This window comes from Fistularia commersonii, chromosome 22 (assembly GCF_037954325.1).
Source record: "Fistularia commersonii isolate RoL2024-O1a breed Wild chromosome 22, RoL_Fcom_v1.0, whole genome shotgun sequence".
Lineage (NCBI taxonomy): Eukaryota > Metazoa > Chordata > Actinopteri > Syngnathiformes > Fistulariidae > Fistularia > Fistularia commersonii.
Window position 1 is genome coordinate 12,281,132 of NC_141305.1, and position 72,089 is coordinate 12,353,220.

A 72,089-nucleotide genomic window follows, 5' to 3' on the forward strand; every position below is an offset into this window, starting at 1 on the left:
GTTGTTAAAATCTTATTCTTACCCTGCCCACTTTGCGACCAGCAAATATCCATATAATATATTGTTCGTCATCCTTTTTTTGCTATTAACTTCAGCCAGCACGTTCAGAAAATGCTTCCGAGGACATTCCTCCAAAACAAAATCCTGAAATCCTGAAATCATTCTCCAAACAGTTCAGGCTCTTGAAACCTGTGACCCACGAAAAGTTCACAACTTATTCACTGACCCTTTATAAAAAATACCTGCACCAGAGCCGGAAACACCACTTTACATTTTACAGATCATATACGGAGCAAGACAGAGAAATAAATGATGCTCCTCAAACAAAGATAATAAAAAAGGGGAATGTTTCACGCGTGCAGATAGAAATAGTAATGTTGAAAGTGTGCACTACACACATTTGATCCGGGGGTCCGTGGAAGGTGAGTTAGGTTGTGTTTGTGAACGCAGCCCCGCTCCACGTGTTGCGTTTCCATAGTCACGTCACAGCGGCTCCACCATGTTGTAGGAAATCCACCGCCGCTCTTCACTCAACCCGCTGTCAGATTACACTTTAATCCGAGGAGGAGGGAGACAAGACGCCGCAAGACTTCTCGGTCCGCTCATCGGGGAAGGACTCAGGGTGTTCTCTAAGTGGGCGCTGCTGTATTTTGTTTTCTTTCTTACATGACAGGGCCGCTTTCGGAAGATGAATCACCGGTCATCCGCTCCTCTCTTTTCCTGCTCGCCGAGTTGCCAACACATTAAGATGCTAGCCGGCTAACTAGCTGTAAAAGAGTAACTAAATCGGATTAGCTGCCTTCGGCAGGCTAACACTCGCTGTAATAATCAGGTATTTATTTGCCGCAGCTGGCAACATTGACGCCGCGAATATTACCCTCTGTTTATTTGCGTGATATTTATTGTATTGGGTCCACAATAGTGCCCGGCGTTGCAATTGTTCGCCAACATTTATGTCGCTGGGAGAAAGCTAGTCGCCACGACTAGAGCTGGAGCTCCTCCGCCGTTTTTTCGGAAAGAGCGAAAGACCGGTCGCCTCCAGTCCCAACGCGAGAATCAGGGAGGGAACCACCGGTGTGACCGATGTGTTAGCTCGCCCGAGGCTAGCAGGGAAGAGATTCGAACCGCGCAATTAGCCACCCGAAGAATCCCAAGATGTCCGGGAAGGATAAAGACAAGCAGGAGAAACAGTCCACGACTGAACGGCTGATAAAAGGTGAGCGTCATCACCGTGATGGTGGCATCGTCGCCCCCGCATCTGAGAGCTGTGGCTTGGATTTAACGACCTGTAGCTTTTTGGTATCACTTTTAAAGTTTTAATCATAGACTTGTGATGAAACAACTACATCTCTAACCTGCTGTCTTGTCTGGAGAGAAGTGTCCAAAGCTGGATGATGATGATGATGATGATGGGCATGTTGCATCCAGGGATCTGCAGGTGGTTTATATATTCCATCGTTATATAAATCTGGTAATATCACCAAGTTATGGTGTTATGTGATACCCCAGATTCTTACACTATATGAATCAGAAGTAGCAAATGTCTTTTACTTCTTTTTGCAAAAAACAAGTTAATTCTCTCTTACCAAATGCACTTGATGGCTTACAAATCATGTGGGGGGCTAATTATAACTATAATTGTTGGGGGAAGACTACTTAAAAAAAGAACAAAAACAAGTACAATTAGAATTAGAAGGAATAATTTGGCTGACAACTGACTTGAAATGACCTAAAATCATAAAGCATAGCTCTCTGCAAATAGTTGTTCTCTGTGTCTGACGTTGGAGATATCGCACATAAACAGAAACACACACTTTTTCTAAAAGTTGCTATCGGATATTGCGTTTTTGGATATTGCGTTTTTGGATATTGCGTTTTTTTTCGCTGTACTGCCAGTCGTTAATGGGGCCTCATTCACTATTCATCCTCTATATTCTCAGCTGACAGCTGAGGAGAGGGTAAATCAAAACCTTTTTGTGTTCGTGTGATATTTGAAAGTTGAATTTAACTTTTAATAAAGGCATCATCCGCATCAACTCATTTATTGTCCTTTGTGTATGAATCAGAGTTGGGTCCGCCATTTCTTCTTTCTTTGACATTTAGACCAGAAGAAATGCTTATTATGAGACTGCCCACTCATGGGAATACTTAAGATCTTCTCAGGTTACTAGCAGAGCTTGACAGGATGGATTCTTTCCATCCTGAGGCTGCTGTGCCGCAATCGGACATACGGGATACCATTTGTCCTGTCTCTGCCCAAGACAGAGCTGGCAGGGCCAAGTCTGAGGTAGCTCCCGCGAGAAGGAACCCAACCCCACCTCTGCCACCACCACTACTACTTAATGTCATCCAGGCCACATCCCCTGTCTGTCTACAAGGACACTGGGAGAGTGTCCTGCCAGGGGACTGGAATGCTGAAGTGTGAGCCAGTAGGGAGAGGGTGAGTTAATTGTGGAAAGAATCTCCCCAGTGATCTTCCCAACATGGCCAGCCACATGTTGGAGAGAGAGAGGGAGAGGGAGAGAGAGGGAGAGAGAAAGAGGGAGGAAGGAAGGAACGAACTAGGGAAGGAAGGAATGGAATGAGCGAGAGAATGGGTGGAAGAGAGCTAGAAGGAATGTAGATTGGGTTCGGGCTCCTCTGGTCAAACCCAAGATCCCAAACCAATATACATTATCACAACTCCAAAAACCTTTGGGAAACAGCTGTAAGGGTTCCCAGTGGATCTGATGGCTGTAAGAGGGCTTAACTGGTAGACTGTCCTGAGACTAATTCTGCTCTGCTTGTGTAAGTCAACAGTTAAGCTCATTCTCTGCCAAGTATTCCTTTTGACCCAGTAGCTCAATCACTTGGCCCCAGGAAGTGTTTGGAGAAACAGTGCGAGGAGCCATCAAAAACGATTGAGGCTATGCCTCTTCTACCTTCAGGGTATTGTAAAGCGCCTTGTGTTGATAGTGATTAGTGCTCTGACCATATTATAGCCATTTCTTCATCATATGGTCTTATTTTTTGGTTTTCTTGAAAGATGCAAAACATAATTTTACTCCCAAGCATTCAAACACAAGTCACTCTTGATTTTCCAATCACTAAAAATAATGAGCAAGATCAGAAACTTCAAGAATGAATATACATATTATCAGCAGGCTGAAAATCATCAAGAGGTTTCCTAAAATCTGCTTAATTCAGAAACTCCATAAAGTCATTGTCAAGTCATTCAAAAAGGACCTGAAATGGAAAGTAAATATCTACAAACTTATTAAGCAGTTACCTTTAAGTAAGCAAGTATTTACCAGAAAACATCTCAAATTATGAATGAAAATCGGGTTAGAGACCTGTATCAATTAACAGTCAAAAAAGTCATGGTTAAAGGAATATAACATTTTCCATTGTAACCAGGTATTGTCATTGTTACTCTGATTTTAATATTTTCTCAAGTCTTTTACCCCAGTGACCCAAACTCAGCATTATTGTTGCTTAGTGTCAAAGACAATATTTGTCAAAATCAACTAAAGCAAACTTTAAGTGAAAATACATGCTGCAACTACCACTCGCCGGACTTGCAGAGATAATAAATAAACCTGAGGCATGGCTATTTAGCATGAGGCTAATGCATTCACTGATAATTAGAGCAATCTGAAGTGGATTTCATGATTCACTCAGGAACAGTTTGTCCCATTCATCTCCACCCAGCCGCATCTTTGTAATTCAATCCTGTATTTAATTTATTTAGGAACAATGGCAGACATATTCCGCACACTGGACCCGTATCACTGTCCAAAACATTACCCCCTGGCGTGCATTATGCTCGATAGTAATGTCTTAGTTTCTTGACTCATTTGTTGTCAAGGCAGACAGTGTGGGTGTTGATGCAGAGCTGCAGTAGCCCCAGTGTGTGTCTGTCGTTGCGAGTTCATCAAACATTAATGCTAATTAGGTCAGGCTGTCTCTAATAAGAAACCAGTCTCAGGGCAGTGGCAGCTATTATATTTTTAATAAAACATTTTTCTCAGCCATCAGGTAGGGCGTGGGACACACACACACACACACACACACACACACAACCTGTGGATGTCACTGTTTTCCTTCCCTGCTTGATGTGCCACTGAATTTGTATCCGTGCTGGAACACATTGCTACAACAGTAGTCATACCGAATGACAGACCCATAATAATAATATATTTTTTTTCCTTTTGTGGGCCATCCTGAATGGGAAGGAGTGTTCAGCTCTTTGGGTTTAAGGTCGTGGGTAATCGTTGCCAGCCTTCTGGCAAGCGCTCATAAATCTGGCTGCCTCCTGAAATGTTTCACAACCTGGTTATCTCATGCCTATGTTAGATCCCATTTTGTACTATGTTGTCTTTTTTTTCCTTCCAGTGAAAGCCTGCTTTGTTTCAACCGGAGCCTCCTTTCAGTGTGACAAGGCTTTTAAGTAAACAGTCTCTGAATCTGGAAGCTCTTGCTAATAGAGGCTTTACCTAATCTGTTCTTAAGGCTCGTACCTCAGCTTACAGCTCTCTTCGCGGCCGTGCCTTGTAGGCCTGTGAGCACTTACTGTTTATTTATAACACAATGGTCAACCCATCTCTTAGAAAAGGAAACACAAAACATCAGCCGATGAAATTTCTTGAGTCTTTCCTTTTAAGTGGTCCTCAAGTCCTGACAACAAAAAATACACAAGGCTACCTCAAGCCTCAGCCACCACATCTCTAATTAGCAAATACACCCACACTAAGAACTCATTAATGCTTTTTTCATATTGCAGTTTGATTTGTGCTGTGTGGGTGTGATAACGCTCTCGGAAAGAACCCCCCCCCCCCCATTCTTGTTCTCTGCCTCTGGCGCTGCTGATGACACAAGTAGTGATCTGGGGAGGCTGATATAGCTGTTTATGTCACATTTGATAGCGTGGTGTCCTGTGCACTGACCTGGGGATAGATTAAAAGATAGAAGTGTCCAAGATGATATACCCACCAATTTTTTTTCGCTGCATTTTCTTTTTGGGGCACTTTAGGCTGGGATTATGTGGAAAAGAAAAAAAATATTATGATACACTGTGCAGTGTACAAGTTGACAGGAAAGATAAACATAACCAATACATGAAGGGTTTCCCCAGAAAAATGATTACTGTTATTTCACTTTTATTCAAATCATTTTGAATCATTACAAACAAACATTTTCAGGTTTCAGTGATTTTTGTATTGCTGTCTCGTGTCTCGATATAAATTTCATGTTGTCTTATATTTCAAGATTTCTTATTAGTATTAAAAAACAGTGGAATTGCTTGTGGATTGAAAATATTTTCTTGCCATTTTGTCATCACGTGGCATATATTTTCAGTAATTTCTTTCTGAATTGTTGGGCATTGGTTGGTTTAGAATGGGAAGGCAATTTATTGCTGAGTTTAAGGTTTGTAGTTCCTTTCCTACTGGTTATGAAAGTGTTTAATTGCCAATTCCCTCTTCAAAATGGTTTTGAAAGCAGTCCAGTCATAAAGGTGAAAAGTGCCATCAACAAATTTGTAGAAAATGCCAGCAGACACTGTTCAACATTTTGATGTAGATAGTTAAATGATATATCCTCATTTTGAATGTAATTTGTTTCATGTGTTTTTGCCTGGCCATTTTCTAGCAATTCTGGTTGTTGGTTGTTGATTCCCATTCATCTTTCTTCCCTTGGAAGGGAGAAGGTTTGGATTGTTGGTACTGTTGTTGCGAACAGGTGCAGCTCAGTTGCCTACTATCTGCCCCTTGTGTGAAATGAAGCATAGATTTACACTCCCATCAGTGGTACCCATAGAAAAAGGAAAGCGTCACTAGAAGGTGTCACTTTTAAGCAGAAAACAGCTCTCTCCATTTCACCCAATGCTGCTGAGACGCAGTCTTCTACAACTTGCGTGCTTTAGATTTTTCTGTTTTGATCCTTAAGCATTGAGGTCTCGGTATCAGATGCACAGACCTTTTTCTTATGGGGTTAAAAGGATTGTGTTGGTTTGCGTGGAGCAGTAAAAATATTACTCTGTGTGTGTGGCGGGGGGGGGGGGGGGGGGGGGGGGGGGGGGGGGGGCTGGTTCAGATAAGGTATGGGGCTTCTAGCTGTGCATCTCACTAGCATACACATGGATATTCCCCCAACAAATGTCCTCACTTCCGCAACACAAGTCATCACTCGCGATTGCAATTGAAGTTGATGCAGCATAAGAGGAAGTACATTTCTCTTTCAAGGGACACTTGAAATGTGCCGAACATATCTGTTTGAGTCCAGACAATTATTAATGTAGAAATACAGACACAACTTGTGGCTAAATTTTTTTTTTTTGCTCTCATTCTCTTTTTAAAAATTCTCGACTATTATTTTTTTTCCATTGTATTCCAATTTCATTCTTACCAAATTGCAAAAAAATGTAGCCACCATTTAGAAATCAGCAGTATACTGCTTAAATGCATGAAGAAAGTACCTGAAAAAATCAGTGGTTAAAACAACAAGAAATGAACTGATAAAAGAATTTACAGTACAATAAAATTGCAAATTATTTGTATAATTGCTGTAAAGGTCAGATCAGTGATTGCTCAAATTGATAGAATTTGAATGCTGATGGCACGTCCTGTATCGAGATTTTCTATTCAGAAGCAGATATGTTGAATGAAGCTGAGGAAAGCAATAGACTCTAGTAATTATTTGTAATTATATATTTCTATGAAATAGAAGTCTCCAGTAATCAGATGTATCCTTGCAGGCTAACAGCACATAAGAATATCAGATTGTCATAATGATTGTCTTCAAAATTCAAAGCGTTTAATGTCACATGTACAGTGTAAAAACATGTTTCCCTGTACAGTGAAATTCCTACTTTGCTGTCCGCAGCGCATTAGTTGCATTACTTGATCATCGTACTAAGAGACGCTATTTCCTTCTCTGCCAAACAGCTGTGCCATACCCTCCACAACACAAGTTGACGATGAAGGAGTTATTTGAGAATGGCAAGCCCAATGCTGAGCTGCTCCGCACCCACCTGGTCAAAGAGGGCAGAGTGGAAGAGGATGTTGCCCTTAAGATCATCAATGATGGGGCCAACATCCTCCGTCAAGAGAAGTGCATGCTGGAAGTTGAGGCACCTATTACAGGTAGGTTGGCAGACATCCGTGTGCGCGTGTGCATGTGTGTGCGCATACATGCATGTGAGACCATATTAGTGGGTTCAAGTACGGCAAGGTGGTGGCATGCTCTCAAGGGGAAGCTGTGTTGGCACAAAGGAGAAGTACCCAATCTCTGATGTTACCACGGATTGCTTAACATGTCAGCCTCTTGCGAATTGGCAATCCACTGGAATGTCTATGCATAATAATAATCATAATTCAGTAATTGCTGAACAAGTAAAAACAAAAGTCTAGCTGCCACCTTGGATCGTACAGAGCACAAAGTACCATACCAAAAAACACAATAAGCAATTTCATATTAAACCCAACCCAATATTAAACCCTTAAACCCAACAACTATAATCTGCCCAGAGATTACAATTTAGCAACTGACATGTTGAGTGTTATTACTGCGTTAGCTGTTTTCCCATTGAAGCTGTAATGTCACAGGCTACTTGTGCATGTTAATGATGTCACATAAAGGGTGTTAATCAGGTACCCAACAGTGTTATCAACAGATGTGTTGTGATTACAGTAACCTTTCATGTGCAAGTTGAAGGATGGCACTGACATCAATGTATATTGAAATGCCTTTTGAATATACACCGAATTACTGCAACACACACCTCATACCTTGGCCAAAAAACTGGATCAATCAATGAATAGACAGTTGAGTTGTTGGGGGGGAAAAAAACAACAAACAAACAGAAAACTGTACAAGCCACATTTATGCATAAGTTTTGTTTTTTTAACTTATTAAATGGGAGGCATGCTGGCTCAGCGGTTTGCGCTCCTGGCAGAGTGGTTTCCGTGACGCCTCAGTGCAAGAAGGACTGTTTCAATTACCACAGGGGGCCTTTCTGTGTGAAGTTTGCATGTTTGCCCCTTGTCTGTGTGGGTCTCTGCTGGGCTCTCCATTTTCCTCCCACAGTCCAAAAACAGGCAGAAGGTTAATTGGAAAATTGCCCAGATGTGTGAATGACGGAGTGAGTGGTTTTTTTTTGTCTCTATCTGTGTCCCTGCGATCAACAGGCAACTGGTTGAGGGTGCACCACACCCTCTGCCCAATGACAGCTTGGATAAGCTCCAGCATCCTCAAAACCCTCAGTGCAAGATATTTACAATGAATGAACTTCCACAGTTATGTTATATTTATTGGTAGATTTTAACAAAGCATATTGGAAATAGTCATTCTTTTTTTGTCCTTGATGTTGACTGGAAACTATCGGCACAAAAATGGCCATATAAACCAAACAGTTCCAAAACTTTTAAAACTAACATTTTGTAAACATTTTTCTCGATGTCCACACTGTAGCAAAATAAGAAAATCGTTGCATCAATCATTCTTCGCCTAATCTTGCCCAGGTGAAAAGTTAACCAAGTAAAAAAAAAAAAAAGGGGGGGGGGGATTATCTAAGTATTTCTCAGATAGAATGAATAATGCAAACAAAATGTAAACACAGTCGAGGTGTTATTCCACTGTAGATCTTCTGAACAGCTGGTTTATACTTATCTATGCCAGTCTTACAGTCTCTTGGGCTGTTAAGTTTCTCTCCTCATTTCATGGCCTCTGTCCAGCACCCTCTTATCCCACACATCCAGCTAGCTCTCTTGAAAATACACACTTTTATTTGTTCTCTTGTATGTCTTAAAAACTGGCCCGTTTTAATATTTATGATAGACCTTTGAATGCAATTAAAATAATTCCCTGTTCCATAGTGTATAACCCAACCATATACCTTCCCTGTGCTCTGCCCTTTAGACAAAGAGAGTTTCATTTTAGAAGAGATGATGCTTCTTGACAAAGTCTAAAGTCAAGGTAGAAGCATTGGACATATCATGTCTTTTTATGGTTATGTCCTATCAGTAGTCCAATTCTTTTCGGTGTCTGCTTTTGCTGTAGCTCAAAACCATTTTAATTGTGTAATATATTTGTTTGCATTATTGTTTGCTGTGCACGCTATAAGTGCTCTCTATAAGTGTTCAACAGAAAATGAGAGAAATTACAGCAGTTTCATGCATCTATTAGACATATTCACACTGAATATCTGCTGCTTCTGTTTTTTACAACTGTTTAATCAATTTATATTTCTCATTATTCTCTCGGGGACAGAGTGTCTGCTCGTTGGGTGAATGTGGTTCTGAACGTCTACTTATCCAATATTGGTGGTGATGTGCGTGGTCAAAACTGGAGAAGAAATCTGGTTTATGGCATGGATTGATTTACACAATTCTGATGCCTCCTGTTTGTTACAGTGAAAGACATTCATATGAAATTTATGTCCAAATGTACCGTAAGTGATTAGTGAATTAGTGAAGACCCTTCTACCATGATAAGGTGGTGGCTTGAGGAGGGGTTGTCAGAAAGTCATGAAATGAAAGTCTTATTTGTTGGTGTGATTACACCAATTCTATCAGGAGTTGGTTTGAGGCAATAAGTACAGAGATCATGTTTCTCCTTTCTCATTCTGTCGAAGACAGTGGTTCTTAACCTGGGTTCGATCGAACCCTAGGGGTTCGGTGAGTCGGTCTCAGGGGTTCGGTGGAGCCTCCGCCGCAGAGGTCCACCCCTCACTCGAGTCTGCAGTTAGTGGGCGCAGTCATTGAAAGCGTCCTGCTCTGAGATTTCCTACCGGTCCGCTTTGAGGTTGCTGGTTTATGCAGCAGAGTGAGACCTCCCTATCAGACCATTAATGCACAATTCATTTCGTGCACCAGTAAAAAAAATCATATTTTATTTTTTACTAAAGAAGGGTGCGGTGAATGAGCATATGAAACTGGTGGGGTTCGGTGCCTCCAACAAGGTTAAGAACCACTGGTCTAAGACTAAATGCTGTATTTACTCAATGATCAGACTTCTTTTTCTTCTTCTTTTGGCTTTTCCCTTCAGGGGTTGCCACAACGAATCAACTTTCTCCATCTCACCCTACTCTGTATCCTCCTCTCTCAAACCAACTACCTTCATATCCTCTCTCACTACGTCCATAAATCTTCTCTTTGGTCTTCCTCGAGACCTCTTGCCTGGCACTTCCAATTCCAGCATCCGTCTACCAATATATTTTATATCCTGCCTTTGTATATGACAGAACCATCTCAGTCTGGCTTCTCTGACCTTCTCGCCAAAACATCTAACATGCTGTTCCTCTGATAGACTCATTCCTGATCCATCCATCCTGGTCACTCCCAAAGAAAATCTCAACATCTTCATCTCTGCAACCTCTAGTTCTGCCTCCTGTCTTTTGGTCATTGTAACAGTTTCTAGGCCATACAGCATCGCTGGCCTCACCTCTGTCTTGTACACCTTTCTGGCCAATAGTCTTCTATCACATAGTACCCCTGACACTTTTCTCCACCCATTCCAACCTGCTTGGACCCGTCTCTTCACCTCTTTTCCACAATCTCCGTTGCACTGGACTGTTGACCCCAAGTACCTGAAATCCTCCAGCTTCTCAATCGCCACTCCCTGTAGCCTCACTGTTCCATCCGAGTTCCTCCAGAGCTCCTCTCTTGGTACCCTATCATATGCCTTTTCTAGGTCTACAAAAACACAATGCAGCTCCCTCTGGCCTTCTCTGTACTTCTCTATTAGCACTCTCAAAGCCAAGACTGCATCTGTAGTACTCTTTCTAGGCATGAAGCCATACTGCTGTTCACAAATGCTGACTTCTGCTCTCAGTCTAGTTTCCACTACTCTTTCCCATAACTTCATTGTATGGCTCATCAACTTTATCCCTCTATAGTTGCCGCAATTTTGCATATCCCCTTTATTCTTAAAAATAGGCACCATTACACTTCATCTCCATTCTTCAGGCATCTTCTCACTCTCTACAATCCTGTTGAATAATCGAGTCAGATAATCTACCGCTGCCTCTCCTAGACACTTCCACAACTCCACGGGTATATCATCAGGACCAACTGCTTTTCCACTCTTCATCCTCTTCAATGCTTTCCTCACTTCACCTTGACTAATTTGTGCTGCTTTGTGGTCTACAATAGTCATGTCTTCTACCCTTGCCTGTCTTTCATTTTCCCCATTCATCAGCTCTTCAAAGTACTCTTTCCATCTTCCCATCACTCTTCTAGCATCTGTCAATACATTTCCCTCTCTATCTTTAATATCCCAGACCTGTTGTACATTCTTTCCATCATTATCTCTGTTTCGTCAACCTGTATAGATCCTTCTCACCCTCCTTACCATCCAATCGGCCGCACAAGTCATCGTCCCCTTCCTCGTTCCACCACCAAGTCCCCTCATCTACTTTCCCTCCAGATGATACACCATGTACTCTCCTACCTATCTCCCTGATAACATTAGCTGTAGTTGTCCAATCACCTGGAAGCTCTCCCTGACTACTCAGAGCCTTTTGTGATTCCTCCCTGAAACCATACAGCACTCCTCCCTTTTCAGCTTCCACCACTTTGTCCTCTGCTCTGCCTTTGTCCTCTTGATCTTCCTTGTCACCAGTCATCCTCTAAACCAGCATCTTATGCTGTCTGGCTACACTCTCACCTCCAACTACTTTGCAATCACTGATCTCTTTCAGGTTACCTTGTCTATAGAAGATGTAGTTTACCTGCGTGCTCCTACCTCCGCTTTTATACACTCTCTTACCCAATGTTCCTGTCTTTTTTAGAAAAAAGTATTCACGACAGCCATTTCCATCCTTTTTGCAAAGTCTACCACCAACTGCCCCTCTGTGTTCCTATCCTGTATACCAAATCTGCCCATCATATCATCATCTCCTCTATTGCCTGCACCAGCATGCCCATGCACCAATTACCACTCTCTCCTCTCTGGAGATACTCTGCATCACTTCATCTAACTCATTCCAGAACTTCTCTCTCTCCTCAAACTCACATCCCACCTGTTGGGCATAGCCGGTAACAACATTTCTTTAGTCAGTGCCATGATAGTACAACTTAAAGCCTGCTCCTAAACTTATAGACATACTACCTTTCCACCTGGTCTTCTGGACACAAAGTATATAAACCTTCCTTCTCTGCATCATGTCGACCAACTCGCTACCTTTTCCTGTCATAGTCTCGATATTCAAAGTCCCTGCTCTCAGTCCAAGACTCTTGCCTCTCCTCTTTTCTCTCTGCTTCCAAACACGCCTTCCTCCTCTCCTTCTTTGACCTACAGTAGCCCAGTTTCCATTGGCACCAATTTGTATCAACAGCGATTGTTGTTAACCCGAGCCTCAACTGATCTGGTACGAGATTATTAGGTTTGATTCGTATGTTTGGTTTTGGTAAACATTTTACGCTGGATGACCTTCCTGTTGCAACCCTCTGCATTTATCTGGGCTTGGGACTGGCGTGTGTGTGTGTGTGTGTGTGTGTGTGTGTGTGTGTGTGTGTGTGTGTGTGTGTGTGTGTGTGTGTGTGTGTGTGTGTGTGTGTGTGTGTGTGTGTGTGTGTGTGTGTGTGTGTGTGTGTGTGTGTGTGTGTGTGTGTGTGTGTGTGTGTTCTTGGTGATTGACCATCAAATGGACAGTACTTTAACGTGCAATGTAAAAATTGTCATTATATATACATGGACAACTACAATTTGGCAAAATTACTGCAAAGTACTTTATCATGAGAACTCAGTGATATAGGACAGTCTAAAAATAGGATGGAATTACATGCAAGGGGAATAAATAAAAACTTTTACAGTCTTTCTGATGAAATCACTTGAGTCCAACTGTTTATGAGTTGACTAATGTTAAACCCTATTGATAGTTGAAATAATTGCTGTAATGAAGGACAATACTTAATGTTTTAGAGTTATTTTTTCCTCAACTGTTCTGTCTTTGTTACCAGTGTGTGGTGACGTCCATGGACAATTCTTTGACCTCATGAAGCTGTTTGAAGTGGGAGGCTCACCTAGCAACACGCGGTATCTCTTCCTTGGAGACTACGTAGATCGAGGTTACTTCAGTATTGAGGTAAGGTGCTCTTGCGTTACATTAATCATTTTGATTATCCAGGTTGCAGTATGTTGTCCCGGGGGTGGTTTCATAAACTGTAGTTCAGCTGCAGGTTTAAACTATGCCGTGGGCATCAGCAAACTGTAAACTGACCTCTTGCTGTGCTATTTGAGCTCCGTGTCTTAGTCTTGTGCGGCACATCTGAATCTGGGCTTCTGATTGCAATGCAGATTACAAGGAGTTAATGTAATAAAGAGCAAGGTAACCTTAACTGGGACAGCTGTGGGTCTGTAGATTGCTAAGATGGTTACAAGGCCTCACTGCGGTACAGCTTTGAAGACTATACATCTGTGCATCCTGGCCAAATGTTATTTGCTGTCTGAAATTCTATTTCAATGATGGCTCCAAAGGGCACAGTTCACCCATGTTGATTGGAATGGTTAAAAATAAGATGGGAGGTTTGACACAGAGAGCAACAGTCAGGATGTTGAAGGTGGGTTGCAGGGGCCTCACTGCGACTTGGCTGTGTTGCAGCCAGACCAAGTTAAATAAATGCAATTAAGGCTTGGTATAAAAGTACTGTATGTTAAATATTGATTTTATTAAAAACTTTTTTTAATAATATTGCATTTTGTAATGTTAAATATATGTGCAAAGATACTCTTCTCCAGAAGTGTACTTCATAATTAGCAGTACTGACAGCTTACTCAAGAAATAGAGCTATTGTTGTTCAGTAAATCACACTTTTGTCTTAATTTTTTTCTAAAACTGAAAGTTTGACTACCAAAATCAGAGTATGTGATGTCACTTTGTTTCATGTACAATGAAATTCATTCACCTCATTCATCTACATTAAGAAACAATCTGTGTCAAATATCTTTTATTAGCTGAATGAAGCGGCAGGATTGAAACCAGACAGTTCAAATTGAAACCCCTCTTATCTACTAGACTCTCGAAAACTTTATCCAATTTGATGCGATGATGCTAAATCTGATAAATGTCTGAGAAAAATGTGAGTGCATAGAAGACCCCTATTTTTACTCAATTGCAAAGTATTGTCATGTCAATGCCTCCTTTTTGTATATGGTTCAACATCATCATAAATCTGGATTAAACCTACTGACAAGGTTCTTGGGAAGTTCAGCAGTCAATTAATGCCATGAAGACCTTTTCCTGCAGGGTTGCAAAGCCTTCTGCCATATAAAAAAACAAAACAATAACTAGCGTATTGTGATGATGCTATCAGATTAGCTGTCAGCAAGTCTGTGTCTGGACACACAGCGTACCGCATGTACTATGGCTGATGAAAAGTCACAGATGAGAAGAGGGGACTGAAACAGCACAGGTAATGACTGCCCAAACATTCCTGTGAAATCCTTGTTGTACAACCTCACTGGCTCACAGCACTTATCAGGGTCGCTGAAGTGCTCCTCCACCCACAGCAGTAGGACCACATGTGGGAAGCACACTGAGTGCATTTTCTGCCATTCATGGCTAGTAGAATATCACAGCAAAAGAGAATCTAATTGTATGTATCCATCGGTACGGACTGATGCTAGGAATTTTTATATACATCTGTAAGTGTTTTGGATGTTTCCGTAACTGTTATTTATTTATTTAATTATGTTGTTTCTATTTACCTTGAATATTGAGATTTACAGTTTTAGTGTCTAAATCCCCTCTGGATTTAATGTCAGTCAGTTGTTATTAGAGAAATAATTCTTTAATGGATTGGATAAATAGTAGAAAATGGCTAAAGAGTCAAAACTGCTTGTAACGTCAAAAAATGTACCTATAAATAGTTTTTTAAGAAAAGAAATAAGAAGGGCAGCTTCTACAGACCAGTTTGAAGCCAATTATCAGAAATGTAGTCCTATTTTTATTTGAATTAATTCAAGTTATCTTAGATGAATAGGTCAGGTCAGTATCAATGTCGTATATCTTCTGTTTCAGTTTTTAAGGGAAAGAGTTTTTGTGCCTACCCAAACTATTTATGCTATTTATTAATAACGCAGAGTACCTTCATTCATGTTTTCATGCTACTGTTGGTGACCAATTATTCATTCATTTATTTAGCTATTTAATTCTAATTTTCATTTACTTTGTTGTTCATGTTTAAGTAATATATCATATTTTTATGTTTTTAGGTAATTGCAAGCCAAATTTCTATGTGGTTTCTTGTTGAGCTTTGAATATATTTATTGATTTAAGAAAAATAATTGCTTTAAATTTAAGAAGCAATAACAAGGTACAGTTATAAAATAAAATTCAAAAAGCAGATGTGTGACCAGACCATGTTACTTGTAAAATATTGCTTTGTAATTGCATTATGAAAGTTCTTGCTACTTTCTTGATAGGCATCAATGTTAATTCTGTGATTTTATCATTCATTATTCCTTTACAATGAGACTCCATGAATAGGCTTCCCTTTAAATCCTTATATTGGTTAGTGCCAGTCAGAAAATATTATAGATTTCTTTTCTCTACATATTCTGTGTTGGTGTTATGTCATCATTAAAAAGGATCCCCAAATCCTGTGATTCTTGTCATTTGCTCTCTCTGGTTTGTCTTAACATTTTCAACAGTTTTCAGAAGGCCATACAGATCCTTTCAGTAACAAAAAAACAGATACAGGGAAATGGATATCAAGATGTGGTTACCTAGGTAACATTAAGAATCCCTGTAGCCTTGTGAGGTGGTGCTTTTACCTTCCGAGGCTTTTGATTCTTATATTCTACAGTCACTTCAAGCGAGTAATCCATCTAAGCTCTTCTCTATCTACTTGGCAAATTTTCATGAGAGTTTACCTATGAACTCACCCCAGTTGAACCCTTGTTCTCACCGAGGACAGAATGAAGTGTTTGTGTCTCTCTCTCTCTCTCTCTCTCTCTCTCTCTCTCCCCCTTTCTCTCTCTCTCTGTGTATGTATAATATATATACACACAAACACACACACATATATATATATATATATATATATGTATATATATATAAATAATCTTATTATGCGTGCATGCATGCGTGCGCGCATGCACAGACACATGCAGTCTATGCCTGGGACTGGAGTGAGGGTAGCCAGTCCTCAGGTCTGTCACACAAAGCCTTGTGTCATGTCTCCTTGTCTGCCTCCTCCACTGTCTGGGCTTAAACACAGATCTGTTGGCGAGAAAGCACTGGCCTCTCATTGAAATCCATGTCAGCTACCAGCCACACAGCCTTGTCCCACTCTCACAGGGCCTATACACACACACACACACACACACACACACACACACACTGTTACGATTATCAACACTTCCACAATCCACTATTGCTTCCAACAGTGAAAGCGATTAAGATGAAGTAGTCCTGGCTTCCCCCGCCTTATTTTTTAATTTTATTTTTTTTCATCATTGGGATCATCACTGCGAAACTGTTGTCTCTGGTTACCTTGGCATCATTTTCCAGCTACTTGAAAGCAGGCCATGGTTGGAGGATGTTAGAGGGGCAGTCTGAGAGTTGAAAGTGGCAGCTGCCAAGTTGTGCTTTGAGTACTGAACAGAAAGGATTTTGCAGAACAATGGATTTTAGATGCAGTTTTTCTTTACAGCTTGTTCTCATATCTGTCTTTTTGTTTCTCTCTTAATCTGGGAATCTGTCATTGCATAAGGAAACTATTTTGCTGATTTTGTTGAAGGAGAAAAAGCACGTAGCAGGTACTTGTGTCCAAAGCCCTTGATGATACAGTCATATATTTCCATGTTATGGGACTAAATTCTGACTCCTTTCAGTGATCACATGTCCGCTGTTGTTGCCTCAATGTAAAGGACAACCAGCTGTGGATTGAGGTTGGAAACAGAAATATGTTTGTCCATTTTTCTTTTTTTAAGTAGCGATGCAATTAATTGTTACTTTTCTGTTTTGCAGCCACACTCTTTTTATAAAATGACAGTTACTGTCATTTTTTGAGAATCCAGATGTCTGTTTTGTGCTGCATTCTTATTTTTTATTTTTTGCATAAAAACCACAGAGGGAAAAGAGGAAGAAAGTTGAAATATGAAGATAATGTTAGGAGGTACAAAAATGAGCAACAGATTTAGTTAATAACTGAACTATGAAAATACACCTACGATCAACGACTGCAAGTAATCCAAGTCAAAAATGCAAATGTGACCCGTAATACGTGCGATTACATGATCATCATCTGAATGCACCCTTTTCTTCTAGTAGCCATGGTAATAGGAACTGATTCTCGTGTTTGTCAGCTCATCTAAAGTAATCAGGTTTGCTTTTCATGTCATGTGACTTTTCCTTGGTTGTGGGTAATATTGTAAAATTGTTGTATTTTAGCCCGACTAATGCTATTTTCCTCAGCTAGGATAAGTAATTGTATTGCCTAGCTCTTTGAATTCTTAGCCATTTCTGTTTTCTGAACACTGACATTTTCCCATTCCACTGCACACTGTGAAATGATAGCCAATTCTGAGCTCGCTAACCAGCAACAACAAAGTAGCAGCATTAATGTGGCAAAATTTGTCTAATCGTTAACTGGAGGCTAAGCAGGCTCGACCTCTTGTTTCAGTGAATTGGCATTAAAAACATTCATAAATGGTTATATCTTTTTTGTCAACATTCTTTTGGGAGGGCCCCTCTGCTGCACCCGGTTGTTAGCACTGCCAAAGATGAATATGACTAGTTTACACAGTCACAAAGAATCCAAACTACTATAGTGGAATGATGAAGCGTTGAGGTGGCTCCAAGCTCCCGGAGACAAATGTCAACCTCGCAGTATCTGGAACAGTAAAAAAAACATGTCAAAAATGTCAGCTTTAAGACCCAGTGAAACTAGAACCCCAGTCCCCCAGTTTGCATACAACACATAAACCCTCTCGTGCACTGTCAGTCCACAGCAGGAAGTTGTCATCTCTGCATCATAGATGATTCCTGTCCTGGCAAAAATCAAAAGTCCTCCTTGTTTGTTCTAGTGCCACATATGTAATATAGCATCTAAATGTGTGGAATATTAGTTGGAATACACTGAAAATTTTATTGTGTGATGTTTCAGTCATGGACTGAATAAAAATTTAGTGGAGCTGGTTCACAAGTGGCACATCTTTGGTCTTGGGCGACAAAATTGTCTCTGCAACAGGTGTCTGGTTTACATAACAGCTGAGGTGAAGTAGATACATCACTGTAATGGCCTTGGAAGACTCATTTCACTTGAAAGCAAATATAGAGTTGTTCCCTTTTCAAATTATAGACAAAAGACAGATGTCAGTGGGTGTTTTGTCCTGTTTGTAAAAGGGGTATAAATCTCATTTGCTCTGTCAGGGTTGCTGTGGAGTTGCCAACTTCACCACCAAACTCATGCAGGCTTTTCTCCATCTTGCTATGTGGTCATACATAAAGATCAATAGTATATTATAATAATAAGTTGTTCATGTTTCACATGAATATATAGAAACAGCCTCACACCAATAACTTTTCCTTCTCTTCTCCCCCCCCCAAATTTTCTCCTGTCATTTCTCCCAGTGTGTGCTCTACCTCTGGTCACTTAAGATCAACCACCCCACCACACTCTTCCTCCTGCGAGGGAACCACGAGTGCCGCCACCTAACAGAGTACTTCACCTTCAAACAGGAATGTAAGTGCAGATCTCTCAAGGATATGGATGCCAGTCTAATGTTCCCCCTTCACTTTCTGGACCCCTTCACTGGCCTGTATCAGTCAGCTGTGAGATTTCAAACAAAACTAAGCTATCCTTGAACAGGGAACGATATTCCTGCAGTATAAAAGTAGGATCAGCCGGGTTTTCTTTGTTGCAAGTCATTAGTGTCCACTGTCTGTCCGAGGATGGGTTCTTTATGTAGGATTCTTGTCCTTCAAGAGACTGGTGTGATTTTGCGGTTCTATGCGTGACAACTTCAACCACTATGACATCTGATATAGAGATGGTTTGTTGGAAACACAGGTCTGGGTCATTGACTGGCAGGAAGACAGTAGCAGTGTTTGGTGTAAATGAAATGAAAACAGAAAACACAAATAAGCAATAGCAGTAATTGTACTTTGGGAAAATTGATGCTGTTTGGAGCTTCTGCCCTATCTTTCTTGGATATAAAGTGTAGGAGCAAGCCTCGCAATGAGTACTTAGAATGTCACACTTTTTGAAAAATACAGCTCAGTTACTGTCTCTTGTAGATCCCTAAATCAAAAAGGTCTGTTTGATTTCAATTGTATGCGGTAATTGTTGAATTATCTTTGAACTGTAAAACAATTATGTGGTGCCTTGTTAGGTCATTGTTGCCTCCTAACAAGTTAGAAAGTATTTATGGCCTGAAGAGTCTTAAAAAATTAGTTGTTTACAAGTCACGAATATTCAAGGACTATGTAAACGTAACTAAAATTAGTGTGCTTATTGAACTCAATAATGATTTCGTATAGGACACATACATGTGCTATATCAACAACTACATTGGGGAGAAACATGCTGAAGGACATGCCTTTAATGTTTTGTCATATTACTTTCTGTGGCCAAAGTAAGTTTAGACTGCTGTTTTCATTTTTTCAATTTTTCTTAATGTCCTGTGAACTGGCCTGACTCTTGCAAAAGCCACAAAGCAGGCGTATGTGAGTGCTATAAACACTATTAGAAATCTTGTCATGTTGAAGCTTTTTAAAGTGTGGTATCAGTGAAGCCATTGACTCCTTTTCTGCCACAAGTAGAACGTCTGTCTCAGAAAGTGCCTGCAGGATAAAGAAGTCGTGACATGAGACTTTGCACATCATCAACACATAAGGCTCAGAGCAGACGATGATGTTGCAGACATTGAACAGCTTGAGCCTGGTGAGCTGCCTGGCACAATGATCCTTTCAGGCAGTTACAACATTCTGTATTTCAGCCGCAGACAGTTGACTGGGTGAATGTGCGTGTGCATCAGTTGTAGACACATTAGAATACAAATTCAGAAATGAAGACTATGGTTGCGCCTTTGCAGCAACAGACTTGCAAGCGACAGAAAGGTTCACTCACTAAATTTCTCACCAGCCAGAGGCGCATACCTCTTCACCCTAGCCTCGAAACATTTTACGAACCTTAACTGCTATTAAGGATGGGTGTTATGTTCCCATGCCATAAGTTTTTGTATAATGACCATTAAGGTTAAGTAAAAACTTAATCTGTTCTATGAAAGATTGATATGAAAAAATTCATAAGCAACACTAAATGCTCATTTAGACTAGCCTAGATTACATTTGTCTGTGTTGTCGTTGCACATTTTCAATACAACATTTCTGTTGTGAGCAGTCCTGGAAATGGGACCTTGTACATGATAAGTAGTCACGATAATAAATATGAATGATCTTTTTATAATTCTTTTTTAATGCATTATCAATCTGTTGCACCTGTTCCTTTTGGGAACAAACTGTATGTGGTCCTGGCAACGACATCGCTCTATTGAGTTGAATTGTAATTTTACTGGGTCCATCTGGCCACCTCCAATTTCCAAGGTGTTAGCAACCATTAGATTACTATTAATTAGCTATATTGGGAGGGTGGGTTTAATGGGGCTACTGAGGTAACTAATGCAATATCAGATGGATTTTTAACAGGATGGCTGCCACTGTATAACAGCAGTCTGGACGGCACACAACTATGACCGGCTGGAGGTGCATCTGTGCTGCTTCCACAACCTCACTACCTTACTCAACTCACTATCTCACCCATTCCCATGTCATGCCCTAACTCTGCTATCTTTCTTGCCCTTGTTGGTCTCAGCTGGCACGCATCCTGCCTTTTTTTTGCTTTATTTATTTTATTCTTGTCATTGCTTTCGTAACTCTATTCATATTTTCATTTAGTTCTGGTTGCATATTTCTCACTCTTACTGTTCCATTCTGTTGTCTATTATCCCTGATGTTGTTGCTGTTGCTGTTATCCCTGCTGTCAATTTATTTGTGGATGTTCTGTCTTCTCATGTCTCTCTATTTATATTTATATCTATTTTACTTTTTCTGATTTTTAACATTATTACTGTTAGGCTGCTGTGACAGAGGAGTTTCCCCTATGGGAATTAATAAAGTTTATCTGATCTGATCTTATGTTGATGTAGTTGGATCATTTTTAGTTTCCCTTAAAAGCTAATTGAAAAACATTTTTTTAATAGAAGATGGAACATATGTTGACAGAATTTAGTGGAAGCCTGTCCTCTTTAGTGGAATTTTTTCCGAGTTGCAGTATGACATCATACATTCTGTTTTTTTGATGGGTAAGACCGCTGTGTGTTCTGCCTGTGATATGTTTTTGCATTACCTGCTCCATTACTCTTACTGAATGTAAGTAGCCACTTGTATCCATTGTCATGTTCGGTCTATGTCTGTTGTAATGCACACAATAAAGTAATTGTTACACACACTCATGCTATTAATCCACTGGAAAAAAGATCTGCTGTGTGTCGATTCGCAACACCGCAGACTTTGCACCAGGGAACTCATTGTTTAAAGACTTATTATCCTAGTTATTCTGACATTTTATTATACACAAAAAGCCCATCTTGGTAAAGCCTTGTTAATTTAAGCCAGGGGTCTTCAACGCAAGGACCCCCCCAAACTGCAGAAAACCATAATAGCTGCCTTTTCAGTGTGTGAAGCACTTTGTGTCTCAGTCTTTATCACCCAGTCTCTACTGGTGTGCCGTCCTACCCTACAAGTTGACTTCCTTTGACCCTAATCTGATCTGCAGTGCGGCAAGTGCAAGTGACACAGCACAAACTGCCTGAAATTTGTATCATCACTGCTAAGTGGCCATGGCACAACAGCCCCAGAGGAATTTTTATGGGATTTTGCAGCTACCGTGTTTTTATAAAAGCAGCTTTTCATGTCAGTTCTCAAACAAAAGTAAAAACTAACGTGCACAAAGTGACTGTTGGATATGGAAGTGTGAGCAGCTACAGGAATGACAATGTCTCTCAATTAATCTGTGTTTTGCCTGTGTTACAGGTAAAATAAAATACTCTGAACGGGTGTATGACGCCTGCATGGAGGCCTTCGACTGTCTGCCCCTCGCTGCACTGCTTAACCAACAGTTCCTATGTGTGCACGGCGGGCTTTCACCAGAAATCAACTGCCTAGACGACATAAGGAAAGTATGTGAAAAGGTTTCTCATTAACGCTATATCTGCATGGCAGATATAATATAGATTTTTGTGCTTTTTTTCAAGCAAGACATGAGCTGCATATGACTTTCATGCTCAACAGTTGGACAGATTTAAAGAGCCTCCGGCATTTGGGCCAATGTGTGACCTGATTTGGGCGGACCCTGGCGAGGACTACGGCAGTGAAAAGACGACAGAACACTTCAACCATAATTCTGTCAGAGGGTGCTCCTACTTTTTCAGGTATTAGATGAAGGAGCTGTCTCCTTCGCTCCTTTTTGTCCTTCTGTTTAATCTATGCCAGTAAATATACAGGCTTGGCAGCATCACACAGCTTCGCTCCTCTCCTATTATGGGTCAGACAACGCATGCCTCTTGCAAAATGTCTTAACATACAAACACAGCTGGTTCAAACCAGATTACATTATTTACAATGACTTCAACCATAATAGGTAAACAAATACCAACAGCGTAATGAATCAGTTCAAGAAGACTGCCTTAAAGCACAATGTTACTGATGAATTTGATGGTTAATGTTGAAATTTGTTTATTTGAGAATAACTAACTTGTGTCAAACTGATTTGGTTTATGGACTCTTGTTTTCAAGATTATATTGCGTATTTTATTCTCTAAAAGAGGTGATATGTTTCACCAATTTTTAAGAAATCTTCACTATGAGTGAAAATGTGTTACTTTCAAATAACAAAACCAAATCAATATAAAAATCTTTCAAAAATTGTACATTATAACAAAATGATGTGGAAGATTCATAAGATTGTGAGGTGCCTTGAATTCAATGAAAATTGTTCATCATCCAGCTTGAAATTACCAATTAAACTTGAAGGTCGCCCAACTTGAGGTAGCAGGTCTCAGAAAAGGTGATTTTTGCTTGAACGTGTTCTGTTTTCAAACAATTTAATTTTTGGGCCAGTTTTGACAGCCCCGGTGTTGATAAACTGATAGCCCACTATTTTTATCCTGAACATCTAGAAGGAGGGCAGTTAAACCCCCATGTAGCCTCATCCAGCTCTGTTCCAATGCACCAGTTGTAGCCCATAAATACCCAAAGCCTGGCTCTGGATGCTCGGCCTCACTCAGCATGCAACATACTGTTAATAAATCTGAGTGTGTCTCTGTAGCGGAACAACAGGAAGCGATTTGTCTGGCACTTCCTTTTCACCTTTTCAAATCAGTTTGAGCTCCTCTCACCATCTTTGTCTCTCTCTGCAGCTACTCAGCAGTCTGTGACTTTTTGGTAAATAATAATCTGCTGTCTGTAATTAGAGCCCATGAAGCACAAGATGCTGGGTAAGTGGTTCTGGTGCGTTCTGATATCCTTATATAGAATGTGTAGTAACATAGAGGTAAAAAGAAAGTTGTCAAAGTTTAATGAGTTTTTTTTTTTTTTTTTTTGGTGGGACGGGGGGGGTTGTTGGTTAAAACAGGTATCGGATGTACAGAAAAAGCCAGACCACAGGCTTCCCTTCTTTAATCACCATTTTTTCAGCTCCAAACTACTTAGATGTCTACAACAACAAAGGTATTTTTTGTTATTGTGATTGCTGTTATATCTGTTACAAATGTAGACTCATTATTCCTTTTGGGTCAGGATCAGGTTTTAATTGTGAAACATCTCCTGTGTGACGTCTCCTCCAGCTGCTGTATTAAAATACGAGAACAACGTGATGAACATCCGACAGTTCAACTGCTCCCCCCACCCATACTGGCTGCCCAACTTCATGGACGTCTTCACATGGTCTTTGCCTTTTGTTGGAGAGAAAGGTATGCTATTATTTAGTATATAAGATTAAAGGAAAAAAGGAACTAAACTACAAATATAGGACTCATTAACTAGCATAAGGTACCTTTCATTTATTAGCTTTCTGAAATCTCCAAGCCCTTAATGTCCCATGAACTCAGACATTTTTAAAATTAAGTCCTGGAGCAGGCATAGGCTGTTAAATGGGCCAGTTTATAGTGCACGAGGCACTTTCACAATAATAGTGTGTTAATGACACATATGGTGTGATTCTAACAAAGATATATCACATGTGGCATGATGAAGTATCAGAGGTCTGTCAGCATTTTCAGGATGGCCATCTAACAGTGAAAACTGCTTTTTTTAAAAGTTTTATTCCAGTGCCACTACATGTTATGTATTGTGATTTTGTTTAGCTTACCAGGATAAGAATACAGGGATGAAATACCTAAATATTTAGCAGATTTTTATCTAAAACAGCATATCTTCCAAGGTGTGAAATTTTGGTGTTTATCCAGGTGAATGCTCATTTTTTCAGTTTTTTTGTCTTTGTCTTTGAAGCATTCAAATATAAGAAATGAGACTTGACATGAATGAACTGATCTTTTAGATCTAATTCCATTAATTACAAACAAAAATGATGAAGAAATTATGAAGAAATGAAAATTCATATGCCTTCTCTTTTCGGTCAAATACTGTCCCACAGGAATGCATTCTTGTCACACAATTACCACTTTAGAATGATCAAATATGATCACAAGACAAGTTTTACCATCTCAAGATAGGCAGTAGAGCCCAATGTTCACCCGGTTGATGGAAGTGTGTAAAAGTGTGTAAAATTGGCTCTCCCCCACAGTTACGGAGATGCTGGTTAATGTGCTGAACATCTGCTCTGATGATGAGCTCATGTCCGAGGGAGATGACCTGTATGAAGGTAGGATTGCAATGAAACAGGAGACTTTATTATTGTGTGAGAGAAGAGTGTACAGAGAATATGGTTATATGGAAGAGGTTTATTCACTTCACTACCCTTGAAGGGAAAAGCCGATAGGAAAATAAGGAGATCTTATCGAATATATTTACTGATATAATGTGCAACCCTTTGATAAATACACTTGAGAATACATTATCTTGTCAGAAATGTGTTTTCAAAATTAATGATGGGACATGTTACATGTTAAATGTGACCATCTGAAATTGTTTTTGACACAGAAGAAGCCATCAATCTTATTTCTGCTGACATCTCAAATGTCTGCTGGTGACAGCTTTTTGCTTTGTAGACAACAGCTGCTGTGTATCATAACCTTTCATTTTAAACTCTCCTGTCAAACTCAAATGCATCTTTTTCTGTCAAGTCGTGACGATTCTAAAGAGCAGTGTTAATGCTTGACATTTGGCTGCTGTGTCTTCCAGGAGGCACCACAGCAATGCGTAAGGAGGTCATCCGGAACAAGATTCGTGCTGTGGGGAAAATGGCCCGTGTCTTTTCAGTACTCAGGTATCCTTACACTCTTATTTTTACCAAGTTTTGGGCCCTTGGTGCATTTTTCTGAATGGACCCCAATAAGCTCAGCACAATAGGGATTGGGATCTTCCAAAATGCCCCCCATCACCATTCGGGCGAATTCATTGGCAAGTTTGGTCACGCTGACTTGAGTGGTCGGTTTGACTTTCCTGATGTACAACTTAGACAGTCTCTAGAGAGAAGCCAAGGTAAATATGTTCTCTGTCCCACAGGGTTTTTTGTGACGTCCCACAGCTTGTAGCAACTGAAGACTGATTTCAAGTTTTGCATTAAATCACAAGTAGTAAGCTAGAAGATTGAGTGTATGAATGGGGCATTAAAACACATCTATCTGATGACCACTTGTGATCAGATCTCACTTACCACACTGACATTTTAATTCTATTTTAGGAAATACCATCTTGTTTTAGATGATCTGACAGCTGATTGCAACAAGACAGATTGAGATCATCCAGTGTCTCAGCCAGATTCACTCATAACAAGAGAGAGAGGGAGAAGTGTCTTTCAGCAGAAATCCACAATACGCCTGGCCAGGCAGATGTGGAAAGTGTTTATCCTCACCACCCAAAGGCCAAGGGGATGTGAAGAGGCTCTAGTCCTGACGTTTGACACTTGTAAAGAATCTCCATGAGTGTTTTTGGGTTGTGTAACATTAAATTGCTGGTTGTGGTAGAGATCCAATCTCCTCTTCAGTTGATGTAAGCGGAGGTTAAGATGATCCTTTAAATATGACCCAGCTGACATCTGTGTTTCATACCTGAAGATTACCTCTGAATGTTGTCATAGTGATGCGATCTCACTGTGTCCTGAATCTGTTCACACCCTCCAAGTGATCTGATCCATCACGGCAAATGTTAATGCTTAGATGTCAGTTGTCCTTATATGGCTCATGTGGGTTTGCATACACCAGAGAAGAAATGCTGTGAAATATCTGTTGGGAAAAAAATGCCGCTTTGGCACTTTCCAAAAGAACGGTATTTTTATTGTCAAGTAAGTCAAGAAATTGTAGGGAATTAAAAGTGTTCATCCACTGTTTTAAGACAGCGTCTCTGAACACCAGTTATGGCAGTGGAGCAGCCTGCTGCTTTTTTCCTTCTCCGCTCGGTTGAGAAACATTGGAGAGTTGACATCATACAAGTCGGGCTGTTCAGCCCACAGCTCACCAATCCGCTCTGCTTTCTTAATGCTCCATACTGATCGAGATATCCTTCGCCATTCCCGTTCATTGATATAGCAAGCTAATACAGTCTCTGACGCCAACATTGCTCTGGCTCTGTTTGTCTACCAGGTTTCCTTTTTTCCGTTTTTGTTGGAATTCCTCTATTGGTTATTGATTCAGTCTTAATGGTGATGTAAGGCTAAAACTTGAGATCATATCAAACATGTTTGATCTTGACTGAAGCCCTAAGACTTGAAGAAGACTGAGCTATGACTCCACTAAGACTTAAGACTACCAGTGTATGCTCTACGACCAAGATGTCTCTGCTATGACTCTTCACAGTTCCCTCCGACTTCAGTTTGCGATTGGGAAAATCGTCTGTGTAAGCCTGACATTAGTCATCAAAAGTAGCCCCTTGAAAGTAATGCAAATCCCTGCTGTAATGTAAGGTCAAGAGATGCCCCAGTGGTTTGTTGGAAAATGCTGTGTTTTCCTGCTCGGATCAATGAGCTTAAACAAGATGATTCATGATAAACCTAGACTGTATAATGACATTAGACATTGTTCCAGATTAATGCTGTGGCGGCTGCTTCTCCTGCAAGACGTCAACTTATGGGGTAGTCCCTCTCTCAGGCCTCTGCATGTGGGTCAGTGGTAAATAAAAATTAATGTGTGATTTTCCTGCACATTTGCAATACAGGATGGCATTTAAAAATCTTTTCAGGTGTTCAAATCTGGGTTTTAACCTTGCTTTAGGATAAAAAAAATGCATATTGAAGAGCAAGCGCGCACATAAACACCTTGGCGAAAAATGTAACCGGTCTCGAAGAAATGTTGCTGCAGGTGCTAAAAATTGACTCATGAGTGACCCACTTACACAGCCAGGACACGTGAGCATGCTGGCTCTCTGCTGCTTCCCTGAGGAGAATGCTCCAGGTCGTAGGTTAAATATGCCAAGATGATAACTTTTGACCTTGTGGTTACAGAGACACATCCATATGTGCTCCTATGTGTTTTCTTTGTGTATCAGGGAGGAGAGTGAAAGTGTCTTGACACTGAAAGGCCTGACTCCGACTGGAACTCTACCTATGGGCGTGCTGTCGGGCGGAAAGCAGACTTTACAGACCGGTGAGTGTGTTTCTTCCCTGTCTTTATCTCTGTATCCTCCTCACTTGCCACCTTGTACCAGCACCCCAAACCCCCCAGGGAAATCCCCTCCTAACACTCAGACTCAATATTTTTGCCTATATTACACGAGTTGTCACTTGATCGGAGGCTTCCATCTGCCGATTAAAGCAGTAAATTATACTAATTGATTACAAAAGGTTTAATGTTCCTCTTTTTTTTTCTTTTCAACAAAACTTCTGTGTCGGAGTCATTTTCTCGCCGCAATTTTGCAAAACAAAATATGTTGTGATGAAAAAGGTGGAATGGATAAAGGGATCGAGCCAGTGGTAGTCAGCAGTACGTGGACTCAGTGGGGCTAAAAAATTGTCAGATATATCTATTGTGCAGGCATAGACATTCATAGTTCAGTATCGTCTTGGGTCTTTCAGACACAAAGTAAAAGATTAATCAGAATAAGAACAGAACATTTTTCAAATAATTTAAAATGTCATGAATTCTGACTGAAAATCTGGCTTTTTTCCTGTCAGTGCAGTTAAAGTCCTAAATAGCATGTCATATTCTTTTGAAATTGATTGATTGAACAAAAGGACTGGCAAGGTTTCTATTCTACTAGTGAGTCCATGAGTGACATGTTGACAGCCATGACTGCAGTTGTGTTAAGTGCAAGGCAGCACTGTTCTAAAATCACAGCAAAAAAGAGCATCACAAAAAGCTGAGATAAAAGTTGGGAGATTAGCTTCCCGGCTCACCAGACTCTTTGAAGGCCTCTTCATCGATGCCAGTGGGGCCACCACAGGGAGGTTTCATGCACTACTGTGGGCCATTGGGCCTGGGAGGTCAGCCTGTCTCTTGGAAGTGACCGCTGACCCTCTGATCTATAGTTCAGCGCCGGGCCTTACCCGCCGCAGGACATGCTGGGAGTCACGCACCGCCATGCTGAGACTCACAGAAGTCGTGTCACAATCGAAGGAGAAGCCACATGTTGTGACCTTTAGGATAATGTCATTGTCGAAGTCTGATCCCTCAGCCACCGCTCCCACATGCACCAGACAGATTCAGACAAAGGCAGTCTCATTCTGCTTATTTCTTTTTTCTGTCCAGCATTTCATTGCGTAATTCTGTTATGCAACACTTTACTTAAATATGTTAGTAATATTGGCTTCAGATGCAGAGACCACTTTCATGTGAAACAAAAGAATAGGCCATTGGGATTTCAAGCTACATTAAGTGTCTTTATACAAGGGAGAAAAGCATCTCTCCCAGGCTCTCTCTGTATCAGTTCACCTCACTGTCAGCTCCAAATTGAAAACATTTACTTTTAATGAAACAAAAAACTCACAAATTGGCTTTCTGCCTCTGCTCAACAGTGAGCTTCAGACGTATCAGTTGCACTGCATACGACGATGCTTGTTATAACTTTGTCATTGGCACAGTTTCCTGAGGCTTTTTAATCTGCTGGAGCAGCACACAAGTTTACGCTTCGCTTTAAAACTGGTTTAAATTATACCCTGGACCTGCATGTTTTGAAAATGGCCTCAACTCAGAGGCAGTGTCAAACTCAAATATTTTTGATATGCACAGTCTGACATATAAGTGCTCATTTTTGCTTCCAATAAGAGGTGCCTGTTTGTCCAAAGTGACAGCACCCATAAATCAAAATTAAGTAAGAATGTGTTGGTTGGTCTTAGTCTCCGAGCAGTCCGCTAAATCCCTCCCTCAGCTCTTTACACCTAAGTCTCTGTGACCCTTTAACACCAGCACTATGCTAATTCTCGGTCAGGCTCCTTCTCTCCATTCTCCCCCGAAACCTCTCTAACCACCAAGTTTTTTTTGATGATGTGAATTTTTCAATATTGAGCGGTTATCTGTCCATTTTTTACCATCTGTTTAGCCCTGCCTTTTACACTGGGGCTTGAAATCAACTGTTGTATTTGCTGCCTTATAATGACTCCCTCTTCTCCCTTCTCCCTTAACTCCTGTTTAACATAGCTACCATTGAGGCAGCTAAAGCAAAAGGTACGGCTGTGTGGCTGAACTCCATTGTCTCTCTTTTCTATTTGGTCATCACCCTTTAATACAGCTCCTCTCTACAGAGTCCCCCCCCCCCTCCCCGTTTTCATGGTTTGACTGTTATTTACTGGTCCCACTGAGTTAATCATGTTTTATTTTATTCCTACTTAACACAGGTTGCTCTTTCACTATCAGAATCTGTGGGTAACACTTATTGTGCCAGGAAGTGTGTTTTGCTTATATCCAGGACCAATTACACACCAGAGTTGATTGTAAAAGAAACATTAGTAAAGAAAAATTAAATTAAATTGAACAACACACATCATTATCAGTCGATTTTTTTTTTTTTTTTAATTTAATTTTGTTTCTTTCAAACATGTGCAAGAAATATTTAATGCTGGCAATAAATGACAAGTTATTTTGAAACGGGTGGTTTGGGTGAAAATGTTTAGGCTTTGTCTCATGATTACAGTCCTGTAGCAGCAGTCAAATGGGCTTTTCTTGCCAAGTGTGGCTCCCCTCAAAGCGAAAAGCCTTCTAAGACCTGGCTAAGATAAGACTTGGGACATCCCTCCCGAGGATATTTTCAGAAGCTAATCCCGTTACACCATTTGGCCATCGCCCTGTCTACCCCTGCCGGTGTGTAGTGGCAGTTTTTGGTTCATCAGTCAGGATAGTCGCTTCCTTTCTCAAAACCTAGTCTGCGCAGTACAGCATCAGAACCTCGGGTGCAGAATGGCAAAGTATTAAATCACTGGCGTTTTATAAATATATGTGGGTCACTTTCACCCCACAAAACCCAATATTCAGTGTTGATGGTTTGATTAGTTGGATTGCTGCAATGAACCCTGTATTTGTACTGTCATCCACTGAATATACTGCTTTTACATTTATCCATCTATTTCGTTCATCCTTGCGTTTAACTAATTATTACGTATAGATTCAACATTGTAACTTTATGGCTGCTACATTTATTCCAGTTGTTTCAATTGATAAGATACTAAAGGTATTTCTTTTAGAACATATAGCTTTATTTTTGGTTAGCCCTCTAATCTGGTCATTCATTGCTTCTAACAGTAATTTCAAGTTTATCCATTAGTTTTTTTGCTGTTTTTGTGGATACCTTTTGCTTTAGGTCATTGCACTGCATGGATACCATTAACATGATCCACTTTTTAGCAATTATTTAATGTTGTTCCCAGCAAAAGGCAACATCAGGTACGAAAACAAGTCAGGATATAAAGGTGCCCATGGATACACTGATGCTACCTCTGGCTTTCTCTTGAGTCTCACAGTATAGATTTTTTTTTTGTAAATAGCTTTTCAGTCAATTTTAATATATTAGCTGATAGTGTTCACTTATATCCTACTTTTTGCTTCGTACACTTTTATGTTGTTTTTACCCTCAGTTGGTTTTAAAAGATCAATTTCTTTCAGCACATCATTTCAGATGTTTTTCATGCTTTTTCCTCTCGCTGTCAGCATGAACATGTGGTCTTAAGGTGTTGAGAAATGAGTCATCCTGAAGTCATCAAGCATCCGTGTAGCTCACGAATTATCATGATAGGAAAGGACATATAGATCATCAGCAGCATGCGTATCAGGATTATCCACACTTCTACTTTAATTCAAAACATCAAATTGGATGTATTTCTTTTTGTTGCTGTTTTTTTTTTTTTTTTTTTTTGCTCGTATGTTTTTTTCATACATGCATTTCGGTCCTGGATCTTATGAAAAATTCAGCCTCTTAAATTTCGTCCAAGAAAAACAAAACAAATCTAAACATTCAGGTCACACAGGTTTAAAGGATTGAGAATGCAATGAATTGACAAGAGGGCGGAAAGCCATGTTTGTTGTGCACATATCCACATTCAAAAACATCATGGTAAAAATACAATTCCAAAAAATTAACGAAAACAAGAAACAGTTCCCCTAAGAAATAACATCAGATGTCATTGATTACCATGGCAACAGCACGAGTTGTAATGGTAATGGAATCCAAAGCATCACCATCTAATTTAAAGTGATGAACATGTGTGCTTCTTTGTCACAGATATCTTGTTGTGCAAGAGCAACCCTGTCAGTTCACCCCAGAAAGTTCATTCCTGTGTCACTTGATTTAATGAAATAGCAAATGAAGAATATGTCTGACCAATTCCTCACACGTTTCCTTTACATTTGCACACCTTTTCTGTCTGGTTTCCTCGCCCGTTTCGGAACGTTACCGTAAGTCAACCGAATGTGTGAGGTGTTTAATTGTTGTAACTTGTCACACTGGTGTCTGAACTCTAGGAGTCGTCATTGTACCTGTGCATGTGTTGTACCAAATTATCATCAGTATGGCCCTCGACAAGGCCAACTTAGTGTTATACTGTATCTCCATCTTATTCCACAAGGAATTTTATTGGATCTGTGTTGTAGTACTCAAGTCCCATGTTTCAGGACCAAAGGCTCCTGGCTTGACTCGGAGAGTTGCAGTTCATCACACACTAATTTGTATTCATTGATCAAAAATTTTTCATAGATGCTTGATATTTTGGTCAGCGATAAATAACATGGTCAGAGTTGAGCTTAGTGCGTCTGTCTGTCTATCTGTTTAGGTCTGTTTCCTAAAGCCCAGTGTGAGCAAAAGCTGAAATATTCTATGTGATGTCTCAGAAAGATCTCTGACAAGCAGGGATTTTGACTTCTTAAAAGTATCACTTGTCTGATCGACTGTCAAGTTAGTGGCTAATTTAACATTTGACGACTGAATGATGAATTGTCTCAAACGGAGTGCCACTGTGGCGACTGAAGGCCCCCAAATTGAGCAGACTCGCCGAGCAATGAATCAGGACTCTGGTCTGGAAACCTGGTCCCTCAGACTGGACTAGGATCTAAACCTTGGGAATTCAGGCTTGAGAAACACGGCTCAACTGCAACACTGAAATAATGATATTAACACATTAACATGATATAAACAGATATTTGCAACAGCAGATGTAGGGATAGTCAAGAGCTTTTAGTGACTTTTCTCTTGATGATTTTTGTCCCTTAGCCATTCAAGGCTTTTCCCCCACGAGGAAGATCCGTAATTTTGAGGAGGCTCGCGGCCTGGACAGGATAAACGAAAGGATGCCACCACGCAAAGACAGCCAGCAGCCCACGACAATCAACACCAACACCTCCAATAAAAATGGAACTGATGGATAAGCGACAGTACCTTTCCATCTTCACCCCCGAACCACCACCCTCTCTCTCTCTCTCTCTCTCTCTCTCTCTCTCTCTCTCTTTCTGTCTCTCTGAGTCTCTGCTGAAGCCCCTATCTAACTTTTGCTTGCCCACAGTTGTGCAGGAAAAAGAGAATTTGCATTGGTAGAAAAAAGAAATCGGATGCAACAGTGCAGCCGGGGGGAAAAAAAAAACATTCTAAACCATTTAAAAAAAAAAAAAAAGAAAAAAAATAACAAACGTGATATTATCTGAGGGGAAAAAACATATTTATTGAAGGAATTATATTAGATTTATTGTGTAATAGCAGCAAATCATTTGCAGTTGTTCAAATGTATACTGTACACTGAAGTCCTAACTTATACATGTCAAAGTGGTGTGTATATATATATATGTACATATGCATATGTATATATATACATATGCATATATACATATAAGAATTTTATATATAGAGCTGATACAGATAAATGAAATTTTAGCCACTTTTTTTTTTAATTGTACATGTGTAAGGGAAATTTTGAAGTACAAACACTGGAGCCTCTGCAGCCACACGCGGCTAATCTGGGCTCCGCATACAGCGCAGTATTCATCTGTAACTCAGTTGAAAGATATATACATTCAAATAAGGGAAGTAAATCATACCGCAACGGATACAGCAAATTTTATACTACAAACAGTTAAAGGGGACTTATTGTCTCATTTATACATTTTTCCACAAGACTTTGATGAAGCCCCAAAGATGCGCAGTGGTTGTCAGTATTTTATTCACTGCAATATCTGATCCAATATCTCCCTGTGTTCTAATTTTTAAGCAGTGAAAGTGAAGGTTTAATACTTTTTCTGTGCGATGATAGTTGCTGCCTTTTTCTGTGCTGGTATGACTTGTGTTCACTTGATGGCAGCTAGGATGTTCCTGCTTCCCGTGCAGCAAAACGGTGGATACACAGCACATGGTGGCTTTATTTGATTCCCCACCCACGGAACCCCTCAGCTTTCCTGGCAGGGAGCGTGTCTTCTCCTCAGGCTTAAGAGAAACCATCTTAGCGCCAACCTATGAAGTACCAGTTGAACAATGTTCCAATCTTGGAGCCGATACTAACATTTGTGAGTTAAAAAGAACAAAAAAAAAATCATATTAAAAAAAAGATCATCTGACGTGCAAGCTAACATAAGTAAGGGCACTTAACATATGATAACCAGATGCATAAGGGATGTCATATACAGTAATTCAAATAATAATTTATAATTCAACACAACACAACTTCACCACTAGAATATTTCAAAATGCTCCGCTGTGAGGAAGTTGACATTTGTTGTTTTTGTTTTTAATGAAAGATGTTGGAATTGTTTACTGAGCAGAGGAACCTCTGGCCACATTCTCCTTGAAATCAGACTCATTAATATTGTGGAAATGTCATCATTTTACCATAGACCTTGCCAGGGAGACACTACAGGATTGTGCTTCCCTCGGTTCCTTTACATAGGTCGTATCAGTGTCTCCATCTGCTGTTTCTTATACAGTTTGCAGATGTTTTTCTTTTTTTTTTTTAATTTATTTTGATAAGTTGTGTGTGTCAAATAAAGAAAGCATTGAACTGTACAGCAGCACTATGAATGCTGGTGTGCCCCAGACACGATGGACTGAGTCTCCTGTCGCCGTAGGATCACACTATTAAAGGCCACAAAGACAGCTGTCTAAAAAAAAAAATCAACTGTGAGGTCATCATCTCAATCTAGGCTCACTCACCAACACAGCAGCGGATTTTTCAAAATTCACGGTCAGAGCCATGCGGGGAACATCTCTGCTCACTGGGATTTGTTGTGTTAATGCTTTTTTTTGTCAGACCCTTGTCACTTTGTACTCCCTGCTCTTTCTAGAACAACCCAACTGGTGCTTCGCCACACATGACTGTAATTATGATGTCCTTTCATCACTCAAAGAAGGGAGGGGGTGGGGTACGCTTTAAGATAATGCTATTTTCTCATGACTTTACCCTTCTCTTTTTAAAATACAAGGCTGATTTTGCATTCATGTGCCATGCCTCTGTGGCCACACATGAAGATCTGAATGTGTGAAGGGCATCAAGGTCAGCGGACGTTATTTGTGATCAAAGATTGTCAATCTTGATATCTCCGTATATATATATTGCCGTTATGTTCAGGACCTGGCCATTTAAAGTATTTGTATCTTTAAAAAAAAAAATGACGAATCCGTTGGATTCATGGTTTAAAGCTCAGGCTTTATTGGGTGAGCCATACAATATACTGACCTGGTAGGTCCCACACATATCTCACAGAATGTAAAAATAACTATTGTTCATCACACATCTTATAATAGCTGTAAAAAGGGGTAAAATCTATTCTGTTCTTGTCATGCCAGCTCATGAACTCTTTTACATAGATGTATCACTTGAAAGAAAAGAATAAAATTCAAATACAGTGTTTTGTGCTTGGTTTTTCGTCTTATTTGACTTATTGAACTATTCAAGTATTTGAAAGAAGTGCAATGATGACTATTTCGATGACTCTTAAGGTACTGTGGTCTGGAGAATCTTGACTGCATGGGAAATGGTCATCCAACTAATGTCATATTTAAATCTATTTTCATATCTTGGTGATTTCAAACTGACAATATAACCATGAATGTATTGAATTTTTGCCATTAAACTGATTCCAAGTGCCTTGAGCAGCTATATTATTGCAGGATAACCGTAGAAGAATTGCCCTTGTTCTTATCTCTCCTGCCCCCAAGTGGCCGAATACTAAACTTAAAAAAACAACTAGAAGCCTCACTAATGAAGACATTCATTCATTCATCCTTCATCCCTGTCCTGCACGAAGGGGTGTGGGGTGCTGGAGCCTATTCCTCCTGTCATTGAGCGAGAGGTTGGGTTCAATCCGGACCGATCGGCAATTGCTCACGAGGCCACAAATATAGACAAACAACCGTTCACTCACATACACATATTTGTGCGATTTAGAGTCTCCAATGTGGGAGGACTGGGACGAATGATTGAGTGGAGCAAAGAGTCAGCAGACAGACAGAATCAAGGCCGGTTTTCCGCATAGTATAGCTTTATTTTCCATCGACATGTTCCACATTTAACAATTTCATTTTACAGACATCACACCAAGAAGTCACTATCTCATCTCAGGCAGTTTCAGCAGGCTTGTTCATCAGTTTTAGTCCTTGTATGTGGTAGGTCAACCTGCTGGGTTTGCCATGATGAATTTTGAATAAGTGAGCTAATAAATACTTTCCCAACAAGCCACAGCATGGTAAGCAGCGTAATGAGTGCAAGAAAGCATGTTTTGTAAAAAAAAAAAAAGGTATACAGGACTGTCTCAGAAAATTAGAATATTAGGATAAAGTTCTTTATCTTCTGTAATGCAATTACAAAAACAAAAATGTCATACATTCTGGATACATTACAAATCAACTGAAATATTGCAAGCCTTTTATTATTTTAATATTGCTGACCATAGCTTAAATCTTAAGAAAACTCAAAAATCCTATCTCATAATATTAGAATACCATGAAAAAGTATTTTTTGTTTTTTTAATTGCATTATAGAAGATAAAGAACTTTATCACAATATTCTAATTTCCTGAGACAGTCCTGTATTTTGTTAATTCAAAATTTCACTCATGGCATCCTAAAAAGATCTACCAGCATGGTTTACAGAAGCACCAGTCGCTGAAGATGATAGGAGGGGTTTCAAACCCCCTAGGATTTGAAATTAGTGTAATACCCGACGCGTTGGCGCATTTCCACACAAACCTTCATTCACTATTTCCAAGTCTTCCGAAGTTAGCAGGTTATGCTGAATTATGTCACATGACATATTTGGAAAACTGAAAATAACTTCAATATGTGTTTTGCGTATTTTGTTTCGGAATCTGAAAAGGATACCACAGGAAACCTCTCGGGGGCTGATTTCTAGTCTGTTATTCTGGATTATGAGTGTAAATAGTCAGATGAATTTTCAGGCCGTGATCCCTAAAATGAAGTTATAGGGAACTTGAGACCGCCTGTTGTTAAATTAAAAAGACACACAACAGTTGTGCTGACTCGTGTAGTTTTTGCATATGTGTCTGTTCTCACACATAAATCTGAATACACCATTTCTTCTTAGACTTTTGGGTTTTTATCTGTTCCTTAACTGCATCGAAAAAGTAGACCCTCACGATTTTTAAATTTATCCAACCAACTTTTCTTATACTATATATGGCATGCGATTTTGAGGTCTTTTTTTTATAATTTTAATGTAATTTCTGGATCTTAGATCTAGAGCTGCAAAAAAAAAAAGATAGCTAGTAAATAAAATTCCCAATCCAAATCAATCTGAGATTTTTTTTGTATGACCTGAAGTACTTTCAGCAGAATTGTGGCTTTAAAAATTGCACCATTATTAATCTACAGCTCCATGCTAAAATGTACAAAACAGACATTTTGAATTCATATCAAAAGGTTAGGAATTATACAAAACTATAATGTAAACAGTTATGACAAGGTGGTAACATCATTGTAAATGTTAATTTAGGTTTAAACAAAATATATAATCATATCATACATATGATGAACTCTATTTGAGTCACTCAATAATATTTTCTGACATGGAAACCATGTGATATGCATTTTCCTGCACTTTTTCTGTAAAAAATAAGATAAAGGAACACGTATATAAAATGATGTGGCTCATATTTTGGGCCACAGCTACTGGCCCTCCTGATACAAATACAAATAAAAAAAAAAAAGCAACAAAATATTATAAAACAGAAAGTGCATCTTGAAAATAATTTGTTCGTGATACTTTTAAAGTATCGCATGTTTGCAAATACCCATGCTTAAAATAAATTGATTTACATGTTAAATAGATGTTTACAAGATACTAAATGCCCTTATTGTCACAACACTGAACACATTTCCTTGAAGTAAACGTGTGAATCTATAAATTATAACCCGGTGGCATCTCAAATGAATTTTCTTCCCCAATCTCTCCTTAGCTCTTTATATTTTTCTTTTGGCCATCGACTTTCATGGAGTAGTTGGGCCAAATGAGCTTCAAGTACTTCAGTTGGCCTGCAGTGGCAGTCAAAAGTGAAGTGATGGCTTGATAATTATGAAGAAGCATTAATAACCGCATTAATAACCCCAAGTGCAGCAATTTATCTCAGCATCCTGGGTTTGGGATTATTCCCCGCTGGAGGTGGAGGTGGTGGAGGTCCTTTTGGTCTTGGGAATACAGCCTGAAATTGATAGGGTTCATAAGTCATGGCTGCAACATATTTTCACTGAATAAGACCTTATACTGGACTTCTCATTTAGTCTATTACCTGGGATGGAGTGGAAACAGGCCCTCGCTTCACTCCAAAAGCTGCGTTGTTCATGGCTGAGTGACTGTGGTGAGAAAAGGCACATTTAATCCTTAGTAACAGTCAAACAACTAATGTGTGAGGGGGGATTAACGTTACTTACCTTGGTAACGTGTTTCTCTGGCGTTTCTTCCACACGAAGACCAGGGCAATTATCACCACAATCAACAGCACAAACAGGATGGACATTGCGATGGCAATGACTCCACCTGAAGAGATGGAAAAGTCGATTTACCCTCACCTCAGTATTTACGTATATTTCACAAGTTTAAACCTGCTTGGGTCCAAATCATCAAGCAAATCTAAAACCCTTCCTCCAGCAATTGTTCGTTCTTGTTTTTGCCCAGCTTCAGGTCATTTTTGCTTTTTTCCTGGTATATCCATGGAATAAATAAAACATTTCATTTAGATTATTTGTCAAGGGACTGCATAGAAAAACATGAATCCCCAATAATATTAATCCCGTCTCCATTCCTCTTCACCCTCTTCACCTCCGACTTCTCCGATGAGTCTTCCATCTTTGGATGCATCAACAATAATGAGGAGAGTACAGAGATCTGATCTCGTTCATTCATTCATTCATTCATATGATTCATTCATTTATTTACTTGTCCCCATTATTGGTTGTGTCTGGTTTACAACCATTCACTCTCTCATTCACACATTTGGACAATTATGGTCTCCAGTGAACCTGAAGCAGGTTTTTGGATTGTGGGAGGAAACCGGAGAACTCGCATGAAACTTACGCAGGCATGGGGAGAACATACAAACTACACAAAAAGTTCTGGAAATACACCAGGGAGTTTTTTGCCGGAGTAGCAGAAGTGCTAACCACTGTGCCATCGTGCACCGTTACAATCAATTATTTGTTAATAACAAATACATAGAAGGGATGATTCAATTGCTGCATCCAGCTGGAGTCACTATGCTGGATTAGATAGGCCTCTGAGCCAATATAAATATCACACATATTTGCGTTACAGTATTTGGACATGCGATTACCTTCAGGTAGAGCGCCCGAACTACTGTCCTTTGACTGGCAGAGAGGAGGCATCCAGCCAGGCTCACACTGACACTCATCCCTGTGATTACACACCTGAGTGACACAAAGCAAAGTGGGATGTTTAAAAAGTCGAAGAAGTCGCATTCAGTCCACTGGATGTTGTCGACTTACAGCATGGCCGGGACATTTTTCTGAGCAGTTTGCGTTCTTGTATGCGACCAGAAGATCAACGCACTCGTTCTGGCTGCAAACCTTTTGCAAGAAAATTCAAAAACAAAGAGTACATTTCAGTGTAGGTCACAGATGCATGTCAAGGATTCAGGATTCAGGCTGAGGTGGGCGTGTTAATATCACTCTCAAAAAGTTGGCCATTTATTGGTGTGGTATTTGGAAAAGTATATATGGACAGGAACGGGGTCAGTTCCTTTATTTACTCAGTTTCTGTTGAATTTGATAATAAAATCCTACAAAAAGGAAGCTCATTATATTTCTAAAATATGTTAAGTAATTTCAGAAATCCATCTCTTTGGATTCATACTTAAAAAAAAAAAAAATGAAATTTAAGGTATTTTTCTTCATGTTGTGTTTTTTTATGTTTTACAGCAATATTGCAATATATATTTCACTGTAGGTGATTACTGTGAAATAGACTTTTCGCATTCATGCCATCTTATATGCTTTGATAAACAAACACTTCATGTCAAATTTCGAATGGAGCAGTAAAGAAAACACCTATGGACTTTTTACCTTTCTGTCCCCGCACTTGGTGCCGGTGTCCACCTGGCCATAGTCCTTAGTGTAGTCCCCAAAGAAAGCTGCCTTGCAGTCACTGAACCTGACCATGCGGCCGTAGTTGGGGTTTGCCTTGCCATTGTGGCAGAACAACTTCCCACAGTACACGTCCCTGGCAGAGTTTCCAAAGGTCAGTGTTTTTTTTTCCAATTGGCTTCCAATATGTGTTGAAAAATGCAGATTTTGACAGCAAGTCTCAGACTTACTGTTTCTGACAGGGGATGAACGTGTCACTGGATGGACGTTTGCAGAAGGCATAGTAGGTCCCTCTGGTGTTCTGGTTGTAGCAGTACTCACGGGCCTCTATGGCACCTGGTCACATTAAATATGTATTTTTTTGTCCCAATCGCCAGATTATTTCCTGTTGGTTTGTTGCTCCGGATCAGTGATATTCATCAATGTATAGGCAAACGGTCGGCTCACCCTGTCCGTAGAGCCTGACGCACTGGTCTGGCCTCTGTGGGCATTGGCCATTGTAACAGTAGCCAAAGCCTTTGTCACACGGCAGGCCGTTGGTCACAAATACGTCCTCGGGGCAGGTCGGGTTTGTGCCGTCACAGTATTCTGCGAGATCGCATTCGTCCTGCTTGCTACGACACTCCTTGCTTCTGGGGAGGATCTGTGGGCCATCAGCGTACACAAATATGTGAACATACTTCGATGACTCACGCGTTGTGCTGTGTAAATAACCATCACATGTTTTATCAAGGTGAGGGTAGCTTAGTTATCTTGGGTTAGCAGGTATCACGTCAAATGCATTTGCGCAGAAGAAATCTTATTTTTTGTATCAGAAACTGTTTTTTTTTTCAGCTTTCACAATGAGCAATAGGATTTTAAACAGGGAATTGACGTTTTATGTTTAAACTAGAAATGATGATCAGGCAGAGAAACTTAAAATGTGATATGCATTTTTTTTTAAAGTGTTGACTATTTCAATAAACTAAAACAACTTTTGGAATTTTGTCACTAAAAGTCATTGGAGCTCCTCAGGTATCTGTAACCACTGGAGTTGTAGAAAATCAAACTGCCACAAGAGGACAGTATCACACACACTGACTGCTTAATCATGTTATAAAATTCAGGAAAAAGGAAGGGACAATTCTAAATGTCAACAATACAAATGGCGCCATATAAACACAAAATGTTTGCAATGAGCGGATGAGCTAAATCATGAGCGCAAACATATTACCAAAATTTATGATAGTCAATGGGATAGATTTTTACGGATGTTGTCATGAATTCAATGCAATAAGTACCTTTTTGCCGGATTAAAATAGTGATGAAATTCAATGACATGAAACAACTCTGTTGTGATTTTGGCCCATTTGAATCAAATTTGACTTGATTTGACTAAATCTTTTTTATTACCTTGCAGTTTTCACAGCACTCGCCTGCAGCACACTGGGCTGTCTCAGTCAGGCGGCAGGTGGTAGCGTTGCAACATGGATTCTGGCACTCCTGTGAAAACAATTCCAGGCCCAATTTTTTTCAAGGACAGGTTTTTTTCTTGTTTGCTTGTTTTGTCTGGTCGACTGTTTCATCAACGCTGAGGCAAGTTGAAACGTGGAGGGAAGGAGCGTTCACATTGTTGTGAGCACCCACTCTTCTAGTTTAACCTCCAAGATTAAGATAACCAACTAAACTCTTATTTCTGGTTTGCCTTGCTTGTTGAGGAAAAAGAATAATTGTGAAATCATCACTTTTGCTGCACGGTCTCAACTGTTTTGGATTCTACGATCATTTGCACTGAACACACAGATTCTTAGGCACTAGCACTCCCTCCCTAGAACATAAAATGTGAGGTGGAAATTTCACCGCCAGACAAATTGTTGAAATGAAGCCGCAACTTGCTGCAGATTTCACAACGAGCCCAAGCACATTTGCAGGTTTTCAAAATCTTTGACTGGAATGTCCCCTCGGCTGAATATCACATGTTGTTTTTTAGAAATCCTGACGTAAAAAACAGTTGAATGTATAAAAAGGGTCAGCAATGTACGCATGACTAATCCCAAAAGTGCCTTTTGGTTTAAAGCTGTACTTTGTCAGCCTCCCAAGCATGCAACAAAGTGAGTACTTCAAGGGGTTCCACAAAAATCCAGTTTTCTCAGAAATGTTTTGGTTCTTGTCTCATGGCCTCATTCTTGGGGCAATGTTTTAGCAAAAATATGCAAACTAAGGGACTGACAGGCTGCCGTTGGGCAGATAATATTAACAAAAGCTAGTACAGTACAGCGATGCTCCCAGATTCTTTGAAAGTTATGCACCTCTGCTACCACTTGCACGTCCTCTAAATGTTTTATTGTTGCCTCATTAACTTGAAAAATTCTTGGCTCATACACAAATATGTTGTTGTTCGCAATAACACAGACATAAACACTAAGTACATGACAACACTGAAACAAACTGTCTTATATCCACCTTATATCCTCTTTGGAGGATTGACTGATGTTACAACTTGACAATGTTAATATAAATGGTGCCATAAATACATGATATATTTTGCAATGAGCTGGTGATCTAAATTATTGGTGCCAGTATATCACATCTGAAATTTGATGGGGGAGGATTTGGACTGATGTTGTCATGAATTGAATACTATTAATTACCTGTTTGTCATATTACACTGTCAAGCTATGTGATCTATTAGGTCTTTTTCTTCTCCTTTTGCCTTTTCCCTTCAGGGATCACCACAGCAAATCAATCCTCTCCATTTAACCCAATTCTGTGTATCTTCTTCTCTTGCAACTAACTTCATATCCCCTCTCACTACGTCCATAAATCTCCTTTCATTCTGGCTGATAGTCTTCTATCGCATAGTACCCCTGACACTTTCACCCTCTTTTCCACACTCTGCTGCTCTGAACTGTTGAACCCAAGCACCGGAAATCCTCCAACTTCTTGATCTCCATGCTCTGTAGCCTCACCGTTCCATCCGGGTTCCTCTTATTCACACACATACACTCCGTCTTGCTGTGACGAAGCTTCATTCCTCTCCTTTCCAGAGTATACATCCACCTCTAGATGTTCCTCAACCTGCTCTCCGCTCTCACTACAGATCACAATGTCATTATGCAAACATCATGGTCCATGGATATTCCTGTCTAACCTCATCCATCAGCCTGTCCATCACCACTGCAAAACAAGAAGGGGCTCAGAGGTGATCCCTGATGGAGTCCCACCTCCGCCTTGAACTTCTCTGCTACCCCTATAGCACACCATACTACTGTCTCACAGCTAGCATACATGTCCTGCACTAGACTAACATACTTCTCTGCTTCCTCTCTTGGCACTCTGTATTATGCTTTTTCAAGGTCAACAAAAACACAATGCAACTCCCTCTGGCCTTGTCTGTACTTCTCTATTAGCATTCTCAAAGCAAATACTGCATCTGTAGTACTCTTTCTAGGCATGAAGCCATACTGCTGTTCACAGATGCTGACTTCTGCTCTCAGTCTAGTTTCCACTACTCTTTCTCATGACTTAATTGTATGGCTCATCAACTTTATCCCTCTATAGTTGCCACAATTTTGCGTATCCCCTTTATTCTTAAAAATAGGCACCATCACACTTTGTCTCCATTCTTCAGGCATCTTCTCACTATCTACGATCCTGTTGAATAATCGAGTCAAAAAATCTACCGTACCAATATTCAACATCCCTACTCTCAGTTCCAGACACTTGCCTTTCCTCTTCTCTCTCTGCTTTCTTCCTCCTCACCTTCTTTGATCTACAGTCACCCAGTTTCCATTTTTTCCCTGTAGGTCATCGTTGTTGTTCACCCGGGCCTCGACTGATCAAGTGTGAGATTATTAGGTTTGATTTGCACGTTTGGTTTTTGCAAAATTTTTCTGCTGGATGCCCTTCCTTATGCAACCCTCTGCAATTATCGGGGCTTGGGATTGGCTCAGGGAAACACTGGCCTGGCACCCTGAGGCTGCTTGTTCTATATGTTCTATTTGGTCATTTGTTTCACATTACAAATAAGAGAATGGAAGTATTCAAACAAAATTTCAATAAATTTTGCCAGTACTCTATTATAAAAAAATATCTACAGTATTTTCAGTATATAATATAGTATACATATGAATGGTGGAAATGAAGGTTTAAAGAAATAATCATTATGTTACAGATTTGGTTACAGATATGTACAAAATGATCTAATGATCTACAATGCACAATTGCAATAAAGTTTGCAATTTAAGACTTTTTAGACAGTTTGTTGTTTGTAGTTGAAGTTGTGTCACACACACAGAAACACAAAACCGGGTCCTCAAACTACAGTCATGCAATTCCTGATTGTACTCAAGGAATACATGATACAAAATGAAATTTCATTGAGTGTATTTACCTCCACTGTTCCGCAGTCGCACTGCTCTCCTCTCTCGACGAAGCCATTCCCACAGGTGGAGGGAGGTATCAGCTTCATGTAGTCCGGCATGTTCAACATGCAGCTGGGATTGCGATCGGTCATATATCGATCATACTGGTTGCTGCTGCAGCTGCTGAAGCTACGAGGCACATCCCAGCTGGGAGACACATATTGTCATATTGACATATATTGTCAGTTTGCATAAGAACAGCGATGTCTTGTCTAACCACCTTTATGAAAACAAAACATTTGGAAGTACTTGTAGCTCTGGGTTTGACGTGAAAACCGAATCATGATTTTGTAAATGCGAGATTATCAGTGCTTTTTGGGCTCCAAAGTCTGAGGTGAATGTAACAGCATCTGTCATTAATGGAGTAGCCTTATCGTTCATCAAAATCCAATGATGAAATCCTGTCTCTCCCACATCAGAGGATGACAAGTGGTCAACCTGGTCAACTCCAGCAGCTAGTTTTACTTCTGTTCTTGAATTTTCTTCCCTCTTCTGTACTTATTTGTGTTTCTTCTGTACTTATTGGAATAAGAGGAACCAACTGAGGTTGCATCCTTGTTCTGGAAAAACTATAAACTAGTTTAACTTGTGTTTGTTTCTGTCCTGTTTTATTACATTTTGTATTCTCTTTGCCTGACTTCCTCGGATGGAGATGTTGATATGACTACCCTCAGGTGGTGGCAGCGGTCTTGCATGTCATCTAGCTATTTTTGTGTGTATCACTGTTTGTGAATCTTTCTGCAATTAACAGAACTTAATCTTTTTTTGACTATCATTGTGTGACAGGTCGAAATGTGTGACCAGGGTTGTTTTGTATTTAGGCAAACACTCCTTGTTTGATTCACAATAATTGTTCAATACTTGAAGGTTAAAACTTTCTTTTCAAATACTTTCAGTCCCGGCATGGGAGAAGCCATGGCGGGAGAATGAAGCAGGGATCAAAAAGTTGGTTTATTATAATGTTGCTCGAAGTAACCCGAGGGGATATGAAACTATTACTTTTGCTGCAGACCAATCACAAGAAACATCTCAGGTGATCAACTAAAGGTCGACTAGTGCATTCTTACCTGAGGGCAGCAGCCATGATGCAGCTGCTCCCTGAACAAGCACAAGCACTGGAGTCATCATGGTTCATCCCCAGATTATGGCCCATTTCATGGGCCAGCGTTGCTCCCACTGCAATGGCCCGGTCATTGTGATCCTGAGATGTTAAAAACATCCGAGGCAAATATTTCAGCTCATGCGGTGGTCGTTGACAAAGATTTAAAACCTCCTTGTTTTAGTAAGTCTTTATTTTGCTTCTTGTCCAGCATTTGGGCCAAAAGGTTTTTCATAACTCTTGATGTAAGGTGCATGACTCACCACAGGAGTTTCAAAATATTCATGTGGGAAAAAAAAAGCCTTACTGCAAAGGATTCAGCTGACACTTATTGCAAAACACAAGTGGTTTGTTCAAGTTCAACATTTTTTTTGACAAGACAGAAGACCCAGTCAGCCTTTATTGGTGTTGCTTGTTCCCCCTTGTGGTTCAATACCTTATCCTTCATTTCAGTCTTCAGCTAAACTAGACGCTCTGTTAAGTGTTTCTTAAAAGCTACTGGGATGCATTTTGAAAATCCTTTAAAGAAATGCTCGGAAATAAATGGTTTAAAGAAAGAAGAGCTGTCACTGTTAGCCTTATCTGGTTCTTTATTCAAGATATATTGAGGGACCCTATGTTTTGCACAAAGGGAAAAGACTCATTCTGTGCTAACACTTACTTTGATTTCATTTCTGTAAACAGGAACTTTGTTAATGTTTCAACCAAAACCACCAGAGTCAAAAATCATGGATAGCTGAACGGCATGATTGTCATGCTTCAATTTTTGAATTGTAGGGTAAACATTTTGATTCAAGGTGGAGAGTAAGAGGTGCGGTTATAGCATTTAGAGAACGTCTCCTTGGAGCACCTCACCTGCACTACTCCCACGGAGTTATCAGAGCACATAGTCCCAATAAAAGCCAGTCCCACGGTGGCCCCCTCAAAGTCGATACCACTAAAAGAGCAACAGAATGGGAACCAATTATCAAATGTAGCAAAATCATCCATCCAACTACCTGTCCATCCACCCACCCATCCGTCCGTCCATACATCTGCATAAATTGATGACGCTCTACAAATAGGAAATGGGATGAGAATGTGTAATCAAATTGCTAAATAGCCTTATTGCCTTCATCCATCTATCCATCTTGTCATTATATCATTCATGAACACCAAATCTTTTTCTTAATGAGCAAAAAAATGCACACTTGGATGCTTTATGGGAGTGTAACAGCACGCAGAGATTTTCATTTATTACATACCTCGCTATTAAGGTCAAGTTCCAGCAAGTTTTGGGGTGGAAGAAACACGAAACTTTAAATTGCCTAAACACTACACATCAATTATCGCTGTAGTTTTTTTTAAGCACTCCAGCATATGGACAGAGGAGGAAAGTTTAACTACGATTGAAAACAAACAATCAGGGGGCTGGCTTTGTTTCACTGATCTTTTGATGGTTTTGCAAACATTTTGATTTTAATGACGCTTTTCATTCAGTCATTAATTTTTAACCATGCAGTCTTGTATAGAATGTGACAAGTTGCGTGTGAATTTTTGTGCATTTTGGATTTGTGAAACAGCTCCTAAACTTACCTCTACAGTAACACTTTTATTGCTTCTGCTGGCGGCTTAATTATGAAGCTCAACAACATGCCAACTTTTTTTTCCAAGAATGACAACACTGAGGAGGAGTCATTACTTAAACATCTGATTGCATGGAACAACCACATGGAGACATTTCAAGACAACTCGATACCTCTGATGAAAATCTCCCAAACCTGATGAGGTGTGCGTTGTCATGTTTAATCCTCTTAACCAGCTCAGAGTTCCTCCACTTCAAAAAGGCTCCGAGGTTGGCACCCGCCGGTGGGGTCACAGAGATCAAGTCACGATTGGACCAGATTTCCAAACCCACCAATGCAATGAAGGTCCTCAGGGGTTTGTAAACCTGTGAGCAACAGGTGCGGAAAAGCAACACAGGAAGTATAATTGCAGCTGATTTTGAACACAATGTCCTTGATATATCAAGATAACCTTGATGCCGACTGGGGATGTCGACTGAATCTAAATCCAAAGTAACCAATATTTTTTTATATTACTCACAGACTTGTGATGTGAATAATAAACACAATAAATCAAATTATGAAAATGAGTCTGTTCCTCAGGTCTCTGACCATCTATAAGCATGCTGCCAAATTACCAAAACTTAGGGGCATAGGCTATTTGTGTAAGGTACAATGGCCCACACCCAACTTCAAATCGGTAGTTTTGAACATCTAAAAGAGATCATCTTGTGTTCAACTGAAGGTACTAACTGAAAGGCCTTCAACAAAGCTTTGGGTTAAATTTGCATCAGCAATGACTCACAATGTTTACAAAGTTGACAATTTCAAATATCCTAGATCGTAGCTTCTTCTGATCTTGGCCCAGCTTCTTGTACTGAAACAACATGTAAACATGGTTAGTGTGAGGACTAAACTGAACATTACTTCATCAAAAGTATGATCAACCATGATGAAACCAAAATGTATGAAATTTGCAACTTTTCTAGTGAGCCAGCCTGCCAAAGAAATTTCTGGTTTTCGGAGTAATTTTTCATCCATCTTACCTCACGGTTATCAGCAACAAGATAGAGCTCAATGAATTTCTGCTGGTAGATAAGTCCTGTCGCCTGAAATATAAGGAAATAATAGTTATCAGATGAAGATAGTGTCTCTCTGTGCCAGCCTCGGGGGGGGTATGTGATAGTGTTTGCCTGAGCCAGTCCCAAGCCCGGATAAATGCAGAGGGTTGCGTACGGATGGGCATCGGGCGTAAAACCTTTGCCAAAACCAGGCAAAAGGCAAAAGGCAAAGGCAAAACAAAGGGTGTACGATGACTTGTATGCTCTGTTTGAGAGATAAAGATGGAAAGGATGTACAGCAGGTCAGAGTGATACAGAGGGAAATGTATTGAAAAATGCTAAAAGAGTAATGGAACAATGGAAAGAGTACTTTGAAGAGCTGATGAATGTGGAAAATGAAAGAGAGGCAACTGTAGAGGAGGTGACAATTGTAGACCACAAGTAGCACAGATTGGTAAAAGTGAGGAAGGCACTGAACAGGATGAAGAGTGGAAAGGCAGTTCCTGATGATATATCTGTGGAGGTGTTGAAATGTTTAGGAGAGGCAGTAGTAAAGTTTCTGACTAGATTATTCAGCAGGCTCTCAGAGAGTGAGAAGACATCTGAAGAATGGAAAAGATGTGTGATTGTTCCCATTTTTAAGAATAAGAAGGATGTGCAGAATTGTGGCAACTATAGAGGGATAAAGTTGATGAGTCATACAATGAAGTTAAAGGAAAGAGTAGTCAGCCAGCATCTCTGAACAGCAATATGGCTTCATGCCTAGAAAGAGTACTACAGATGCACAAGTTGCATTGAGAATGCTGATAGAGAAGTACAGAGAAGTACAGAGAAGGCCAGAGGGAGCACATTGTGTTTTTGTAGATCTAGAAAAAGCATAAGATAGGGTGCCGAGAGAGGAACTCTTGTATTGTATGAGAAAGTCTGGAGTGGCAGAGAAGTATGTTAGTCTGATGCAGGACATGTATGCCAGCTGTGAGACAGTAGTGCGGTGTGCTGTAGGGGTAACAGAGAAGTTCAAGGGAGGTGGGACTCCATCAGGAATCAGCTCTGAGCCCCTTCTTGTTTGCAGTGGTGATGGACAGGCTGACAGATGGTCCATGGTCTCCATGGACTATGATATTTGAAGATGACATTGTGATCTGTAGTGAGAGCAGAGAACGGGTTGAAGAAAATCTAGAAAAGTGAAGGTATGATCTGGAAAGGTGAGGAATGAACGTTTGTCACAGCAAGACAGAGTATTTGTATGTGAATAAGAGGAACCCAGGTGGAACGGTGAGGCCAAAGGGAGTGGAGATCAAGAAGCTGGAGGATTACAGGTACTTGGGGTCAACAGTCCAGAGCAGCGCAGAGTGTGGAAAAAAGGTGAAGAGACAGTTTCAAGCAAGCTGGAATTGGTGGAGAAAAGTGTCAGGGGTACTATGTGATAGAAGACTATCAGGCAGAATGAAAGGAAAGGTGTACAAGACAGTGGTGAGACCAGCGATGGTCTATGGACTAGAAACAATTTTAATGTCGAAAAGACAGGAGGCAGAGCAAGAGGTTGCAGAAATGAAGATGCTAAGGTTCTCTTTGGAAGCGACCAGGGTGGATAGGATCAGGAATGAGTCTATCAGTGGTACAGCTCATGTTAGATGTTCAGACTGAGATAGTTTGGTCATGTACAAAGGAGGGATAGTGAATATATTGGTAGATGGATGCTGGAATTGGGGCTGACGGGCAGGAAGTTTAGAGGAAAACCAAAGAGAAGAGTTATGGAAGTAGTAAGAGAGGATATGATGGTAGTTGGTGTGAGAGAAGAGGATATAGAGAATATGGTTGGATTGAGAAGGTTGATTTGCTGTGGCGACCCTTGTAGGGAAAAGCCCAAAGGAGAAGAAAAGAAGAAGATGAAGATAGTGCCTTTTCAGATTGCTATGTAAGCACAACAGTTGACATTTGTTGACAGATTCACTGCATTTGTGTGCGAATGTGTTACCCCTGATCTGGAGCGACTGCGGCTTGTTGGAGGCTCAAAATCAGTGCTCCAGGTGAAGTTGGTGACGCCGCAGACAGCTGGTGTGAAGTTCTGGTCATTGAATTTGATCACTGCATGATCCCCTTCGCCATCACTGGAGAGGGGCTCGATCAGATATCTCTGGGCAGACGTCCTAAAATAACCCCTGAACCAGGATCCACACGATTAGTTTGACATTTCACAATCAAACACCTGCATGTTGTTTTTGACAAAATAGCTGAATGGATTCTTGTACACCAAGTACCCATTTATTAAAAAAACCTTTTTACATCTAAAGTAGGTGATGTGACATTCTTTTTTTCACTGACATTTTCAGTGAGCAGTTGTATCATTAATTAAGCAGTATATCTGTTAGAGCTGTAATGTTGGCCTAACCCTGCTTTTTACTGCAGTTTGTTTGTTATATATTTTCACTGAAACTAAAAAATGCACAGTATAAAATATTTTCTATATTAAAAAGAATCTTGGCAATGCTGCTGCAGCATCCACGCACTCCTACAGTTATGAAACATTTAAAGGTTTTCATGTTTTCACACTGTTTTCCTATAAAACAAACACTATATTGAAATTATGACACAGGAGAACAAGCTGGAAGCAGCTTTATATTTAATTGTATCTCACATTAGAACCAAACTGTTGGTTTTGTCGTCGGACAAAGGAGATGTGGCTGTCTGCAGTCATTCATGGCATGTTGAGCTTTTTGTTAAAGCTTCAGGCTCCACAATTTTAACCTGATATTCAAAATGAAACTTTTTATTTAATAAGATCAATAAGGCTTTATCAACTTGTGCCCTTCAAGAACCATAATGGCGAATTAATAATAATAATAAAAAACTAAAAAGGATCCTTGAGTGTTTGTAGGTACTATATTGTAAAATCTAAAATTCCACAAGCTTATTAATAATATACAATATTTTAGATTTTTGAATTTGGTGCTTCTGACAGGGACTGATCTTGGTTATATATAATATCTAGGTAAAAATGGAACATTAAAAATGAAACCATTTTAATGACATAAAATACTAAAGCTACTGGATGGAACAATAATGGTTTTGTATTATATATTTGCATATTAATGGGTGGCTTAGGAGTAGGATGTTGCATCCGCTCACCTGATTCCATCACAGGTGCTGATGCTAGCAAACGATTCTTTTTCATTTAAAATTCTCCCGTGATAGTAGCAGTGATCCTGAAAAAGATGAAGACAAAAAAATGAGGTCATTCATCATTCATTACTTGTTCAAGGCCGGTTGGATGATGTTGACTCAGATCTCAGCTTGCACCCAAATGGTGGACCCAGGCTGGACGGGGTATATAATCTCCTCTATGTGCCTGGGCCATCCATGGGGCATATTTCCAAGAAGCATTCTTATAAGACGTCCCAACCACCCGAGTTGACCGAGTTGTCTCTCTCCCAACCTTTGGTTTATAATCAACGGGTTTTACGGTATTTACAAGGCCTCTGATTTGAAGCTGCTGATTCTCATCCCCTCCGCTGTGTACTCGGCCCCAAACCCCAACCACTTGAAATTAAATGTGTCTGAGGTTGTGCCAAAAATGCGGACAGCTCTCCCGACAGTTCTAAAGATAACGGATGGCTCATAGTGGCTGCCTGGGGCCTTATTAGCACCTCCCACAGAACAACCTATGAGTTATGGTTATATGACTTCTCCATATCTACAAAAGCACATGTAGCGAAGATTAGCAAACTCCCATGAACACTCTGGGAACCTTGCAAAGAGGTTGTCCACTGTTCAACGACCCGGACCATTATTCCTCTTGAATTAAGTTTCAACAATTGGTTGGAGTCTCCAGTAGCATTCCATAGACATTCCCCAAGAGACTTGGTAGGTTGATCCCCCTATAGTTGGAACACACTGTCTGGTCCTGTTTTGAAAACAAATAGGGGCTCACCATCCCTGACTGCTATTACCCAGGCACTGTCCTTGTTTGGCCCCCATGCAGCATTGAATAAGTGTGTCAGCCTCGACAGCTGGGCAATGTCCAGTAACTTCAACATTTCCGGATTTATCACATCCACACCTGGTGCCAATGACGGGCACCCTTGTTGGCGCCTTTGTTGGCCACCCAAAATACGTGGTACCTCAACCTGATGTCTCTTTCTGTGGGCGGTTGATCATGTTGTTTATTGGGACTGTGCCTTTGACAAGGTTTCCACCGATAAATCCGGAAGTGAAATGACAAATAGCTTACGATATCATTTGGGGTTGAGGTCACTCGTGTCCCGTCTTCTCGGTAGTGTGTCTCAGTGTAGTCTTTGGTGAGTAATTCCCTTATGATACAAAGATATAAAAATAACAGTTGTCGTAATAAGAGTTTGCAAGGAGGCTTCTCTAAAATGTTAGCATGTTGGGAAAAAAAGACGCTGTGGCTGAAAACCAAGTAGTTACTGATTTCTTCAGTAAGCACTTTTAAAGAGGAGTTGAAACAGGAACATGTTGGTCAAACATTGTCTAGACTAGAATTATTTGTTTTGTCAATGACTAATCACTAATCCAGCGCCACATGCTCTCACCAAACTCCCCAGCACTGTAGTGCTGCAAGCTTTTCCATTATCAAAATTTTCAATTGTCATTGTGCAGGCACAGTGAAATTTTGCGAAGATTAGAAATTTACTTTATAGCACCAAGTGCTATACAAGTGCAGCGAAAACATACTCATTTTTCTCAAGATGCATGACAATGTCTTTTCCTTCCACTTTCATTGCAAACTGAATCATCTCTGGTCTGATGTTCTGCAGGGGAGAAACATAGTATCATTACAAATTCACCCAAACTAATACATTTGCTAAAGATTGATATTTGGAGAAAAGTCGTACCTCTGCATGTCTCTTTCTGACTGAGTGAAGTTGTACGGGTCGAACCACCTCATAATCCTTTGCCTCATGAAACTCACTCTTGTGGCTCTCTGGAAAGATTCAATACATCATTTAATTAAGTGGTTTTGTTGTAAATGTTTTCTTCCTGCAACTTGCTACTTCGGTTTCGACAGACCAGGACTAATATTTGTAATTTCTAGCCCCAATATTGTTAATATAAGCTCTTTTCTCAGGTTTTGCTCCCTCACAACATCGAACCGATAGTGTGGAAACTGAATGACAGTCCATCTATACTTCCTTCATCCTTCCTGCATGTAAACCTACCCAGGCAAGAACCTTGTTTTGATTGCACAGCAGATACTTTGACCATGGTAAAATTCCATCACTTTTTTATTTCATTTTATTTGACGATTAATTGGAATATGACGTTATATGATACTACTTCGCAATGATTTAACCTTCCAAACCTTTTCCCCATTAAACATTACCTGTGTCTTGTTACTGAACGTCACAGTTAAGTAAAGAATGTGTGTACTTTGGCAGAAGTTTGACACAATGGAAGAAAGATACACCACAACAAACAGAGCCTGATGCATAGTAAAACAATTGTTTCTACTTTTGTTTCTGTAGTTTCTGGCAGGGATTTGATTCCCAGCTGATTGTGGACAATACACTTCCAGAACTCCAGTCAGAAACTGAGCAATTATTTATTTAGACAACTTGCAAATCCTTTTGATGGGACAATGTGGGAGGGCAGCCTACGGTATAGTCCTTACAGAACAAATGCAATATATGGGTAGGCGTCAGTCATTACACACTTACTGTGTGCACATTTGTGAACCGGAAATGGGGCATCCAACTGATAGCAGACTTTTTCATTCCACATACACACGCACGTGTGCACACGCACTCGCACTCACACACACATACAAACGCATGTGCAAAAATCATAGACTTTAATCTGCTAGATGCTGCAGTGACATGATAAGAAAACATGTGTGTCATAAAACTCAACATCAACAGTCTTCAGGAGTGATCCAGCAACTGTTATAATCAGTTAATCAAAAACGCAAAACAAACAAACCAAAAAACAAATCACACACAACATGCGCTGGTGAAACTGAACTAGTTTCTTCCTGCGCATGGAAATGAAAAGGAGAAGATGGAGAGGTGATACATGGTCTAGTGACTGATTTTTGCAATATCTCTTTATGGTTGACAGCATTTTTGTATGAAATAAGTTATGGGAATTGTACCTTTATCTAATTATGCTGTTGTCATACAATTGAGCATATTTCCTTCCAGACATCTTTGTCTCATCTTTTATTCATACTGTGATCGTGGTTGGCTTGAAATATGGCAAAGTCTCATGAAGAACTTATGGATTTCAAGCATACAGTATTTTTAAGCTTAAAGGGTGGAAAAGAACTTACTTCATCATTTGTTTCACAATTTAAATTTCTCATTAGATCATCTGATTTCTGTCTGAAATTGTTTGCTCCATCCATCCATCCATCCATCCATCCACCCATCCGTCCATCCCTCCATCCATCCATCCATCCATCCATCCATCCATCCATCCATCCATCCATCCATCCATCCATCCACGCAAGAGTAGATTGTCCACTGATGACGCTCCTCAAACAGGACATGGTATGAGGATATGTAATGCAATTGCCAAATAGCTTTGTCACCTTCTGCTGATCCACGATGAAGACAAATGGACTTGGGCAACCATCCTATGAGTAATTATGGGACTGTTTTTCTCTTGAGAAATCCTATCAGTAATCTTGGATGTGCCATGGAGTTTCTGTTTTCACCTTCCGTTCTCAACCACCTAAATTTCTCCCTCGTATTCACTCATAGGTCCTGTTTCTGTTTCTAGACTTCTATTATTTTTTCTATTCAATCATTCCAAAGATTTCTCGAACAGCGTCAAACTTTGTTTCAACAACTAAGGCCGCACCCCATATTTTGTCATTTTTTTCACGACTTATCTTTGCGTTCACTCACCAAACTCCTGACCTCATCAAATCCTGACTGTATCAGAGAGCATATTTCCTGGGTCAAGTGCAAATGACCAAGTGAGTCACCAGATACAAAGCAGCACCTGAGTGAGTTTCCTCAGTTATGATCTACAGTCCATCTTTCAAAGTGTGTCCACATACTGTATGTTGGCATTACGTTGCACGTAGCCTTTAGTACTCCATATACTAGCTTCAACTGATTCAATGTATTGATAATAAAAAAAACACACATAAATAAATCATATATATATGCGTGTGTATATGTGAAATGATGTTAGCCCAGGTGCAAAATTTTTTAAATCTATTTTTTTATACCCAACCAAATTATTTTGAGTTATTGTAAGTGAAAGTCTAAACACAACTCAAAGTGCTTTGAAGGACCAAGGGGAGAATAAATCTGCACTTTAGTCATTAATTAGACATTACACAGAGGAGGTAACAGTATCAAGTGACTTACCTGAGGGCTTGAGCTGTTCACCTAGGATGAGGACCCACAATAGAAGTGAATGCGTCATTGTCCAAGTGCAGACTGTCACTGTAACACAGTACAGTGTTGCTCTGACCGGGCTGGGCTTTATATCCACACCTAGGCGCAGCGAAGCCACACCTTTGCCTGCCTTCCTTAACCTGTCAGAGCAACTTCCTTCTTGAGATCAAAATCCCCACACGCAACTGGCCTGAACACGCCCCCACTATTGACAAGGAATGCAGGAAGCATTCTGGGCTAAAGCAATACTTTGTATACTCTTAAACTAGTGTACCGCTTCTTCTTTCTTTTTTTAATTTAATGCGCAAAGCAATAATTTTGAAGTTCAACATATGTGGTATTCACATAGTCACACACTAAGTTCCACTTACATGACTCCTTCTTCTTCTGCTACCACATCGCAAATTTCACAACTTTTTGTTGAATAAAGTCATTAAGCTTGAGGTCCATTTGCAGCAGCTTTGAGGCCACCCTCACCCACACTGGAGTCAGTGCAGAGAGAAGCGTCACAAGACAATAAGGCCAATGTACGCCCTGCCTGGGTAGTGAGCAGGGACAATTCAGGACACGGGTGCTGTGTGTGTGCCTCAAGAGGAGGAGCACGATGCTCACCCTGCCTGAGGTTAAGGGACACTTCGGCATGAATGAAGTCTGTTCATTCTCATATAGAGGAAATTTAACCCACCAGTTTCTGTTGTTTTTTTTTCCTGAGTGTGTTGTTCTTGCAGTATTTATACACCTTCAGATTCAAATATGCATGCATATTGCGGAAGTTGAGTTTATCAGGGTGTGTTATCTGTGTTTTATCTGAATATGTAAATAATTTTACCTACTTTGTTTTTACTGTAGGTCATCTACACCTACTCTTACTCATTATTTCATTCATTCATTATCTAACACTAATCCTACAATCAGGGATGTAGGGATGCTGGAGCCTATCTCAGCTGTCATTGGGCGAGAGGGGGGCTATTAATCTCAGGGCTCATTTATATATTTAGCTATTCCATTTTTTTTACTTCACAATTTTTGTTCTTTGTTCAACTTTTGTCAGAAAAGGTACAGTGCAGTTACAGAAATGCTTATTTGAGTTTATTACATTTTTTGTTTATTCTCAAGGAATTCATCCAATTTTGTCTGTGAATGTGTTTTATTGTCTCTGACAGCATCGAACAACTTCCTCTTAGGACCCCGGGTTTCTTAGAACAGCAGAAATATTTCTGTTTCTTAGAAGTAACCAATCTGGTTATTTCTCCATAATAAGAAAGATTAGTTTAAGTGTCAGAAAATTCTCTTAAAACCTTGACATGGGCAACAAAACATTTTCTTAGACAAATCAGGATCTGTTAAACTCAGTAATACACTTTTCTCTATGATCCTTTGAGTGACAGGTGTCACTTTGGACTCACTCACTGACCCTTAAATCAAGTTTCAGAGGGGAAGTGTTCATTGGAAATAGTTCAATAAACATTACAACCTTTCAGAAAACCCAAATATGCTCATTTTTTTGTAAACTTCCTATTTTGACAATCTGTTTCGTCATGTTATGTTTTTCACATACGTCTTCTTCTTTTCCTTACGTCAATGCCCCTGAGAGATTTCTACAGGGAATCATCTGATTCCTGTCTTGTTTTCCACATACGTACTTCCTGTCCATGAAAAGAATGTTTCAATATTAATATTCCAGTCCGCTTCTGTCCACTTACTGCAAAGACCTAGGAGATCAACAGTGTATTATTGAGATTATATGTTTCGGCTTCTCATTGCTGCGCCTGACTGTGCAACCCGACAGCTTTGACTTAATCTGCCATCCCTGTGTGTGTTATGGTCTGGTGATGTGTGTCCAATGCCAACACGGCCCGCAGATCTTGCAATGGGCACGTGAGTCCAAGTAGGACTGATTTTTGAATATTCTTGAGTATTCCCTGGACCTGTGTTACGGTGGCCATGTTGCTGTCTTGACTTTCATGGCCCAGTTGACTGGACACTCACTCGAACCGGTCCGCGTAGGAAGTATGGCCTCAGCTTTATCTTTATCAGCAGTAAGTTACCATGGTAATATGAATACGTGCAGCAAAACAATGCTGCAAAGTTGCTGAAAAAATTTTCTGAACCCAGCGACAATTAGATTTCACAATGCATAGCGTCTCATGCACAACGATCAGACGCTGATACTCTTAATGTAGCAGTTTTGACATATCACGACACGTTTTTAGTCACGTTTAACAAATCCAACATACATACTATAGCTTTTGCAAATGCATTTCCGTGTTTTACAGCAACAGCTGAGATGATTTCCGATACTGTGGAGTGTTGACAAATAGTTTCACTATTGAAGCTATTCCTTTGCTGGGTTATAGCAAAGGCATCTCTATATCTTAGAATGAATCAAACAATTGGCCTTTGTGTTGGCTTTTCTGTGTGTGTGTGGAATGAAAGAGAAGAAAGAGTGATCAGAGTGCTTCAAAAAAAAACATTTTTGCACAAAAAAACATTTAATTACATATTTCTGTAAATTGACTATTTTCATGGAAATATTTGGCTCATTTGTGATAGGAGATGAAACATGTTCTGTCAAATTGAGCTAGTCTGGCCACAGAGGTGCGCTGTTCTCTTGACAGTAGAGGAAACCTGTCTGAGGAAACCCCATGGTTTTCATACTAATGCTCCGTAGGGGACCGAGATGATTGCTCTGTAAGCAAATGGAAACCATTTAATTACATTTGAAGCAGAAGCAGGAGCAAATGGTATTCACAGGCAAACTATAAATAATCTGATTTGGAAGACATTTTTATTGTAAATAAGATTTGGTTTGTAGTACCCTGACAGCATAGACACATGAGCTTAATTGTGGCAAAATAGCTTCTGTTTCACAGCCAGGAGCAGCTTTTCTTGTCATCGGAGAGCCGTCACCAAACCCCAGGGATTGCATCCGCTTGTATTTTGTATAGTCTCTTGTAAAGTTAATGAAAAAACAACAACAAAGGAAAAAAACACACAAAAAACAAACAAACAACATAACTTAGCCAGCAAATGGAATGAATTGGATCTGATGCAACCGGCTCGTCTGGCGACATTGGAGATTCTGACCAAACTCTGACGATTAGCAACTTATCCCTGACCTTTGTTGACTCTCGCTTTCAAGGGAAGATCTCCGACCCCTGAAATGACTTATATGGATTTCCTTAAGCAGCTTTTCGTTTGTTCATTTCAGCGACAATGATGGCAATGGTGATAATTCAGTAGATTAACTCTCAAGGCAGAAACACTGTTATGCACAACTCCTGACTGATTAGCTTATTCGGGATAATTGTGTTTATTTTTCATTTTCAACGTAACTTCTAACAACAAAAGCATTGGGTAATGATATCTTTGAAAAGACTTTTAAAATTGATTTTTTTTTAAGACTTTTGAAATGAAGATTTTTCTCACAGCTTTATCTGACATGATGCAATCGAATCATATTTATTTTGAAATTGGCGATGAGAGCTGGCAAACCCTTTGTTCTCCACCGCTGGAATTATCTGTAAGGTGATGAATATTGATCAACACTGTCTTGTTTCTGAATTTCATACAGCATAAAGTAGCAGTGGTGGAATTTCCCTGATTATTGATGCTCATACAAGGTCTCATATTAAGAGATGTAAAATCTCCAATGGTCGTGTCCGATGGAAGTTCTTGTCATGTTATGATGGCGGTACAGAAGTGTTGTTACATGTTATTTTTCCAAAGGCAGTCCAAGTTCAGCCTGATTACTTAGACTCCTATATTCTCAAAAGCCATGTGGCTCATGTTGCCGTTACTTGACCGTCCACAGCCAAGACCCATCATTTCCTTTTGAATGGAATATTGGACACATGGTTATCAAAATGATTAGGAATACAAGTTTACCTGTGCGCCAACTCATCCCAAAATATTTTAACTTTTGTCTCAACAATTAGTTCAATCTCTCCAAACACTAGAAACAAAACAGGTAGTAAGTAAGTGATCTCTTCAACTGATCTGATACAAAGGTGAGTCTGTTCCAAAACACACGCCTGCTCCGTTTACAAAAAAGTGGACTTTCCAAATCTGGCCATAATTCAGGCCCCTGTTTATATGAATATGCCACATTTCAATACAATGAAAAACAAACACAAAAAACAGTTTTTTGACCGTTTTGTTTGCAATGCAGTACCATGTGGCAATCTATAAATTGCCACATTGCATTGCATTGCATTTAACATCAATCACCACTAAAAGGCAGTGTTTTCAATCTAATGTGCATGAGTTGCGTGAACTCATAACCGGGTGCTTGTGCAGCTTGAGGCCTGCTGCTCTGAGCCGCTCTGAGCTGGTCTGTGTGGAAACGGGTGACTTTATTGATCACTGGGAAAAAGCAATGTGTTCCACTGCTGAATGACCCCGGTGTTTGGTGACAAATGCGCTTTTGCCAAACTGGCCTGAGGGCCCCGATCTATATCTCATCATCGGACTGGAGACGGGCCAGATGTTGTTTTGTTGTTTTCAAGTTCGGTTACAATATCATGCCATTCATCAAAATGCATATCTGCTTTGTAATCTAAATAATTAGGGGTCAAACAGACAATATGGTAAGCATTGGTTTACAGGTAAAACATTGGTGCAATTTCAGAAACACTCGGATAAAAACGTCTACTTCTCTTTTATACATATGACACTTCTTCAGTGAATAGGCGATAATGTTGTTTCTTCTGGATTAATAGAAATCAGTAGCTCAGACAGCAGCATACTACAAAAAAAGTTCTTGAAAATTATACTGTAGTTATTTAAAATCTATGCAGAGTCTATTTTAAGCAGACCAGCTTGCATTTTTATAAACAGAGTATTGCACTCTGCAGTGTGTACACTGTTATGCAACATGTACTTGAAGGTAGATACTATGAAGCGCGTTTCTGTTAAAACCAAAACTGAATAACTGTTGATATTTTTGTTAATGTGCTGTTTTCTCTCTGTCCAGGACTTCACTGTCAAATAAAGACTTTAAATAGGTAAGACTACAGAGATTATTTTTTTACATGACATGACTAGTATTCCACCATCTATAAAAAAATTGCCATCACCACTGCAGATGTTTCAAGATGAAAAAAAAAATTATATTGGTTCAAATTGTCAACGTTTTGAACATGAGATCATCATGAAAAATGGGAAAAGGCAGGTTTAATCTTTGACCCAAATAAAGTAGTTTTCTTTATTAGCCAAGTAAATATGTGTTTTTTTTCAAAAGCTCAACATTATAATGATAATGATGACAAAAATAAATGATATAAGAATATGATGTTACTTCTACAGCTGTTAGTGCTGGCATCCCACATACCAACATTTTAAATTAACTGGTAATAACTGGTTTTCTGCAACTAGTCAGAGAAATAGTATCTGTCGGTGTAAGTTCCAGCAAAATTAGTTCTATGGCATTATAATTGTTTAGAATGTCAAGTAATGCAAAGTATAATGCGAATAATCATTCAAAATAATATGTCCTGCTTTTAACCACTGTAGCATATTGTACAATTAGATGTATCACACAGAACTGTAATCCATATTTTAGAAAGCTGATAAATCTTGCACTGAAAGCTGGAGACTTCTCAAAAGAAGTCATGCAAGTTCACTGACTAAAGCTCAGTATTTTGAAATGTAACCACTGTGATTTAATTCATTATTTTATTTAATTAACTAATTCATTTACAGAATGACGTGAAAACAAATCACTGTGTCATTAATTACTGACAGAACATGTTATTGAACGTGCATAACTTGATTAAATGTGGATTATAGTCGCTCGTGTACCTGGGTTTGTGATGATAGATGAAAAAAATGTAAAATTGACAAGCCTTAAATAGAGCAATTTACAAATGATTAGTAAGTGTTGTTGCATGTGGCAGACCAACACACAACAAAGCAGTATTTGGAGGAAACACAGATTTTATTGCAACATTAACAGACTTGCAGGCTGGGACATGCATTCATACCAAGACAGCAACTCTTAAGAAAATTCCGGGTGGATCCAAGGAGAAAATGATAAAGTGATACTTCTTAGTCATTTATCTCAAAAAAAAGGGGAAAAAAAGTGACTGATCAAAGCTGCTCAGAGAGATTTAGCAGGAAATAACATGAAAAGCCGGGACTTTGTCTCGCAGCTTAGTGCCTTAAGGCTCCAAGAGGTTGCCGTCAAACGTGCCGTTTGCATTGCCATGCAGAAACCTGTAAATAAATACTAAAAAAAAAAAAAACAGCAGCAGGAAACCAACGGCAAATGAAGTGTGTTCACGAGCCAAAGCTGATCCCAGGTTTAAATATTATCTACTATGCAGTGCTGTCGCTATTTAACAGTTATTTTAAACACATTTCACCTCACGTGCAGAGGGATCCATCATCCCTCTACTCCACTGTTCTTCCATGCAAATAGATCCGCCTCCCTCAAATATTTGAAAGCCTTTATGTTCATAACATAACATAACATGCCCCTGAGTCCAGTTTGACTTGTTTTTTTGTATCCACTCTGTGTCTGCCGTGTATAGAATGCAATGTTTACATGTTGTGTCCTTCTCTCATCTGCTACAGCAGGTCTTGGCTGGAGAATGTTGTTGACTCAAAAGATGAAGCAGCTTTAGCCAAGTGCACAGCTGTTATGTTTTTTTTTTTTTTTTTTTTTTTTAATGCCACGTGCCGCCGCTCCAAACCGGAGCAGGCAGGATGATTCCTGCCCTCCAACCAGTTCTGCTTTCATTTATCTCTCAATTCAGAGCCTCATGACTCCTTTAATACGGTGACATGTGCTCAGCGCTTCCACAGGCTGCACTTATGGCATGACCGCTGACCTAAATTCACTGTTTCTCATGCGTTCTCTCCTCTTGGCTGGTTTTTGTCCGGTATCTCACGTGAACTCCCTCTGGTGACTGCAAGAGGCACCCCTTCATCATATTTCGATTGGCCCACGTTCGCACGCTGGCCAGTAGCATCTATCTCGTAACTCAGAAGTGTACAAGCCGGCCCCTGGTGGTGAGTTGAGTCGCTTGCACGAGGTCGACTTCGCCTTGCCGACAGACCGGTTTGAACCAGCCCGAAGCTGAAACTAGACGCGGCTCTTGGTTCCACATCCGAGTCACACACTAAGCCTTAAACCTTCTGAGCCCACACAATTTACTAAAAGACCAGCTGCCAGACTTCCTCTTAATCTGTCTGGTTTGATGATAATTATTCAGTGCTGATGCATTCGCATTACTTTATGTACTTTATGTTGCATTACAATATCAACTTAAAGATCCCCTTCCACCAAAGCAATAGAAAAATCTGTAACCAATCTATTTGTATTTCCTATTGACGGTGGTGTCGATGAAATCATACACCCACACACGCGCACACACTGACTCTTCCTAAATTTGTATGCACGTTTACGGACTGTTTTTTTTTTCTTCTGATATTAGTCTTGGAAATTATGGGTTGGTTTCACTTTTACACCTCTGCTGTTATTCAGGTTTTATTTACATGTGATCCACCCCCTTGCATCATCCCACAAAAATGGACCTTTGCATTAATAAACTCAACTTGTGGTGAAGTTTTAAATAGGTAACTGGACAAACCAGAAGAATCTGTATAACCGTGAGCGGACGTTCAATCTTATTGACATTCTACAACGCATGACTGTAAGGTTTGTTTACTTGCCGCTTTGCATCTTGAACTCTTCGACTGCTTTGCAACAGCGGCCTACAAAAGCACAGCCAATGATACCACTTGATAAACATTTAATGTCTATAAACAAGAAAGTCAACCTTTCTTCCTCTGTGTTTGCGCAGTGGTTGGATTGTGTCACCGAAATAGTCACATTGACGATCTCCATATCCACGAGTCATTTCCCAAGCTGTTGCATCAGATCAAACAACACGTGGATAGAAATGCTTTTCAGAATCACAGAGTTGATGGCGCCAACGTGCTTCGCAAAAGAAGAGGTACATACTACATAAATGCGGATACAGAAATCAGCAGCGTAATCACCTTGTATTTGCTAATCATTCCAAAATATAACACATTATTAATTGTCTAATTACACTTGGAACTTGTGGTGTATTACGCTCTTACTGTCAAACTAGAAGGACCAAAAACATACGTGACATATACAAGTTGACATTTCCAATTCTGTTTTGATATATTCTTTTAGAGTTCTGTATTAGGCAGGGGTGGGAATGGCAGCATCTTATTGTTATATATATAATATCAATATTGTGTTTTGAGACAGTTGGAAGCAGTTTTTTGAAGCAGTCTCCCATTTTTGGGGAAATATCCTGGAAATTAGTTTTCACTCCTCAGAAAAAAAAAGACAACCGGATCCAAAAGGACACTATAGCTTCTGTTGTTTACTCCCAGTACCCAGTAAAAAATAGAAGTAGAGACTAGAAAGTTTTGTAGAGTACTTTTTTGTTTATTTTCTGACCAAAAACCTTTTAAACCCGTGATAAAATGACTACATATAAATAATATTATACATAGATAGATAGATAGATAGATAGATAGATAGATAGATAGATAGATAGATAGATAGATAGATAGATAGATACATACATACATAGATAGATAGATAGATAGATAGATAGATAGATAGATAGATAGATAGATAGATAGATAGATAGATAGATAGATAGATAGATAGATAGATAGATAGATAGATAGATAGATAGAATAAAGGGGGTAGTGGGGAATTAACCCACAAATGAACACTATATAAACAATAGAGTGACAGCAGATAAATGACCCACTCTGTTTGGTACTGTGGAATAACAAATGATTTCAGCAAAGAGATCATGTAAACTGTGCCTGTAAAACAGGATGTTGTCACACTGAGTCACTTTGTTTAATGGTGCGGTGCTATGGTGACCAGGAGGAGCTCCATGGAAATCCTCCTCGCCTCGACACCTCCACCCAATGACTCCTGTGCTGCCTTATATGCAATCGCCATGGTGACAGAGAGGCACAAGACCCCCCACCACCCACTATGCTGTCAACAGCAGGGCATCCTGGGTTACCCGAGTGGAGGGTGAAGGATACTTTACAAGCAATAACCATTAAGAGTGATAATATGTGTGATTTATTGCTGTTTAGAACAAGCTACTACATCACAATGCCAGAATATGCTCCACCACCGACACCTAAATACTCAAAAATTAACTCAAATTAAAGAAGTAGTAATAGAGATATTTTTCTTTGCATTTTTAAAGACATAAATATTTAGGAAGAGTTGATTCAACCTAAAAGAAATGACTTGATAATTTTTCAAATGTAAAATATAGGTGTCAAATTCACAAGAAGCCATACACTGAAATTGTTTTCTCCATGCCATCAACTAGGTGTGTGTCTCTTAAGGTGTCTTTACACCTAGAGTTTATTTTCTGGTTTCAATCTTGACGTGTTGAATATTTCTCAATTGTGTTCCGGAATGGACCGACACTAATCACTACTGTATCTCTGTATCAATACCATATCTTAATGTTAATAACCCTCATTATTTGAAGAAGAGATGCCACACTGTATCTCAATGTGAGGAAAAAAGACGCTGAAAAGAAGCTGCACAAAGTGACCACCATTGGCACCGCTTAAATCCAAACCTGCTTTGCGTCTCTGGCAGTTTGGTTGAACTGAGGTCACGCCGGGTAAATACCTGCTTACCGTCCCAGAGATCTGCTAACAGACAACTTCTTCAAGTTCTCTAAGGCAATTATTTGGATCCACACACCAGAGAAACATGTCGTACACGTGCCTTCAAGGGGGGAAAACGCACGGACATTATTTTGATTGGATTAAAAAAAAAAAATGTTGATCCAGTCATCCCACAGTGAAGCAACAAGGTGCGACATTCAGTGTTATGGCAATATGATATAAAAATGAAGTATATGAAATTCACCACAGATGATTTATTTTTACCTTCTGGTTGATAAGTAATCTTTTCACCGATGTTCTGCCTGCATGCGAAGGTGTCAAAGATATTTGATTATCATTCTAGTTGAAATCAATATGATCATCACTAATCATCACCATGGCTTTTTATTGTCCCTTGTAGCATTTCTGACAAAACTGATAAACATGTGAGCAGATCTTTTAAAATCAATGGACTGTCTGCAGATGAAACATTTGAAAAACATAGCTTTTGGTTTTGAACACAATGTTCTGTTTGTTTTGGCCTCATTCTTGTATTCGATGTACTCGGATGACAGTTGTTTTTGTCAAGCATGCGTTTACAAACACAGTTCCTCATCTACAAATAATCATGAGGATGCGGGGAAAGCATTCCTCACTTAAACGCGATCCGCATTTCTGCGCCCCTCGTTTGTCAGCCTCCTCATCTGCAAATAGATCCTTCGGTAATCTTGTCAAGTGGCGCGTACAAACACTGAGATTTTTAAAGCATTTCTTAAAGCAAATATGAACAGCTGTGCGGCTCTGGAGACCATTTCAAATAAATGGTTTTCTAAACCTCATAAGTTGCAAATTTGTGGGGTTGTCTCTTATTTCCATTTGATATGCAGCAGGATATTAGACTAACATATACATGTTTTCATTGTACTGGAGTACAGTGCATTGAAATAATACCTGAGTGGTAACAAAGAGCAGTGGGGGGGTTCATCGGACCTCGCCGCAGTGGTCCGCACCCGGCTCTCCCCCACCAATGACCTTAATATGATCCACCTGATTCAGTGGGGCCTGCACAGAACGGCACAGTTCAGGATCCCGAGCGCGGAGCATCGTGCAGACAGATGTACAGTAGATTTGGCCAGGGGCCCCTGCCGTGCAGCCAGCCGTGAAGCGAGCGGCAGCCGGATTGAGCTGGTTCAGTGTTAGCGGTGCCTCACATTGCCTGGGTGTCCATGCGGGCTCAGCGCTCAGTCATTTAATCTGCATGCACAGGCGAAGCCCCGGAGGGGGTGGGGCATGGCGGTGAGGCAGTAGATAAATGAGCAAAGGGAGGAGCAGAGAGAAGAGGAAACATGAACTCTGTCTTTGCGTGCAAGTCACTCCTGGCCTATTGTGGTGTTGGCGCTGCTCGGCCCCGCAGGCTGTGAGACATATTCCACTCCACCCTGATTCCTGTGCAGCCTTTGTGCAACTCATTAAGATGGACCTTCAACTGTAAAAACATCACCGCTTGAGTGTTCATGCAGGTGATAGGACACAATAGTGAAATCACTTCTTGATATCTGATCCTTTGTCTCTGACGCACTTATAACTATTCGTTACTTGTTGTGTATATCGGGTCTCATATGTGTCTCTAATTTTAGATCATTTCTTGCAGATAAATGGATCTCGTTGCCTTGTTTATTTTATACATCATGTTGTTTTTTTCGCATTCACTTGACCGTTTGGAAATAACGTTTTTCAGGTAAATTCCAAAAAATCGCAACAGGCGAGCATTAACAAATGAAATGATTATATTTATATATTCATGATGTATACTCATTATCCTGGAGTCGTGAGGAGATGCTGGAGCCTATCCCGGTTGTCACTGAGCCAGAGGCGGGGTTCACCCTGGATTGGTCACCAGTCGATCACAGTGCCCGACACAGAGACATAAAACCACTAGGTCTGCCACTTACACGTCTGGGCAATTTAGGGCAATTTGGACAGATTAGACAATTCTTCCTTGTGTGAACTTTGTGTGAACAAAGTCAGGCGATCAAACCCCACACCTGTGGTTACGGATAATGTGATATTCGTTACATTGATCTGCCAGCGGCAGCGCAGCAGTTCACTCCACCTGCTGGGCCAAACCCACTGTGATGAAATCATCCAAAACCGGCCCCTATTGCCCAAGAAGAGTGATGGTCAATGTTCCTGAAATTGGTCTCCTATAGATTGGCCCTCTCCCAAAAAAATATCCCCCACATTCCTGCTGATGTTATCTGAGCGCCCACTTGCCGGACAAACAAAGCCAGTTGTCTGCAGCGTCAAGGGGATTCCAGTAACTGCGGTTAGACAGGAACACAAGCATTTATTGGCATGTGTTTTTGGACAAACCCAGTGGCAGATCTGAACCTGATGAGTCACTTAATTCACGTTACTAACAACGAGTGCTGCTAAACGGTAATCGTTTTTTATATCACTCTGCACAACCCCGTTTTATTGGATTTAGTGAGGATTTTCCAAATTTTTTGTCCATGTGCCTGTGTCTTTACATGGCACACACGGTAATACCTCGGCTACGTTGTCGTCTCTATACTCGATGGTCAAAGTCTAAGCGGGACTATGAACCATCATCTGATAAAAAAAAAAGAAAAAAAAACAAAACTGCTGACTGTGGTGAACGTTGAAAAGGATTACACAAGACGAAAAATAAAGGCACTCCAGTGGTTGCCCTTGTTTGTAAGCGCAAATGCAGGTCCATTATCTGTGCTTTGAGGAGAGTATTGTATTGTTTTGTTGTGTTACATCATTATTTGAGCTGTGATGAGTATGTCTTAATTATTTAAAAAACAGCAAAAATATTTATATATTCTCTATATTTACATACAAAATATTTTTATATTCATTTTTTTTCAAACCCACTTTGTATTTCAGTGACGTTTTACTTGAAATTATTATGACTGAATATATTTCATCCAGCCTGTTTTAGAAAGACTTCTGCTATTTTGCAGAGAAATTTCTTTGTGACCCCAAACTATTCCACCTGGCTGATAGTGGGATCTGTTTTAAATGGAAAGGTTGAGTTTGCCCTCAAACTGGCACTTTTATAGTTTGCTAAGGCTACATAAGTAAAATAATTACCAATTACATTTTTTTTTACATTCTATAGATACCTGTTCATATGTGTATATGCTAAGCTACACTGAACAGCTCTATACTGCCATTAAATATTACCTATATTGTCGTGACAGCTTTATTAAGGTTTTTATTCAATTCCAACCTCTCACAAGAATTTCATATGTAAAATCTGGTTGGTCTATCTGTCACCAGGACACAGGAAGAAGAGAGAACCCGTGAAAAAAGATCTGGATTTCATGGTTGATAACACAAGCTGCACATGAAACCTAGTCAAGTGTCCTTGACCAAAAACACAGAACACATAAGGCTCCTGTCGACCTAGATGAACCCATCTGCCAACAGGGAATATGTCTGTGTGTGCGTGTGTGTGATTGTCCGTGTGATACACTATCTGAAGAAACACCATCAAGTGCCATAAGAACTGTTAAGATAGCGAGGTACTATATTAATGAAGTCCATTTCCCTGCAATTTGCTTTTTCACCAGTCAAACAATCCTTTGATTATTTGTGATACAATGAAAACACTTGATTTTATATACAACCTCTCGATCTCCCTCTCTCCGTATACATGCAAACCGAAGTCGAAAGGGATCTTTTTACTACCTCCATTGTCTATTTTGTCTTACTTGTTTATAGAAAAGCATAAAGGAAACTGTATGCATGTCGCTCCTTATTTGTGTTGATTTGGCTTCAACCTGTACATCAGGGGAGTTGAACACTAAATAAGAAGTGATTCATAAGAATAATTTTGTGTAGAGAGTAATAAAGAAGTATGATAAAGTCCTATTTTTAAAATTAACAAGCTTTTTGTCTTTAATGACTTTACTTTTCCTCAACACAGACGATTTATAAACGGTTGGTATGGATCATAAAGAGAAGACAGTCAAGGTTATAGTGCTGTTAAATCCCTATCTTGTCATCAATGTTCAGCAAAGACTACAGGATTTTCATCTCACAATAACTTCTGAATGGTTTCCCCCGTATCAATTGCTGCGAGCTGTGTATAAAAACTCAACGGCTGGCAGGTTACATAAGATTTGAGCGTCTCATCCTGTACAGTTCAATCTGCAAAATTGCAGTTGGAATCTTTGGGAATCAATAACTGCAAGATATTTAGAACAAACCGGACACCACACCGATGGGCCCAACGCTAAGATTAGATTGTCAAAAGACCCCAGAGCGGTGCACGTACTATTACATTTTAGGGTCTTACCCTACAGTACAACCATGACCAAAATAAGACAAGGAGGCCCGCTGAGAATTTCTCCAGATCGATAAAGCTAAACGGTCACCATGTTACCCCAATGGCTGGATCCGTCTCGTCACGCCTCCTTTTCTACAGGCTCTTATCTTTGACCCGGCCTCTATTTTAGGGCCTTTTGCCGTGTGCCATTATGCAATTTGAGTCAAACTAGTTATTTAAACATCTGTGGAAAGAGTCTTATCTTTGAGCGATACACAAGGGAGTGAACCGTCTTGTCTCCCGAGAATCCACATCCCATGGGGAGGAAAAATGACAGAACCTATGACCCTGTTTAAATTTAGTGTCTCTTTTGTTAAGATAAAGTCTGAATGCTTGGTGTGGACAGGAGGACGGGGTCAGCAGCTCAAGGCTCCTGTTTCCGTCTACCCGCTGCAGACTCATTGTGCATCGCTCATGTCTTGTGCCAAGGGACAACTCTGGAGTCATAAATATGCCATTTCATACAGTTGACTTGTCTTTTCCTTTTTTTTTTTTTTTTAAATTGTTATGTGAGTGACATTCTCCGTCTCCAGTGAGAGACGGCCATGCCAGTCCGAGACACGCAGGTATCCTGTGGCGACACATTGTTCGGGCGGGCCTGGAAGCCACAGCTGTCGGTGAGGATCTGGCTATTGTTTCACCTCAAACTCAGCAAGGATTCTGGGCTTATTGTTTAGGACGGCTCACAAAGTCAATGCCACATGCCGGGCATTCTCCACAGAAGCATCAGTCGAGCGGCACTCTGGAGGAAATCTACTCTTTCTGAGCCACTTTGTCCTTTGCTCCTGACTTTCCTTTTCCATATAAGGCACCGCGGGTCGGGATCACGCTTGTATGAAGATTATTTTTGCCCATACGACGCCATTTTTTTTCCGTCTCAGCGTGTGGAGGGGGTCCTTTCATTAGCCTGACACCAGGGACTGACACCCGGGCTGTTTATGAGTAGAGCTGTGTCTGAAGACAGGGAAACGCCTTTCTACCTTATCAGCTCAAATCAGCCAGTCTGCACAAGCCACAGGTCAACCTCAGCTGTAAACACAACTCACTCACCTCTCATCTGAAAAAGAAATGTGATCCAAATATTTTTAGCAGGTCTGACTGGAAATGGGAGATGTTATCTTCTGCAACAGATTTAGGATAGAGGTAAAAGAAAAAAAATAGCACCATTACACACTAATTACAGACTTCCATCCTACCTTAGAACAGTAGCACCCCTAAGACAGGCAATGATATTCAACAAGGAAAAAAAAGAGGGGAAAAAGTACAGGAAAAGAGTCAGTAAACATATTTTTGTGAAGAATCAATCAGCTTTATTTATTTATGAAGGACTCATAAACAATTCTGGCTTTTTAGACAGCAACTAAAGTCACAGAGAATCTCCCAAACATGAAATGAAGAAGTGACTGAATTTCACCTGACTTATCACATTGAAATAACTTATTGGAAGAAGGATGTACTAGGGTAGGGATGGGCAATTATTTTGGCTGGCGGGCCACATTTCATATTTAATTTTTATGCACGGGCTAGCAAGGTATCATGTAAATTGAACAAAATGATAATTGCAATTCAAATATTTGAATTTTTTGGCATTTTATTTCAACTTTAAAATCATGTAATTATCTCTTCAAAATCAAACAAAAAATAGGGAGTTTCTAAATTCAATATTGATCGAAAATATTGTAAAAAAAGAAATGAAATTAAAGAAATTAAAATATTCAAAGAAAATTGTTTGGATACAAAGGATAGAAAGCGAAAACGGGCCGGATGTGTCGTAAAATACCCAGGTCTGTACTAGAACAGTAAACACGGCTTTTTGTCGTTTTTAGAATGTGTTGCTTCATCTTGAATCATTCAATCCGATACTATAAAAGCATACGCAGCACTTCTTTTTAGAATGTGGAGATTCTTTGACTTTTTCTTTTTTTTAAAGAAAACGCTCTCCACGGTATTTTCCTGTCCTTCTGCTTCACAACTGGTGACGTCAGGAAGGAGCTCCTCCCAGAAACGCTATAAAAGCTGCGTGGCTCCTGGAGTCCCCGCACTTGCTTGACCAGCTCCGAGCCACGCAGTCCTATCCCGCCCCTCTCCCCCGCCCCCCCGGCGCCCCACTCTGCGTCCTCTCCGCTCCCCTACCAGCCATCCGGAGTAAAGACCCTCCACCCGCCGGGGAAAACAAAGAAACCCGAGATGTCCAGCTACGTCGCCTCCGAGTGCCGCCGCGTCAGCCCGTCCGCGCACGGAAACAAATTCGACACGGCGCACCGCAAGAAAGCCGCGGCTAACATCTTCGAGAACGTCAACCAGGACGCGCTCATGAGACTCTTCCAGAAAACGGGCGATATGAAGGCGGAGGAAAGAGTGCGGAGCATTTTCTCCTACACGCAGGACCCGGAGGAGACGGCGAGGGCCCTGATGGCGCTCAAGCAGCGGAAGAAGGACAAGTTCCTGCAGATCGCGGGGATGGTGCGCCACCTGCTCAAGCTCCGCTGACCGCCG

General features: G+C 40.1%; 3 protein-coding genes across 5 annotated transcripts in view; 2 read left to right on the forward strand and 1 right to left on the reverse strand.

The window, feature by feature from the left end:
* Positions 1 to 490: 490 nt before the first annotated feature.
* ppp3cca (protein phosphatase 3, catalytic subunit, gamma isozyme, a) lies at positions 491 to 33,204 on the forward strand. Of its 3 annotated transcripts, none has more exons than XM_086170045.1 (14): positions 491 to 1,216; positions 6,924 to 7,121; positions 12,939 to 13,063; positions 18,557 to 18,668; positions 22,019 to 22,164; positions 22,277 to 22,416; positions 23,404 to 23,481; positions 23,619 to 23,713; positions 23,830 to 23,955; positions 24,789 to 24,866; positions 25,346 to 25,430; positions 27,647 to 27,744; positions 29,734 to 29,760; positions 32,792 to 33,204. In XM_086170045.1, exons 1-14 carry the CDS (start codon positions 1,156 to 1,158, stop codon positions 32,944 to 32,946), a joined length of 1,524 nt encoding a protein of 507 aa, XP_086026171.1. In that variant the 5' UTR covers positions 491 to 1,155; the 3' UTR covers positions 32,947 to 33,204. The 3 variants fall into 3 exon arrangements, with proteins under 3 accessions (XP_086026171.1, XP_086026172.1, XP_086026173.1); XM_086170046.1 differs by having other exon boundaries at positions 32,801 to 33,204; XM_086170047.1 differs by lacking the exon at positions 29,734 to 29,760.
* Positions 33,205 to 36,024: 2,820 nt separating this feature from the next.
* Positions 36,025 to 55,638, reverse strand: adam28 (ADAM metallopeptidase domain 28). Its single transcript, XM_086169891.1, has 21 exons — positions 55,562 to 55,638; positions 53,078 to 53,166; positions 52,917 to 52,993; positions 52,453 to 52,531; positions 51,351 to 51,427; positions 50,200 to 50,383; positions 48,207 to 48,269; positions 47,966 to 48,037; positions 47,377 to 47,546; positions 46,472 to 46,553; positions 45,585 to 45,718; positions 44,487 to 44,664; positions 41,507 to 41,596; positions 40,562 to 40,757; positions 40,345 to 40,450; positions 40,094 to 40,250; positions 39,518 to 39,598; positions 39,346 to 39,439; positions 38,447 to 38,552; positions 38,305 to 38,368; positions 36,025 to 38,217 (listed from the first exon to the last, which is right to left on the reverse strand). The coding sequence occupies exons 1-21, from the start codon at positions 55,617 to 55,619 to the stop codon at positions 38,137 to 38,139; spliced, it is 2,238 nt and encodes a 745-aa protein (XP_086026017.1). The 5' UTR covers positions 55,620 to 55,638; the 3' UTR covers positions 36,025 to 38,136.
* Positions 55,639 to 71,637: 15,999 nt separating this feature from the next.
* The window catches only part of tcima (transcriptional and immune response regulator a), a 1,082-nt gene continuing 630 nt past the window's right edge, over positions 71,638 to 72,089 (forward strand). The window contains exon 1 of the mRNA XM_086169441.1: positions 71,638 to 72,089. This exon is cut by the window's right edge and continues 630 nt beyond it. Within this exon, the coding sequence (XP_086025567.1) occupies positions 71,781 to 72,083 (303 nt within the window). The 5' untranslated portion in view covers positions 71,638 to 71,780 and the 3' untranslated portion in view covers positions 72,084 to 72,089.

Coding starts and splice junctions, on each gene's coding strand:
- ppp3cca (XM_086170045.1), top strand. CDS start 1,156: ATGTCCGGGAAGGATAAAGACAAGCAGGAGAAACAGTCCACGACTGAA. Junction 7,122..12,938: donor AGTTGAGGCACCTATTACAG/GTAGGTTGGCAG, acceptor CTTTGTTACCAG/TGTGTGGTGACGTCCATGGA. Junction 23,956..24,788: donor GCCTTTTGTTGGAGAGAAAG/GTATGCTATTAT, acceptor TCTCCCCCACAG/TTACGGAGATGCTGGTTAAT.
- adam28 (XM_086169891.1), bottom strand. CDS start 55,619: ATGACGCATTCACTTCTATTGTGGGTCCTCATCCTAGGTGAACAGCTC. Junction 48,038..48,206: donor TTGTTGCTGATAACCGTGAG/GTAAGATGGATG, acceptor ATGTTGTTTCAG/TACAAGAAGCTGGGCCAAGA. Junction 38,369..38,446: donor CAGAGAAACACGTTACCAAG/GTAAGTAACGTT, acceptor TTCTCACCACAG/TCACTCAGCCATGAACAACG.